The sequence below is a fragment of the Lygodium microphyllum genome, chromosome 18 (assembly GCF_053477565.2).
Source record: "Lygodium microphyllum isolate KBCC chromosome 18, Lygodium_microphyllum_v1.1.10, whole genome shotgun sequence".
In the NCBI taxonomy this organism is placed as follows: domain Eukaryota; kingdom Viridiplantae; phylum Streptophyta; class Polypodiopsida; order Schizaeales; family Lygodiaceae; genus Lygodium; species Lygodium microphyllum.
The window spans coordinates 135517313-135589401 of NC_141152.1; the positions used below are offsets into that span (position 1 = coordinate 135517313).

The 72089-nt window shown below is 41.6% G+C and overlaps 1 protein-coding gene and 1 pseudogene across 1 annotated transcript; one reads left to right on the forward strand and one right to left on the reverse strand.

Annotated features, from left to right (window-relative positions):
• Window positions 1-12050: 12050 nt before the first annotated feature.
• On the reverse strand, window positions 12051-27504 carry LOC148021413 (DNA polymerase II subunit B4-like). Its single transcript, XM_087699269.1, has 3 exons — window positions 27207-27504; window positions 26832-26950; window positions 12051-12610 (listed from the first exon to the last, which is right to left on the reverse strand). Exons 1-3 carry the CDS (start codon window positions 27380-27382, stop codon window positions 12396-12398), a joined length of 510 nt encoding a protein of 169 aa, XP_087555395.1. The 5' UTR covers window positions 27383-27504; the 3' UTR covers window positions 12051-12395.
• Window positions 15791-17219, forward strand: LOC148021414 (uncharacterized; annotated as a pseudogene).
• Window positions 27505-72089: the final 44585 nt, after the last annotated feature.

Genomic DNA, 72089 nt, shown 5'->3' on the forward strand with positions numbered 1-72089 from the left:
TCCTCTAAAACTTGCCTATTTTTTTAAGGGTTTACACTATCATTTCAATACTTAGGTTACTCTTTCTCACAAGACATCTTATTAGATAGAGTCTATACTCATGGTGCATACAAAAGAAAATTGAGTTTAAATACCAATTAATCATTTATCAAAAAAAATTAAAGTTATTCATGCAAAAATAGCTTTACACACATAGTTAAATTACTTTAGAACTTTTGTTTATCATTCTAGGTCATCTTTATTATTCTAGTTAATAATCATTCTCATAATCCATTTGGTGGATGGATTTGCCATATTTGATAGTGGATGATTGGTGTTGCATAGTTAACTAGGTATGTTATCTCTAAGGAAATCAATCCCACTTTATCTCTATCATAATGCTTCCATACAAAATATACAATTATTCTTGTATATCTAATAGTGAAAGAAACAATGATAGAGACACCATAATATCATATAATCTAAGGTATGGTAAAGTCAATTACATACGAGGGAAATAAGCCATATCCAACACCTAACATAAATACGATTCACAAAGCTACATAACTCTAAATATATTGCAAAGCATAAAAAACACGATCCTCGTCATTTTGTATGCTCAAGTAATGTTGGCCAAGGTCTTGCACTATCGTCCAAGCTCCGCACATCCAGCAAATATATCCACCATTATGCCTCTCTCCTTGGTAAAAGTAGATAATAGCCACCTACATGAAGTATCCTATTAGTTACCATAAAAATTTCATTCGTAATCATTAGGTACATTTATTATTCACATCTTTGAATATAAACATCACCCATAAAAGTGCGATGACAACTCTCACCCTCCTCACAGATATTCATTGTCTACTTTGGTATGCTCATATGGCAATCTCTTGCTTTGCTCCCCTAATATGTTCTGCTTTGCATTGAAAATGGTTCATGAAACTTGCTCACATGTATCCTACCTTATAATAATGGACCAAGGATGTCCCTGCTTTAAGAAAATTGTAACCATGAGAATCCTCACCTTAACAATAAAAAATGGTTTTTAGTTCCTATGGCACATTACTCAATACAAGACATGTGAAACCCAATATAGAAGGACATGATACAAACCTCTTCCTCATTCTCATATTTATATATCCATGCTCAACTAGCAAGGTCAAGGTTCTATAACGCACAAGCCATGTCTTCTTTGCATGCTTGGCAACAATAGGCAATTGGTCTACAATGCTACATACCACAAACCATCCCTCATCTACAACATATGTAATGCCAAGTGATGCAATGGCCATACACAGAAAGAGATAAAGAAATGATTCCATAGTGGAAAGTCTGCAGACTCTAGAGAAACTCTATCATCTCCGCACCAAGATCGGTGGGAAAGTCCCATACCATCTCGGCCACAATCGTACATGGCACAAAGCACTATCAATATTCTTCAAAAATTCATTCACTCTACACAATATGACCCACATAAAAAATTCAATAGTAGACAATTAAGAAAAGTTATGAAAGTATCAAAATTTTTTAAAAATGCTCACATGGTAGGCCCCTTCACAATGCTTGCAATATCCTCTACAAGAACCTTTTCCATAGTATCAAACACCTCTCTCCTTTTCCCTTTGTTGTTTGCTCTCTCATCCAAGCACCTCTTTGTGTGAGACTCCCATCCTGCGACATACAACGTAGACCCCTTTTTCTTGCCACTAGTGGAACCTAACTCAGTCTCCATCTATATGAGCTTATATGGAATGCTTATATCTTCACCATCTCCCCATTCTTCATTATCTTCATTGTCCTTGTTCCCCTCCCCTCCCTTGCGCTGAGCTACTTGAAAATCTACTCCACACATTACCGCATCATGCTATCTATTGAGGAAAAATTATACACTAGCTAATAATCAAATATCCATTTCCATTATTGTTGGGCTAAGTGCACCAACAATCAAGTCTTTGGATGAACTTCTATTGTTTCAGAAGCTACAACTCATGTCAATACAATCTCTCATCTTGTCTCTCAAAACTTTGCTCTAACTAATCAAGCATCCTCCTCTCTAACCCAAGAAAGTAAGAACACAAGACTAGCTCAAGTTGTAATGAACTCACCTAACTTACCTTCTTGCATATGATGACTCGAAGGCTCAAATATGGCTCCACGACTACGATCGACATTATCCAATGCCATTGCTCCTTTGCATCCACCACACACCAATGAGTCAAAGAGCTAGTAGAGAAGACGAGCACAGAAAGACAATGACGAAGCACTTCACCTTCCCTCAATTCCTCGCTTATCTCACCTCTCACTCTCTCTCTGTCACTCTCAACACAATGGAAGAAAGATGATAGAATGGAAAGATTGAATAGAAAGCTTGAGTAGTCACACTGACAAAGCTTACGTAGCATGGATGTGCCAAACACAAGATTAGGGTTAGGGTTAGGGTTTGTGCCCCTTTTGCATTTAGGGTTTCCACAACTGTAAATTGGGGTTTGCACCCTCTTTTGGGCATCCTACCCACTTAGTGGGCTCTAGGCCGGTCAATCCTCATTGCATGCTTGAGCCTTAGCCTAAATAGACTAAGACTATGCTAATCTAATCACAAATACATGTGTGCAACCCATGCAACACTTGCAGGTCATGACAAATACAACTATGAGTGATAGATACAATCTGCATGGGAGTGAATCTGACTCTCACAAAGTAATACATCCATGATAGTATGATGATGTCCATGAGTACAATAACAATACAAGTGCACTAAAGTTCCAAAAGTAATACGCTGAAGTTCCAAAAATACTAATCCATCAAAAAAGAGTATCTGCACTTGCACTTCCAATTTTCCTTCTCAAAATACTGTTAATATTATTTACCCTTGGATGAGTGCCAGTCCCATGGCACTCACGTCATAGATAGCATGCAATAGCTTGCACCAAAGATACAAAATATTAGAAATAGTCGATGAAGGAGTAGTGGTCCTGACAGAGAAATATGAATGTTGCTGAGAAGAAGAACTTTTGTTGTGTTGAAGATGAATGTGCCCGATGAAGAATGATGTGATGAAGAACTAGTACTGAAGACTAAGATGCTCCGTGGAGATGATGTCCAAAACTTGAGGCTCACCAATGGAAAAAAAATGATGGTATCCTGAAGGAGCAAGGATAACTCCACTAAAGAAGAATTCATAAAATGGAGAGAATGTAGAGGCCATAGATGTGGATGGTTCGTCAGGTTATCAAATGGCCCATTGCAAGAACCTGCAAGCCAGCTTGTGTGCCCTAAGGGTTGTGTCTAACATACTTGTGTATTGATTTGTGCATGTGCAAGTGCAACTAGGAGATGGGTCGAACTCCAAGAAAGATTGAAGTGTTGTCCCACACTTAAGGACCCAATTGGTAAACTATTATGGTGCAGTGCAAAACTCAAGGTGACATGTCATCTAACCAAGCCCAAGATGTTTTTCACTTGATAAGCTTCTAGCCTTTTCCTTTTCTGCAACAGTTAAGTAGAACTTCCCGCTAGCAAAGGACGGGGATGGGACACTTGGCGTGGGGTAGGATGGACTAGCAAAGGATGGCGATGGAGCACTTAGGGTGAGGTAGGAAGGACTTGCAAAGGATGGTGCACTTGTCGGTTTGCCATGGGTGCGCTGACAATCGTTGGTGCAGCAAAGGATGGTGCACTGGGTGTGGGATAATCTGATGGAGCAGCAAAGGATGGTGCACTGGGTGTGCAGACAGATGGTGCAATGGATTTGGGGACGCATGGTGAACCATGAAAAGAGCTTGACAAAATCCCAGTAGGAGCTACATCCTATACCCTGATCACCCCCGCTTAGTGCCATACTGGGGAAGCAGAAGATGACTGTATGAATGACCTGGGGGGGGTAAAACAACAACCCCATCTTAAGATGCAGCCATCATTGACATGAGACTGAACTTCACCAATTGTAATGGACACTCTGAGCGGAGATTTGTTGTTTCCTCAAGCAAGTGATTATCCATGTCAGGTAGAAAATCACAGGGAATATCATGTCTAAAGGCTGAGGATGCTTACCAGCGGATCGACTTATGTAGGACCCTTATATATAGTGAGACCTGAATCGATTGTCAATGGTAATTAACAAATTTCTGTAGAAATTTCTTCTTCCCTCCTGCAAGCTGCAGCACCCCTCTTCTGACTCTTTCAAGTGGGTCTTTAATTCATTCTTCCTGCATGGACTCCATGATATGAGGTTCTTCCTTTGGAGTTCCGCAGAAGGTAAGAGATGGCATTTTAAGTACGTCAAAGTGATGGGTTTCCACCCGTACTCATTCGCTAGCTTCTAACAAGAAAAACTTCGTAGTTTCAATAGTTCGAAGGCCACAATTTTCTGGCACATCCTAGAATTTTATGTACCAATAATATCAAGGAGCTCGAGTCGAGGTGAACTATTGCAGTATAAACTTGAGTGGTGAGTTAACAAACTAATTTCTCTACCACAACTAATCACCCCCCCAACTACCTCGGAATGAACACCAACATGATGTTATAATCCCTCATCATCAAAGATAGACTCCACCTTAAGGTCATCACCCCCAATTGAGATACCTCAAAATTCCCAACTTGACTACTCAACACCAACTCTCAAGCCTCGTATGCATCACTAAAAGAGAGAGAGAGAGAGAGAGAGAGAGAGAGAGAGAGAGAGAGAGAGATAGAGAGATAGAGAGCTAGCTAGCCAACCACCCATTGATCCTAGGTGGCCACACATGTAATCATCTTATAATTATCACCTTGTCCTCCCTTATCATCTTGCAATCATCACCTTCTCATGCACATATTTCACCTAAGCTCATAAACCTTACTCTCATTATTTTCACCCTTATCATTTGGCCTAAGCAATCTTATTATCATCATTTATGGGTGGGCCTCTATATCAACTATTCTAAACAATCCAAGAGCTATTAAAGTAAATATGCCTTACACTCTAGGAAATCCAAGGGTCATTAAAGTAGAACAGCTTTTGTAGGACACACGTAATCTTGTGACAAACCTTACCCTTTAGTACCATTCCATGCCTAGAATGATAATATATATAAAATTTTTATGTTATCATATGCTAGTTATATGGGTACACATGATTGTTTGCAAATTGTGTAATGCTTATATAGTGCAATCCTCTCCATAACCAATCCCAAATTCTATAAGAGCTCCCGAAATCAAGCAACCTCATAAGCAATCAAGGTTACTTCTCTATATTCTACCTCTATTTTGGAAAATGATGTTGTGGGTTGCTTTTTAGTACTCCAAGCCACCACAATGCAAGGCTAAAAGCCTAATCATTAGTGGATCTCTTATCACAAGAATATCCTACCCATGTGCATTTGTATATCCAACAAATTAGAAGTTATGTCCATACTTATAGGTATGCCCATAGTCATTTTCAACCTTGAGATATTTGAAGGTCCTTCTCATTGCATTCTAGTGAGGTTTCCAGTTTAGAAATTTTGAATCCTAGTCACAAACAAAAGAAATTTGAACTCTAGTCACACACTTTTAAAGCCCTAGTCATGCACATTTAAAGTGCTAATAACACACACATTTAAAGCCCTAGTCACACACATTTCAAGCTCAAGTCACACACCTTCATAGCCTTGATCACACACCCATTAAAAGCCATACTCACACACACTTCAAGCCCTAGTTAAGCACATGCACATTTTAAACCCTAGTCACACTCATGGAACGATTGAGTGAGGTTATTATGTGTGTGTTGCTATAAGGTAGGTTCATTGAAGCAATGCATAGAGCCATGCCTTATGTTAAGGTCAACATACATAGGTGTAAGCCTAGACACTAACCAACATCTATGTTATACTTCAGTTATGAGAGAAAGAGAGCCATGTGAGAGGGTTATAAAGACACAAGAGTGGGTATGTGATGAAGGTGTGCAGGTTGAGAGAGAGAGAGAGAGAGAGAGAGAGAGGGGGGGTGAGAGAGGGTAGAGATATGGAGAGAGAAAGAGGGGGAAACATGATAGAGAGAGAAGAAAATATTTAAGGCAATAACGGGGGGGGCACATGGTTATAGTTGCATCAAGAGGGTGATGGCTCTACTGATGATTGTTGCCTCCATCGCCTCCCATGTTCTTATATCTTCTAGAGGACCCTATTTTTCATGTCCTCTTCTTCCATGCCCCTAGCCTCTTTAGAATCTCTCTTGTTTATTTCTCCTGGATCCTAGTACTATCCTTGTTTCTCTTGAGTTTGTCTTGCCATTGAAAGCTTAGCACTATGTAGCATTTTCTTTAATTGTTATATGATTTCACCATTGTGTTCTTCTGGTTCCCTCGCATCTAGCTAATGGCTGCTACTACCCTATGCACATTTGTCACAATGGTGAGAAGTGTGAGTAGCAAGTAACTTTGCGAGAAGGGAAGCTTAATCTAATGAGATCATTCTCGCACAGGCTTTTATCACCAACAAGGAGGTTCACTAACCTCGTTACTATATTCAACAATGGTTTGCAAACCATCTTAAGAAGGGAGTGGGATATTGAGGGAAGCAAGTGCTACACGCTTGACTCCTCCCTTTTTAGTGAGTATAAGATTGTGCACAAGTCACTGCCTTCCAAAGATGGCAACTCTAGTCAAGGACACAAGTAGTGATGATGAACCCTTGTTTTAGGGTGCTAGCTCATCAGGTGTATAAGCTCGTGTTATTGTCTTGGAGAGGATGCCATAAAGAGTAGAGGTTCAAGAACTTGAACCGTTAGAGGAGGACGTGTTGTTGCTATAAGTGCTATCAATATGGTGCTTGGAAGTAAGACTAGTAATGTACTTAAAGTAAAGGTACATGTAATGAAGGATAGGGTCATAGTGACAAAGATTCTTGAAATGTATGACGGTAATAGAATATTCGGGTTGCCATCCACACATGGCAAGGTCTCAAGAATGGATGGTATGGAGCAAAAGTCAATGTCCATATTTGGACTAAACTTGTAACGTCTAACATGTCAATTCCATTCAGTGTGCGAGTTAGCTATTGTGTGGGTGCACTAAAGTGCCATAGGATAAATTGCCCCTACTATACTACCAATCACAAATTTAATAATCTCTTCTTGAAGAGTACATTGATAAGGAAGATGGAACTCGAGCATTACATTGACGATGGTAACAATGCTATGTTGTGCCATTGCTACTAGAAAGTTGGCTATTTGTGTGGACACTTGTAAATTTGTGGTGTATTATGTCATGCCACATGATACCAAAATGACAAGACTAATGCTTTATATTGGTCAACATTTTCATGTAGTGCAGTATGGCACGTCCAAGTCAATGATCACAAAAACAAAGAAGATGGTATCAGAGGTTTTAAGAATACATAGGAGTGCAGGGCCATGAAAGGTATAGATGACAATGGCAAGGGGCCTTGTCATAAAGTCACTAATGGAACAAGGCCAAGATTTGAGCGGCAATGCTATAGGGGATTGTGAGTTTGTAAATTTATTGGATGAATCGGTACCTCTTGTTGAGAATCACAAGTATATACCATACTATTTTTGCTACCCGTATTGATTACATATTACTAATAGTTTGGATGCTTCATAGATTTCGATGTATTGCGCAACAAGAGAAAAAAGGTGCAATGTCAACAAGGGAGTGCTATGATGCACTATGGCTTTTGAAGAAAAGATCAATATATACTTTCTTCCACTGAAGTCACTTCCCTAGCTAAGGATTGCCTAGAGAGATGTTTTGTTTTCAAGACATCTACAAAAGGCCTTGCCTCAAGCATAGACTCAGTGAATCACATGAGAATTTCACGAAATGGAGACCTTTGCAATGCATGGGTACAGTTTGATCATACTCACAAAGTAAAAGGCTGGGTTACAATGGCCTGCCACATGTATGTGCCAAGGTAAGAGGATTTCTTATGCAATGCCATATGGTGCCAAGCATTGAGACTCATTCTCAATTGAAATCTACTGCAATGTGCAAGAACTAATGACAATAGCCATCTATGAGATTAAAGAGGACATCGCCAAAGTTGAGTCTTGTTTTGGGAGTGATTGAACTCCATGATGCAGCAATGCAGATATCCATGTGGCAATTTTTATGGATTCATGCCAGATGAGGTAAGATCCAATTGGTTAGCAATTAAAACTATCTTCAATGAGGACCTAGAAAATGTGATGGATGGGAGAGACAGGTCATGCTTGTTTCATTGGAAGCAAAGCTTGCAGCAACATACTAGAAAGTTTGTGAAGAAAGAAAAACAACAAGAGCACCTCTCCATATTCGAGTAATGGAGGTTGGCACAAATAAAAGTTGATGCAACAACACAAGCAGCATTGATAACGAAGTGGTGACAAAAAGGCCAAGTGCAAGAGTGTGATATTCTATCCATAAATATTTGGCTTAGTCAGTGGGATAACTAAATTACACATTATTGGGGAGACATCATGTTTGTTGTAAGAACTCTTAATACATGTGAATTAATTTTTTGTAATTTAGGAGGTCCACAATTCTTCATTTACTACAATCCTTGACAATTGCAAGTTATAAGGAGTGATGTGGAGGTTGCCGAGACACCAAGTACAAATCTCTCAGAGAGCATGCATAGTTTGTGGCTTACAAGGGAGGATTCAAGAAGATCTCATTGTACGATGCATGTTTGTCAGACATGGCTAATGCCATGCTTCAAAGTGCAAGACAACATACCTATACCCTCAGTAAGCATCTTGGTGATGGCCCAAGCATGGAGGCACTTTTGCAATGAATTGCAACTAGGAATATCCTAAGCCCGCACAAGTTGCACGTATGGTACATGAAGTAGTGGCAGGGCAAGGGCTCCAATGTTTCAGAAGCCAACAAATTTGGAAGGAAACAAGGAAACTGTGCAAAGTAAGAGGAGAAAATCAACAAAAAGAGCAATAACTTCTTCTCACAAGCTTGAGTTTATAATTGAAACCAGGAAGCAATGAAAAAAAGGCCACCCTCAGAAGATTTTGTTTTATGGGGTGGAAGGAGACAAGTGTGCTTGAGTTTATAATTGAAACCAAGGAGCAATGACAAAAAGGCCACCCTCAGAAGATTTTGTTTTATGGGGTGGAAGGAGACAACACTTGTCTAATGGGTAACACTACAACTATGCATCATGCAACAGTACCATAACAAGGCATGTCTACTCTCGTGAGATAGTAATTCACACTTGTGGAGCATAACACCAATCCATCCTTGTAGATAATACGCAGGACTCCACTAGGTTTCAAAGTAAAGTGTATGGGATTGATCAAACTAAATGCAGCAGGATACTACAAAATTGTTCATAAGGTATTGTGGCTCCATTCCTCTTTTGTAAAAGACATCATCCAAGGGAAGGGTAGCCCAAAGGCTCAAATGATGTGGTTTTGTCCAAATGATATTACACATACTCAATATATTGATAGAAGTATAGTGTACATCCCATGTATTCCTCTTATTTGAAAGGTAGATACACATACAAATATCATGTATGAAGAGATATCCAACTTGATGATTACATAGTTTAGGCTAGAAATAATGACAAGGAGAACATGCCATGCGATAAGTGAAACAGACGATTGCACAGTTTAGGCTAGAAATAGTGACAAGGAGAACATACCATGCGATAAGTGAAGCAGACGCCACCATGCCTATAGCATCGACAAGTCTGATTCCTCAAACCCTAGTGTCAACAAGGTCCACAAAGAGGAGGCATGGGGAGTTTCACGAGAGGCAACCAAAAGAGTTGCAAGTGCACAAAGTATAGTAGCAAGCCTTGTGAATGAAGTCAGCAAGGATCTCAAACATGCTTTTCATGTAGCAACAGACAGTGTTGGGCTATATCAGGTCCATATAAAACTTGAGCCTTCATGCACATCTTGACCTTTAAAAAAGAGAGTGCAGTGAAGCATTAATCTAGCTTGCAAACATATAGTGGTGGGCTATATGAAGTTCATATAAAACTCAAGCCTTCATGCACATCTTGACTTTTAAAAAAGAGAGTGCGGCGAAGCCTTATCTAGCTTGCAAACATCTATTCTTTGTATTCATCAAGATTTTGCACCTGTATGAAAAGGAAGACACTTATGCACCGACCTAGGATTTCTAGCAAAGCCGTGTCAACAATCCTTTGTCGACTTAGCCTGCACCCACCCTAGGATAATATTTCTAAATCAGCCTTCTATCTTCTATGCATAGCTTGTATTGGGCCTCTATATTAGAACTTTTTGTACCACAAAATTGCAATTTTATGAATTAGTTTGTGTTGTAACCTTTTTTTGTGTAATTGTGAACATATGCATCTAATCTATGCTACAAGTCCCCCCGCCCCTGCCTCTCTCTCTCTCTCTCTCTCTCTCTCTCTCTCTCTCTCTCTCATATTATGACCTTTTGTAAATATATAAAAATTGATTTTTTTAATTGAGCCTCGCAATCTACTTAACTTTTTTCATATCTTTAGGTAAAACAATCACATGCACAAAGCGGCATATAGATAGGAGTTGCATAATAGAACATTTCTCTGCCATGATTGATTATTATAGAAGGTTTTTCGATTTTGTTTTCTTTGGTAGATTTTATCTTGTTCAATGTGTACCTTAAATTTGCAATTGCAAGGTAATGATATCTAGATATCCCTCATATAATTCTAAAATCAAGATGAAACATTTACATTGTTATGAAAATGATATAGAACTATTCTTGTGTGTATCGAGGATAAGAAAAAGCCGTGTGAGAACCCGAACATTGGTCGAGTCTTGATTGATATGTCAAATAAGATCTATATGATCGAATGGCAAAAAAGTGACCTTTGTGGATCTAGCCTTTGGATTAGATATAGTAGTTATGTTGATAGCAACTCTATGCACAATGCATGGAGTTGCAAAAAATAGAGTTAGCCAAGACCCCTATTTTTGGGTCTAAGAACCACGGAAACAACCCTTGGGTGAGGAATCTCAAGGAGGCTAACAACACCCCTGATAGAAGTATGAGAGCACCACCCCCAATCTCATGGTAAAGAAAATATTCACTAAAATATTCATTGGCCAACAAAATATGGTTCATAATATGATCGAACAAGCCAACCAAACTACCTTCTCAAGCTATAAAAGGAGAGCCCCTCTAAAGCCATTGTCAATCTTTCACCCAATCACAATTCTTCTTACTAACCTTAAACTCTTTGCTTATCATCTGACTAGATCTTCATCTAAGCTTCACAATGAAAGTGCAAGAGAGGACAGAGTCATCTTTGTATTATTTCATTTAAAATTAACGCAATTTCTATTCTTCTATTTTTACTGTGTATTCTCTACTCCTTGCTCAGATTCTATCCATAGTGCTGTATAATTTTTACGTATGGAACTACTTGCATTAGACCAATATGTAAGTTCAAGTACAAAAACAAGTTGATTATGACTAGAATATAAAAAAACACCATAAATCAAGCCCTTCCTAACTTTACCTCTATAGCATATTTATATCTTTATAGAGCTCGTTGATAAATTTCTTGGATGTATATTTTCATTACATAAATATATGACAGCACTATACATGAATTTCAGATGGTTCAAACTTTATCTCTATATCAACCTACGATTCTTTGCATATTTATCCTAAATTTCAAATGGTTCATGTATTGAGGCACCAAGTCAATCTACCATTCTTTGTATCCTGTCATAATCACATCTTAATTCTCTCTTCTATTCAAGGAAGTAAAACATGCCAATCATTTTTACAATCTACGGGGACTTGGTTTACTTTCTTTTACAATCTACAGGGACTTGGTTTACTTTCTATTCATGTTGTCAAATGTATCATGCAAGCATTAAAATCATTGGCCCTATAAGTACTTGTACATCCATCCCCCGTAGGCCCCATATGACTACTAGGCCTAGAGAACTAAGAATTAAGACCTTTAAAACAATTGACCAACCTTTGTGCATGCTCTACTAAGAAGGCATTGCAAAATGTGGCTTCACAAAGAAAATCACCTCATGGGTGAGCCAAATTTTCTTGTTTTTCTTTTTTCCTTTTGTTTAAGAACAGATGTATTGAACAGAGAGAACACATGTACCTCCAAAGACAAACGGCAGTTGTATGATTATAGATTCCTGTAAGTACTGGCTGTTTCTAACTGGCAACCAACAATTTTACAATCAGTGCAGATAAGCATACCCTGAATTCTTTCAGTGTAAATCATAGCCCTAAGCTGATATGGTAAAAAACCCTGCCAAATGGGGGAAATAACACCTGAGACCATTAGGAATCCCAAACAGGATTAGTAGTCAGTGACAGCTTCACAGTTGGTGTTAGCCAACTTTCTGAATACATAACAAAGAGGATTAATACTGAGTGACAGCACCACAGTTGGGTGTTGCTGGGCCAACTTTCTGAATGGGCTAACAAAGTCTCAGCATTAAGAACTCAAAACATCCTGCATATTGACATCTTTGCTTGCTTCTTCACCTTCAATGTGTACATCATTGGTCTCCTCAGGTACGTGATTGGTTTCCTCAATTAGTGCCTTTCCTGATTCCCCATTCTCTTCTGCTTCACCATCTGCCTTTCGTTTCTTGACTTGAACCTTCTCCTTGGCCTCAAGCTTTTTGATTGCATTATCTTTGCGAAACTCTGTGTAAAACAGAAATGTACATGCCATACTATGCATCACTTCTTGAATTGCCAATACATAACTGTTAAATATACACCTGAGTTCACCCAATGATACAGGTAGACTGCCATAACTTTTTTGGATTTATGTGCAAATCTGCAAGGTTTGAACCCAGGACCTTTTTTTAAGCCTAGTGTGTACAGAGCACACAACAAGTCACCAAAAGGGACTTTGATTTTTTGATATCTACTTGTGAGTTTATATGTGTCTGCCTATTACAATGTCATACCTTTGGTTTCAGAAGGAGGTTTTAGTCCAATAAGCAAGGCCCATTGGATCAATCTAAAACCTTGACAAGCAAGCAAGCCTTGTCATGTCTTCACTTTATTGGAGGGGTTTTGTATTCCAATAAGCAAGGCTGGATGAATCAATTTAAACATTCACAACCAAGCCAGAGTGGATCAATAAATTTAAAACCTTGCCAAGCATAACACAGGTCAACTGCTTGAACAGTAATTGTGTGTCACGTGTAAATCTCCAAGCCCTTTGCGAATCATACGCCAATATATAGCACTGAACTATACAACTAAATCTATCTGCATATTGCTTGATCACAATGTGTATTCCTACTTTCGGCATAAACCACCCATGTGTCTTCATAATACATTTCTTTGCTGCTGATGACATTGTCAGAAATTTGGATACTGCCTTTAATAGACAAGTGAATACTCGTCCAATAATCCCACGAAAACAAATCCCCAAAAAAAAAAAAGTACACAAATTGTGCAATATAAATAAGGTTGGGTCTAACACATTTGAAAAGTTCCAATTGAGAGAACAGGAAGGAAAAACAAGGGAGCTTTTTACCCAATGGTGGTCTAGAAGTTGATCATTGGCCATTAGAAGGATCACAATGTTACCCATGAGAGTTTCTTTAAACAATATTTAGGAAATCCATCAATGGAGGAGCTTTTCAAGGTCCAGACTCTGTTTGTGCATGACATGCACAGTCTCTGTTTATAATAGCCAGTCTGCTCAGCCTCAAACAATCTCCTTCTTAGGATTCAATTTCAGTCAGCATGACTTCACAATGTAGACAGGCTACAAAAGCTAGGAATCAATAATTCAGTCAGTCGAGCAAAAAATCTAGTGTGACATTTTGTAGCTTTGAGCCACAACCAGTTTCAAAAGTCAATCCTGACAAGTATCAGAAGAGCTACTAAAGGATTCAACTTTCAAAATCCTTGGTGATAGTATGCTGGTAAGGCTTGAATTTACAAAGGCCTCTTGAGGTCATGGCTTCAAAATCCTTAGGAAATCACAAGGACATACATAATCTTGTTAAGACACTACATTGTGGCTAAAGCCCATTCTCAAGAGTACTCACGTGCAGTGTGCTTTGTCATTTCTTCCACCAGTAGCACTTACTCCATGAGTCGATTCACGAGGCTCTTGTTAGCCTTCTTATGTTAGTTATGTCAGTCTATGTCATCTCTTGGTTGTGAGCTCCTGTCGGGGACTCTGATGGAGACACGAGCTCTGGTAGTTTAGGTGCATTTTCTTTATTTGTCAGCTTCTTGTGTGCATTCCTAGCCTAGTTTCTCCACGGTCTCTGCCTACACCTGCCCAACATTGTCAATGTCATCTGGGATTTCTCCAAGGTCTCCCCTATTTTTTTGGCCTTTTCTTCAATGACCAGCATTTAATACTGGTCAGCCAGCATTTATGGCCTCTTCAAGATCAGGTCGGCCAGTTTTTTTGTGATTTTGCTATTTATAGCTGCACCCCCTTAAATGCTGGTCAGCCAGCATTTATGGCCTCTCCAAGATCAGGTCGGCCAGTTTTTTTGTGATTTTGCTATTTATAGCTGCACCCCCCACTTGGCAAAGGCACACACACTCTTTAGTCTTCAGTCTTCCCTTTGCAAGTGCACACTTTGACACTCTGACTCTTCGTGCTTGGTGCTACCATCGTCATCAACCTGATCTGGTGCCTTCATTGGCTGCGTGTAGGGACTGATCAGTCCATCATCCTTGTATAAGCATTCTTCTTCAGTCAGTGCACTATTCTTCCTTCATCTTCTGCTTGCTCTCTCTCTCTCTCTCTCTCTCTCTCTCTCTCTCTCTCTCTCTCTCTCTCTCTATGTTCGTGTTTCTCTTCTGTTCCGCACTCTCATATGGTATCATGGCCTAAGCAAGGACACAATCTGGAGATTTCTTGCAGAAGAGCAAGTTTTCATCGCTAAAAGGAGCAGCCCGGATCTTCAAAACACAGACTTTCAGCCTGCGTTTACAGCCCACACAAGTGATCCTAAGCCTAGTCGACCCTTCTGAAGATAAGGCGACATCATCTAGGACCATAGTTTCCAGAAACGGCGTTTCTAGTGCCCAGAAACGAGACGGCCGTTTCTGGCCGTTTCCAGGAAACTGTGTTTCTACTAGACAGGGGACAGGCAAGGTAAAACCCCCAAAACAGGCTGCATTTCTTAGTCGCCCACATATTTCGTCTCTCCCCTTGCTCGTTTTGGACTATCCTACTACTGCACCTGCTCGAACTGAAGCAATCGTGCTTGAACTGCTACACATCAGCCCATGGTCACTCAGTAACGCTGAAAGCTCTCTTCTCGAAAGGTAACCTTCAGCTGTGAACATTCAGCTTGTTTTTTTATATATTTCAGACCTGAATGTCTGCAATTTTCAGCCCAGATATATGAAATTTTTTGTCCTGCCAGTTGTGTGTGCACTATTTCAGCCTTGTGTGTCATTTGTTTGTGAACATTCAGCCTGTTTCATGCAGATTTTAGACTTGAATGTCTGCAATAATCAATTTTCAACCAAGATATATGAAATTTTTTGTCCTACCAGTTATGTGCACACTATTTCAACCTTGTGTCATTTGTTTGTGAGCATTCAGCCTGTTTCATGTAGATTTCAGACCTGAATGTCTGCAATAATCAATTTTGAGCCAAGATACATGAAATTTTTTGTCCTACCAGTTGTGTGCACACATTTCAGCCTTATGTGTCATTTGTTTGTGAACATTCAGCCTATTTTCATGGCACATGTAGATTTCAGAACTGAATTTTTGCAATTTTCAGCCAAGATATAAGAAAATTTTTGTCTTGCCAGTCATGTGCACATTATTTCAGCCTTATGTGTTATTTGTTTGATGTTTGGACAGCTTGCAGCCAAGCAAATACCATGGCTCCTAATCCTAATTGGCGCCATATTACTCTCATAACCTCATATGAGGGGTCAGGTGGATCTAAAAAGTGGAAATGTATTTATTGTGGCATGGTGAAAACATGGAGTGTCACTAGGGTCAAAGACCATCTTGCTCATGTGCCAAGAAGAGACACAGCTCCATGTGCGAATGTGCCAAGAGATGTGAAGCTTTCTCTTGATTTATGGAGGAGGCAACGGCTTTGTCTTCTGACAGTTGGTGCAGAACAAGACCGAGACTTAGCCATAGCTCAGCAACAAGAGGGTAGCACAAGTGTGGTTGGACCGTCAAGGCTGCATCAAATCCTGTTGCAAGTGCATCCGCTTCAACCTCAGTCTTTGATTCACGTGTGACGAGAACTCCTTTGCCTCGGCTTGATGTTTCATGTGCTCCTAGAGGTTCAATACAGAGGGCTAGCACACATGCTACTATGCAAAAGCAAGCCATAGCTGAGGCAAATCGAGAGTTGATGAGATTGTTCATTAGATGTGCTATTCCCTTCCATGTGGCTAAAATAAAGCAATGGAGGCGAACCATAAAAGCCATCAGCCGCATTGGATGTGAATGGGACGGCCCATCCTCAGAGGCACTACGCACACGGGAGCTCAAGAAGGAAAAGGTATGCATTGAGGTTCAATTAGAGCCACTGAAAAATGCATGGAAGAAGTATAGGTGCACCATTTTGTGTAATGGATGGTCTAACGCCCGTAGGAGAAATGTGTATAATGTCATGGTCTCATGCTATAAGGGCACTATGTTTGTGAAGGCCATTGATGTCTCTTTGCCAGGCCTTGTAGTGACAAGTGCATTTATATGGCAGCATTTGCAGGATGTCATCTTGAAAATCGGGCTTGAATATGTTGTGCAAGTTGTGACCGATAATGGAAGCAATTGTGTCTCCATGGATAGCATGTTAGAGCAGAAGTTTCCAAGCATTGTATGGACACCATGTGCTTCTCATTCCATTGATCTTTTAATTGAGGATATAGGCAAAATTCAATGGGTTGAGGCCATATTCAGCACGGCCACAAGTATGGTCAATTTTGTGAGGAGGAGGCTCAAGGTTTTACCATATTTCACTCATTTAGCCACCTTGAGCTCTTAAAACCCTCCACCACCAGATTTGCCTACATCTTCATTGTGCTTGAGAGATTGGTGCGCATTCACAAAGAGTTGGTACGCACTGTATGGTGTGATGAGTTCATGCAGTGGGATGAGTATGATTATCCAAAGACCATGGCATTTCGGTGCAATGCCATGAATGATACTTGGTGAAAAGATGTGGAGGCTATGGTGAGAACTCTCAATTCTATCTACACAGTGCTACCCATTACCGATATGGAGGGTAGCACTATGGGTCTTCTTTATGAGTATATGGATAAGATAGGAGAGACTCTAAAAAAATAACTTTTTGTCCTCGGACAAGTAACTCGAGTTTTTATTTTACAAATTGATATTATATGTGTGAATTTTGAAATTTGAATAACTATTCTTGAGACTTGAATTGACATTTGTTCAATGTTGACATCTTAAGGACTGCTCAAATCGTAGCTACGTGGGAGAGAAGATGGAATTGGTTTCATAGAGAAGCTAGAGAAGCTAGAGTCTCTCTACCTGAGTCTCTCTACTTACTCCTCACACTCACTCAGCTCATCATCTCGCCAAAGAGGATGCAAAACATGGGTCACTACATGAATTGGTCTATGAAACCAATTCCATCTCCTCTCCCACACAACTACGATTTGAGCAGTCCTTAAGATGTCAACATTGAAGAAATGTCAATTCAAGTCTCAAGAATAGTTATTCAAATTTCAAAATTCACATATATAATATCAATTTGTAAAATAAAGACTCGAGAGTTACTTACTTGTCCGAGGGCAAAAAGTTATTTTTTTTAGAGCCTCTCCTATCTTATTCATATACTCATAAAGAAGACCCATAGTGCTACCTCCATATCGGTAATGCGTAGCACTGTGTAGATAAAATTGAGAGTTCTCACCATAGCCTCCACATCTTTCCACCAAGTATCATTCATGACATTGCACCGAAATGCCATGGTCTTTGAATAATCATACTCATCCCACTGCATGAACTCATCAGACCATATAATGCGCACCAACTCCTGATGAACGCGCATCAATCTCTCAAGCACAATGAAGATATAGACAAATCTGGTGGTGGAGGGTTTTAAGAGCTCAAGGTGGCTAAATGAGTGAAATATTATAAGAACCTTGGGCCTCCTCCTCACAAAATTGACCATACTTGTGGCCGTGCTGAATATGGCCTCAACCCATTGAATTTTGTCTATATTCTCAATCAAAAGTTCAATGGAATGAGAAGCACATGGTGTCCATACAATGTTTGGAAACTCCTCCTCTAACATGCTATCCATGGAGACACAATTGCTTCCATTATCGGTCACAACCTGCACAACATATTCAGGCCCGATTTTCAAGATGACATCCCGCAAATGCTGCCATATAAATGCACCTGTCACTACAAGACTTGGAAAAGAGACATCAATGGCCTTCACAAACATAGTGCCTTTACAGCATGAGACCATGACATTATACACATTTCTCCTACGGGCGTCAAACCATTCATCACACAAAGCGGTACACCCATACTTCTTCGATGCATTTTTCAATGGAACCTCAATGCATATCTTTTCCTTCTTGAGCTCCCATGTGCGTAGTTCAAGCTAAGGCAAAGGAGTCCTTGTCCCACGTGAATCAGAGACCGAGGCTAAAGCGGATGCACTTGCAACAAGATTTGATGCAGCCCTACTTCTCTTTGACGGTTCAACCACACTTGTGCTACCCTCTTATTGCTAAGCTGTGGCTAAGTCTTGGTCCTATTCTACACCAACTGTCATAAGACAAAGCCATTGCCTCCTTCATAAATCAAGAGAAAGCTTCACAACTCTTGGTACATTTTGCACATGGAGCTGTGTCTCTTCTTGGCACATGAGCAAGATGGTCTTTGACCCTAGTGACACTCCCTGTTTTCACCATGCCACAATAAATACATTTCCACTTTTTAGATCCACCTGACCCCTCATATGAGGTTATGAGAGTAACATGGCGCCAATTAGGATTAGGAGCCATGGTATTTGCTTGGCTGCAAGCTGTCCAAACATCAAACAAATAACACATAAGGCTGAAATAATGTGCATATGGCTGGCAAGAAAAAAAAATTCTTATATCTTGGTTGAAAATTGCAAAAATTCAGTTCTGAAATCTACATGTGCCATGAAAACAGGCTGAATGTTCACAAACAAATGACACATAAGGCTGAAATGTGTGCACACAACTGGCAAGACAAAAAATTTCATATATCTTGGCTGAAAATTGATTATTGCAGACATTCAGGTCTGAAATCTACATGAAACAGGCTGAATGTTCACAAACAAATGACACAAGGCTGAAATAGTGTGCACACAACTGGCAAGACAAAAAATTTCATATATCTTGGCTGAAAATTGATTATTGCAGACATTCAGGTCTGAAATCTACATGAAACAAGCTGAATGTTCATAAACAAATGGCACACAATGCTGAAATAGTGCACACACAACTGGCAGGACGAAAAATTTCATATATCTTGGCTGAAAATTGCAGACATTCAGGTCTGAAATATACAGGAAAACAAGCTGAATGTTCACATCTGAAGGTTACCTTTCGAGAAGAGAGCTTTCAGCGTTACTGAGTGACCACGGGCTGGTGTGCAGCGGTTCAGGCACGATTGCTTCAGTTCGAGCAGGTGCAGCAGTAGGAGAGTCCAAAACGTGTAAGGGAAGAGATGAAATATGCAGGCGACTAAGAAACGCAGCCAGTTTTGGGGGTTTTACCCTGCCGTCGCTTGTTTGACAAAAACGCCATCACCCAGAAACGGAAACGGCCAGAAACGGCCGTCCCATTTCTAGGCACCAGAAACGTTGTTTCTGGAAACTATACAAAAGATGATAGCCCCGAGCCATACCACGCGCAGCAAGACTACTTCACAACGTCAGAGAGCCATAGATGGAGCTAGCACTTCAACTACTCTAGCAGATTCTCTAGCAAATTCAGGGGCTTCTGATAGTTCTAGCCCATCAGCTGATGTGGATAGCGATGAGCCAGAGGAGGATCAAGATGACAGCACCTCTATTAGCTTAGATGATGTTGCTACAGATGCTTGAGCCTTGAGCCTTTATCGTTGATGTTGAGCACTGTTGACAGTTGTCAGTTGCTTATGTTTTTTCCCATGGCTGGCTAGTGGCCGTTGTTTGAACTTTGAAGTTATCAGTTCTTTGAGATCTCATAGATCTATTATCTTACTTTGATATTTGACTCTTGAGACATGTCACGACTCACATGATACATCATATGATCATTGCTATAGCTTGTAGTCTTGACTATTGAGTCTTTAAATTGGCTTTTGTTGATGTTAGATGTATCTAGATTCTAGAATCTAGGTTGCCTTCTTTTGAAATTTGAATGATAAATGATAAATCTTGATGTATCATGGATCTACTTAGTACTATGATCTATCACCGGTGACTACTCGTATTATCATGAGTGACGAGTGATGAGTCTCATGAATGATGAACTTGACTTTTAACTTTTAAGTTTTGATCATGATTCTTGGATGACAGATGTTATGATGTTAGTATGTTACACTTTTGTTTCAAAATATTGTAAGTTATTTTGGGTGATTTAAGATTTCTTCAATCTTGTGATTTGCAGCTTGCGAAATTGATAACTATGTGAAATTGCTGCGCAATGTGATTTGTGAAATTTAAATCATGGGTCTAGGAAGTTAGATTCTTGTGCTAAAAGTTAAGATTGATCAGTCACCAGTGACTCTAGTCTCTAGTATACTTAATATGTGTGTATATATATATATATATATATATATATATATATATATATATATATATATATATAAAATCATAATTTATTGGTTTCTCCGAAACGCCATTTCCACCAAAATTTCAAATGGCCAAAACTCCGAAACTCCATTTCTTCCAGATTCCGAAACTCCCGTTTCCGAAACACATGGAAACTATGTCTAGGACTAGGTGACCTTGTCCACACGCCAGGCGGCTCCAGCTTTCCACATTTTGCAGCAAACGCAAATTTCTGTTTTGACAGCGGCAGCTTTCTGGTGCAGGTGGTAGCTCTTTGGCATAGGCAACATCCTCTTGGTGCAAGCGACAACTCCGAGTGGCAAGTGACAGCCTTTCTTTGATAAACGTAGCTTTCTGGGTGATTACAAGATCGAAGATGTCTTACTAGTTCGTGAGCTTTGATGACTCAAAGAAGTAGCTTCTTTCCAAACACTCTTTTTGCAGAGATGCAATTATCACGATTATAGTCACGAGAGGAGTCCCTCGTTCACACCCATCCCCCTTCTATTAATCTATCTCAAAAGGCTCCATCCAAAGTAAAGATGCCGTCCTTAATACCCTTGGTGCAGGTGCCTATCATACCTTCATTACCCAAAGAAGAAAAACTCGATGGTTCAAACGATTCATTGTGGTCATGTAAGGGAGTGCATACTCCATACCTTTGATCTTTGGGCTCTTGTTTCAAATTCCATCCCCTGTCCTAAGGAGGATCCAACAGATGGGACTTCTATGGACCAAGCAGATTCTTTCTCTTTATGAGTTTGCAAGAATCTGTCCTTGTGCATGTTCGCAGGTTGCAGTGTGGAAAAAACTTGTATCTTTGTATCAACACAAGACATTTGCCCACAAGATTTCCCTTGAGAAGAAGTTACGAATGCTCAGTCTTGATGATTCCTCCTCTATGAAGGAGCACATCATGAAGATGGAGGATACGAGAGGTGAGCTTGCCTCTCTTGGTCAGCTGATATTCTTTGAAGACATGGCTTGATCCTTTTGACTCAACTACGATCATCTCGGTTTGATGCCTTCTACACCAACCTTATCACATCAAGGATCCACGAGACACTCTTATGGGAGGAGCTTTCACCACTTGTCTTGAAGCATGATGAGCGACTCAAAGAGGTTGGGGCCAATGGTTCTAGCTCCACCAAGGCATTTACTACATGTACAGGATGAGGGAAGAAGAAGGCACAAGTCAAGGACAAGAAACAAGAGGACAAGAAGGATGAGAAAAAGGAGAAGCAGCCTAAGTGTCCACACTGGGGGAAGGGCACTTATTTCGAGGAGAAGTGTTGGTAAAAGTACCCTTTTTTTATGACAAAGGAGAAGGATTCGAAGGATACCAAGGGTGCCTTGGCGACGACAAAGTTTGTCCTTGTTGGATGTAAAGTCTCTTCGTGTGTAAAGTCCCTTAATCTTAGTGTGTATAAACTTATGGGTGTGAACACACCCTTATTTGTACCCTAACATATGAATACATTTTATTCTTTGTGTACCATCACTCAACTGGTACACTCAACTTGGGATTCTCTCACTCTCACTCTTAGCATTGATCCTACTCCATTTCTGTCTCACACTTCATTGCGCACTCATCCCAACAAACTTTTATCAGAGAGGCAACAAGAGTATGCGTGGTTCTCAAGGACAGTGCATGCCAATTCGACACACACAAAGGAGTCAGGTTGTTCACCTTTCAACCAATCAATGAGTAGCAAGCGTTTGCCTTGACCAGGCGACTAATCAGTTTTGTCAATTGCACTTATTTAAGCCAGAATGGGCAGCAAGCCAGCCCGCAACGGTCATTTCAACCAAACAGGTCAGGCGTGGGCAGCAGTCGACAACATGAACAAAAGGCGGCTGTGTGCACAATAGGTGAAGCATGAGGCGACACGCAGACAACAGTCAACAATCAACAGGCGTGAGGTAACAGGTCGAGCAGGTGCACAACAGGTCAGGTAACAATTCGGGTGCAACGGCACAGGCCATGCATGAGGCAACAAGTCAATGGTCATGTTTCGGCCATTTTCTTTTGTCATTTTTTTAAATTAAATTCTGCAGACTATTCTCCTTCCCGCTGACAAGGGTTCACATGCATAAACACAACTCTCAAATCTACACATAATTATGCCCAAAAATTTGGGGGTTTTCCTAGATTTGATGCCAGTCATGCATAACAGTTGCATTGGACCCGAAAATTGCAGAAATTGTGCACTTTGAAAATTTGGGGTTTTTCATGTATCAATAAAATTTTGCTTAGCTGAGCCGAATTTACTGACATTGGTGCACATTGTTGAAGCAATCTTGGTGCTGTAAAGCAGTGAAATTTGATTTTATTATCTCCCACTTGTGAGATTTTGAAGAAATTGCAGAGAATTCTGATGTTTCTGTGTATCAAAAGTGCTTTTGGGAATATATGTATGCAATACACACGTTTGGCAGCTCCCATTAAGTTTATGTATTGCTGAATATTCATGGTGTAGGAGTCTTAGTGATCACTTGCAGATTTGGGATTATTGCAAATGTATTTTTGGTGATATTGCTGAAGTGGGAGTCACTTTGCAGTGGTATATGCATGGATTATATGCTGAAATCTCAGTTACATTGTTGAAAGCCATTCCTTCCACTGCTGTGATTTACCTTCCCTTGGTGAGGGGGAGTCCCTTTCACAGATACGTGCATTGCAAGTATTGGAGGCTACTCGGTCTCCCTCGCAGCAGGATGAGCCTATTCGGATTCCTCGTTAGTACCACCAACTCATGCAAGATTCAGGTGTTTCTTATTTTCCTACTTCTCCTACCAATCCACACAAATCAACTCACTTACATGCCCAGCAAATACTTCACTCTGTGTGAACTATGCTCTTGTGTCACAGATTCTTCATGACTGTGAGCCTACTCAACTTGAGAAGGCTCGTGCACAGGATATTTGGCGTTGAGCCATGTAGAAGGAGCTCAATTCCATTGAGCGTAATCAAACTTGAAAGTTGGTTCCGCATCTCCTGAGAACGAAGGTGATAGGTGTGACGTGGGTCTATAAGACCAAGTACCTTGCAAATGATTCCTTGGACAAGCATAAAGCTAGACTTGTTGCAAAGGATTTTACTCAAAGGGCAAGTTTGGACTATTTTGAGACTTTTGCACCTACGGCTCATATGTCTACTATTCGGGCTATCTTGGCTCTTGCAGCCCACTATCGTTGGTCTATTTATCAGATGGACATAAATTCTACCTTCTTGATGTAATGAAAGAAGCTAAGAGGAGAGAGAAGAAGAGCTGAAAAGAAAGAAAGAGAGCAAGAAGAAGAAGGGAGAAGACTAGAAGAGGAGAAGAAAAGAGAGAAAAAAGGAGAGAAGAAAGGAGGAAGCCATGGAAGTTGGAGATGACTAGAAGAGGAGAAGAAAATAGAGAAAAGAGGAGAAAAGAAAGGAGGAAGCCATGGAAGTTGGAGATGAAGGTGAAGAGTATGATCTTGATAATAACCGGTTGCCCTAATCTGGGGATCTTACACCTTATATACCCTGGTCAGTGTAACTGGGTGTCTAAACCCTAGTCAGTGTGTATCCCACTTGTTACAATCCATCCTCACTGAAGGTTTTTGCCCTCAAAAACAATGAGAAATAGAGGGGAGTGAGGGGTGGACTAAGGAAGGGTTACACAGTACTACTCTGAACCCTTTGACAATGAAAATTGGGTGGGTAGAGACTAGGGACAGCATGCAATCCAGGGCCAGCCTGCCGAAGTAAACAAGTCATAACTTTTGATAGGCTTCTCCAAATAGGGTGTACCACATGTCGAAACGGAGCTTATTTATGGCAAGGACAGTGCTCTTATATGGGCAATGGCGTGGCTAAGAACAGCTGGTTGCACAAGTAGCAAAGGTCAAGCAAGAAGCATATATTAGAGGCAACTTGGTGACACGAGAGCCTCACTACACTACTAAGCCGAAGGCATCACTTCTGTTGAATAGGTGGCAAGCTAGAAAGACTACAACTAGTGTCTGTGTTGGTGACAGCAAGAAGTGGGCGGAAGTAGGGGTACTACGTGTGCAATCACTGATGAGAAAAATGGAGTTGGTGTGGCCGCAATGGCTCATGGAGCAATTGGCTGAGTAGGAGGAGCTCAATGGCAAGTTGGTGGCGGATGGTCACACGTGATGGCGATGATAATGGAGATAACCTTGCTTTGATACCATTGTTGGCCCAGATGAGTAATAGAACAATCAACTAATAGAGAATAAAAGATAATGTGAGAATTAATCAATGCACAATAACTCAATCACAAAATGACAAGTGATGTATTAATGGAAAAGAGAGAGTACAACTCTCAAGGCGATCACAATGAATAGTGCCACACTTACATGCTAATGATGAACAATGTCCCTTCTTATAATAAATCATAACCCTAGACAACTTAACCATCCTAGAAAAACTTAACCCTAGTATCAATGTCTAGGATGCTAGGAGCAACAACTGCATTTAATGATAGTTTAAATGCTTAGGAACCCGGATGATGGATCAAAAGGTATCAATGCATAGTCCGTGAGATGGCCTACACAAAACACGAGAAAAGAGAGACTTCAAAGATGGAGAAAACAAAAAGAAAGAACTCAAAAGAATGCTTTGGAAATGGAACCCATATATCAAGACATGAGACAATCAAACACAACCATGAGTCACCGACTAAGTAGACACTAGCACTAGCTCCCTCTCTCCAACACGACCTGCAAGTAACAAAGTATGCTATCAATGATATCTTAGGAGGAGGGAGCCTAGTACAAATAGCCAACAAACAAGATGAGGTCAGTCAGCATCTGAAGAGCCAAGAAATGCAGTCAGCCAGTAAAAAATGCCATTCACCCATAAAACAGGGCAAAATAACTGGCATCCATTGATCCACACTGAAAAAGAAATGCGTAGCCCAATAAAACACAACCAGACTCACATATGGACTGACTAATCTGCTAACAGGAGCAGGCAAAGGGAGAGTACCAAAGAGTGTTGTCAGCCATCACAAATCCCAAGTTCAACAAACCACCAATGTTGATAAAAAGGGCTATTTTGGGGCTGAGGGAGAGCAACAGACAGCAGCTCACAGCAGTACACAGATGAGAAGACCCAAATAGAAGGATCAGCAGCAAGGCGACAGCCAGTGACAGCTGGGCAGCATGGGATCACCAAGGCAGTACGGGGCAGCACCAGAAGCAGGCAAATGGCTAGCAACAGTCAAAACACAGCCTGTAGGATGGCTGAGTAGTAGCCAGCACCACTAGCAGATTTCTCGGCAGCAGTCAAGAGGATGGCAGCGACTGGCTGATGTGGGTGACAGCTGATGTGGCAAGTGCGGCAGCACCAGTAGGCAGGGACAGTAGCCTGGGCATGGTGGAGCCACCAAATGGCTGAGAGGCAGTCCTCCAAGGCAGGTGCACCAGCCGATGAAGAGGAAGATGATGAAGTATGAGGAGGAGGAGGAAGGTGATGGAGAGCTGGCAATGCAAGTGATGGAATAGGATGAACAGAGTGGACATGAGAGAATGCCCACAACCTAATCCTTTTATAGGAGTTAAATTAGGCCGAAATCCATAATACCTTTGACATCAAAGCCACTAATTTTACTACCTCAGTATAGTAGACTGTAGCAGAACCAGCTACGAATATACAGGCCATTCATAGATTTCAACAATCTTGATTGATCAAATCAAGACTCGGTTTACCCTGTCAATGGTATTAATGCAGGTGATTTGGCAGGTCTTATGCTGGTCACTGAGAGCTTTTGCCCGAAGTTTAATCTTTATTCACATCTCCCCAATCAGCTTCCTTTATCTCAATCTCTAGCTGGTAAAAATGATCCAAATCTCCTAATGTAATTCCCAAGATGACTGTTGTTCAGAATTGGCATATTATCAGACTCAGAAGTGGGCCCCCAATCTTTTTCAGCATAGGTAGTTGATGGTGGCTTATTAGAACAGTGGATCTTTGAGGCACCCCAGTTCAGGTCTACCGGGATTTCAAGGCAAAACCCACCAGTCATAATTCCTGAGTTCCATGCTTTTTGTGTGAAGAACAGGCCGACCTCAATTTCACAAACATTGTTACTAGCAAATATGAGAAATAAAAGAGAAACGATGGATACCTTCAAGGGAAAGTTTAAGAGGCTCCACAAATTCTGGGAAATCTATCTCCTCGACAGCTTTGAGCACATCATCTGCATTAACAGTTTGTCTTTTGGATTCTCTGCAGAGGTCATTCGCCCTGTTCATGATGCGAGACTCGTGAGAGTGATAACATTTATCTCAATTTGCTCCTTAAGAGTTAAGCTATGGTGAGAGTGATAATACAAAGACAAAGCCAAGAAAGAAGCCAAAAATCTAGTTAAGAGTTTGTCTTTTGGATTCTCTGCAAATATCATTAGCCCTGTCCATGCAACAATAAACCCGAAGAAAGAACATCAGAAATTCCAAACTACGAGCAAGACCCTAAACCGTGGTTAAGGGGGGAGATGCCGTACGTTGCCGAAAGATAGTGAATGAATATTTTGGCGCTCTCAGCAAAGGCAAGGACGGCTTCTTTGTGGAGGGAAATCTCCTTCTTCTCGGTCATGTCCTTGGTGAGCTCCACGAGCTTGTTTTTCACCACTCTGCGTACATTTGCGCGAGGAAGATCGTCTGACTCGGCAATCGTCATGGCGAGAACGCAACAAGCTTTGCACGAGCAATGCCTCTACGCAACAGCCATTAGTGATGATCATCAATTATATTCGTCATGGGTACATAGGCTCCGTGAACGGTCATCAATTGTATTTGTCATCAAGGGGGGTGTGGGAGTGTGGGTGGGTGCGTGGATACATGTGTGATCTTCATGGATACCAAGATGTGTGCCAATGTGTATAATCAATTCAATCAAGACATTAGTTTCACAACATGAAAATGGTGTAGAATTGTCTTGGCTTGAAGAATTTCCTCTCTGCATATTATATGATCAATCACCTCTTAACTGGTAAATAAGCAAGGTGATGTCAGTACAAGGAATATCGTGACGTACCATGCACATCATTTTCACTCGAACTTTCTTAAGCCAACACGAAATGAGCCTTCATCCTTATCATCTAGCGGCTAGCAAGTACCTTATATCAATGGAATGTCCCTTAAAAATGTATTTATATCATCTAATGGCAAACAAACTTAAAAATGTCTTTATACCAATGGCAATGGCAATGGCAATGGCAATGGAATGTCCATGGATGGTTGCTTGCATTAGATAAATTGTTCACTTCTCTCACAATGCTACTTCCCTTGCAATGCGCACAAAGGAGATGCAAGCAGAGTGTAACGAAGTGAACAGAGACTACAAACTTGCTCTACAATAGAATAACTAGGACATGGTTGAGGTTGAGAAGGCATTGAGGCAAGACCAAGAGAAGTACAATATTGCATGCAAGGCTAACGCTTCCAATGATGCATGAGTTTACTGAGCTATGGTTGCTTTGTCCCATGACAGAGTCAAACAAGGATATGCCATACTCCTTGCAACATGAGTGTACCTCTACTTCATGGGCAAGCCCCTAGTCGAGGAAGAGTTCAGCAGGTGGTTCAACCACACATACCAAGGAAGAGCAATTTTGGTTTAGTTTAAGTTTGTGGGTAGGGATTTTTACTTTGCTCTATTGGGTTCTAGGGCTAAAAGAGATTGGCTAATGGCATCGATAGTTGGATACCAAGGAAACTTGGTGTACACAATCCCATGGTATGCATCATTCTCCCTAGATGGGGTACTCAACCATGAATGCCCAATTTGGATTGAGTTTACAGACCTACCACCATGGATGCTTAGTGAAGTCTTTGCAATTGTTGCGATGCTAGGAAAGGTGCTATATGCTCCTCCTACAGCAACCTCATGGGGACTTATCAAAGCTACTAGTAAAGCCTACATCCTCTTGGACAAGTGACGAGCCACCAAAATACTTGCAACTTCAAGTCCCATCTAGGATGAAAATACTCCTCACTATCAAATTCTCTATGTTACTGGATTCATGTTACCATTGCAAAGCCAATGGTCATTTTGCCAGGAATTGCCCGAAGAAAACATCCTCGATGGCTCCAAGCTAAGTATAGGAATATCAAAAAGAAAAGGAAAAGAATCGAGACAAGCCACATACATTGCAAAGGGAGCTACAACCATTGGGGAATATTTCAAGTAGAGAAGGCCCTCATGCACCACCAACTAAGACAATTGAGAAGAATAAGGAAGGCAAGGATAATAGAGTACGTGCTGTGGAGAGAACATCGACAATAGGTACAAAAGACAAGGAGGTGTAGAACAACGAGTGGAATAAAGAAAATACTCCCCCCAAAATGTAAGAGAACAAAGGAAGCCAAGAAAATTAGTGGTAGACCATCTCTCAAACATTTGGCAAGAAGCACCTATGTGGACCAAAATTATCATGCACCAATCAATGATCAACCAATTCCGCTATACTAAGAGATCTGTTATCTCAAGGAAGCTTAAATTTTGCACCCAGAATGTTAGAGGCATGATTTCTCACCTTCGAAAATATATCACATTCGAGTTCATTAAAAAATGAAAACCATGCTTTGTCGCATTACACAAATTTAAGTGGATGAGGATGCATGTAAAGCCATGCAAGTACCAAGCTATACTACTTTCTACAATGTGTAGAGCAAAGGCAAAGGTGGTACCATGCTATTGGTCAAAGACTCTCGTAGGCTAGAGTGAAGCTTTTCTATAGGAGATGGTAGTTGTGTACATGTAAAGGTTGAGTCATACAATGAAGAGTTATTTGCCTGCTCAGTATATACAAATAACTGCTTGGTGGTCAAAGTGAATCAATGGCACTTTTTCATGCAGCAACTACAAGGGAAAAGTGTAGTGATAGGAGGGGATTGGAATATGATGGATTGGCTTGGTGATAAGACACACTGGGGAGGAACAATGATTGCTGAAGAAAGAGATTCCTAGCAAGCCCTGGTGTCAACATGTGAACTAGAGGATCTTGCAATTGTAGTTGGGGGAGACGAAGTCAAGAAGATAACATGGCCCAATAAACATAGAGACCTAGACTTGGAGGAGCAGTAGGTTGGACAGAGTCTATGCATCCAATGGTGCATGGCATATTAATGGTGGCATTAGATATGCTGTCTTGGAAGACTGCATTGCATCTAATCATTTGCCCATATTGATGATATTCAAATTGATTATATTGGCAGATAATGACCAAGGCCCACCTTCGTTTCATTTGAACACATCCTTTCTCAAGGCAAAGATATTTGTGGAAAAAATGATGAAGGCTTGGGAGCAAGCCAAGGACAACTATGCCACTCTAGACTATAGATGGATTAAATGCCAACAAGCCATCATTGAGGTGCCTAAAATATATGAAAGGAGGAAAGCAATGGCAAGAAGGAAAAGGGTAGAACTAGTTATTCATGGCAGGGTGCCCCACTCACTACTGTGAGAGAGTTCCCAAAAGATGTAGGTATCCACACTCTAATATGCAAGGCAAAGGAATACCTGAGGAAGCAAGAAGACAAGGCTATCAAAGGAGCAAAGATCCAGATGAAGGGGTAGTGGGAGCTATTGGGTGATGGCCCCCAAACACATACTACTTTGGGAAGCTAAAAGCAAAACAAAAAAAGGAGATAATCACTAGGGTTGTAAATCAATAGGGTATTTTGGTGCATGATCAGTCCTCTCTCTTAGAAGCATTTAAGAAGCATCTAGCTTGAACTAAACCAATGTATACCTCAGATAATCATAGTAAAGTTTGTACCTTCCTAGAAGGAGCCACTGCCCTCATCTTGGTGGATCAAGCTCTCATGCTTGACAGACCATCCTCAAAAGAGGAAGTAAAAGAAGTGGTCATCTTGATGAAGATTGGCAAATCACCTGGTATTGATGGCCTATCCATCAAAGCATTTCAGAAGACCTGGGATGTGTGTGGACCTAATCTAGTAGACCTATTGAATTACATTAGGGAGGTAGTATGGCTTTGCCAATGGGTGCAAAATCCATGATGCAGTATTCACCTTGATCTTGTTGATGGATTGTGCACTAAGCCTATAGAAAGACTTTGTCCTAATCAACATGGATTGGGACAAAGTGTATGATAGAGTTAACTGGAAATTCATCCTAGTTGTATTGGCTACTATGAGATTCGGAACCACCTTCATCAATCTAGTGGCCACACTCTTTAAAGAGGCCTCTACTACCATAAGCATCAATTGAGTTGTCACTGCCCCTTTCAAATTACATAGATCTATAAGGCAGGGGTGCCCCTTGGCCCCCCTGCTCTTTGCCTTGATAACTAACCCTTTGCTAAGAAGAATGGACAAAGCACTACATAACAATGCCATAAAAGGCCTACCCTTGTCGGATGGTGCCCAAACAGTTGTATAGTTCTTTGCAGACGATAATACCTCTATAGTGGAGGCCGATCAAAGTTCTCGGTGGCTAATTTACTTGAAATCTACAATGAGTTTTCACAACTTACTGAAAGGTAAGAAGGACCAAAGCTTGCTTGGAAGAGCTATGGCAAGAGCGCAAGAGCAAGAAAGAGAGAGACACACAAAATGGAAACTCCAACAGTCACAATGTGTGACCAGGCCTTCCATAATTTAAATTGTCACTAAAAGAATAAAGAATAAAGTGATGGTGATGGGTGCCTACCACCTGTAGTGTGCAATGGTGCATATTGTCAGTGTTGTAATACACTGGCGGCTAGGCGGAGGCGCCTTTACCCCCAACAACCTCCCACTTAAAGGAGAATCTGCCCCCAGTGAGAAGTGAAAAGAAAAAAGAAAAAGGCAGTACAATGTACACATATACAACAGGATGAGGAAAAACATCATCTCATCCAACGCCCATCAACCTCCTGTGGAAGGCAAAGTGCTTAGTAGTGAGGCTTTTTGTGAGCAGATCTACAGGATTTTCGTTAGTGGAGATCTTGACAAGGTCAGTAGACCTATCCTCCACGACCCCATGTATGAAGTGATACCTCGCCTCAATGTGTTTCGTCTTCGCATGAAAGACCGGATTCTTGGCTAGCTGAATACCACTCATAGAATCCAAATGCAGCATTTGTATAGAATCAATCCCAAGGTCATGAACCAAACGGCCCAACCATATGGCCTCCTTGCAAACCTCAGTGGTTGCAACATACTTGGCCTCAGTGGTAGAGAGAGCCATACAGTTCTGAACCCTGGACATCCAAGAGACAGCACCTCCATCAGCATAGGTGAATACATAGCCAGAAGTGGACTTCCTACTATCTGCATGTCCTGCATAATCGAAGTCTGTGTACCCCACAACTCTTGTATCCTGGTTGCCATAGCAAATACACATATCTGATATGCCCTTCAGGTATCTCATGATACCCTTCACGGCATCTTAATGCTTCTTGCCAAGTGTAGCCATATAGCGTGCCACAACACCAACTGCAAAGGCAATATCTTGATGAGTGGCTATCATGGCATACATCAAACAACCCATGTAGATGCATAAGGGATCTTGGCCATCTCGCCCCTCTGCTCATTTGCCTGTGGATAATCAACCTGTGAGACCTTCACATAAGAGCCAATAAGCTTCACATCCTACATGCGGAAATGCTCAAGGACTTTATGAATGTACTCCCTTTGTGAGAGGTAGGTAGTCCCTGATGCCTATCCGCTTAATGCGCATACCAAGAATGTGAGAGGCTTGTCCCAAATCCTTCATCTCGAAGCTCTTCTTCAATTGAGATTTAAGAGCATCCAGCTCATTATGAGCTTTCCTTGCTGCAGCATATCATCCACATAAAGTACCAAAATAAGCAATGAGCCATCACTGGCTTTCTTTGTGTAAAGATACGGATCCATAGCACTCATATTGTAGCCTTATGACTGCATAAAGGCATCAAACTTGTGATACCACTCCCTAGGTGCCTGCTTTAAGCCATAAATACTTTTTTTCAATTTGCACACTAGGTGCTCCCTACCAGGTTCTGCAAAGCCCTTAGGCTGCTCCATGTATATCTCATCATGCAAATCCCCATGTAAGAATGGAGTCTTGACATCCATCTGATACATGTCCAAGTCAAGCTACGCAACTAAGGCCAAAACCAAGCGTATGGCAGTCATTTTGACCACAGGAGAAAATACTTCATCAAAGTCAACTCCATGCTCCTATTTAAAACCCTTAGCATCAAGTCTTGCCTTATAAGTCGGCTTGGGTTTTCCAGGAGTACTTTTCAGCTTGTACATTCATTTGCATGGCAAAGCCTTCTTGCCCTTAGGCAATGCAACTAAATCCCAAGTCATATTCTTATGCAGGGAGTCCATCTCAGACTGCATAGCCCTCTCTCAGGAGTGATTGTCACCCCTATGCATAGCCTCATCATAGGTGAGAGGCTCTCCTGCATCTATAACCAAGACATAATGCATCAAGGGCTCAAATCTATTAGGGGGACGTCTATCTCTAGTAGACCGTCTCACTACAAGCTTTGTTGCATTTCTAACATCCTGTCCAACACCTTGGCCATGTGTACCAATTACTACTGCAGACTGTCCAACTGGTTGTGCAGGAGCATGTGGCTCCTCCTGGAATATAACCTTGCATATCTCTACCACCTTCTCAAGCTACCTATGCATCTTGTCTTCATGGAAGACTACATCATGGCTACGGATGACTTTCCACGTCTGCGGATCCTAGAGGCGGTAACCCATCTCTCGTGCATCTCCATAGCCAAGGAAAATGCATTTGACACTCTTAGGATCTAGCTTACCACTCTTTTCCTTGGGCATATGGCAGTATGCCTCACATCCAAAGACACGTAGATGCGCATAAGATGGAGGTTTCCCAGTCCATACCTCCTCTGCAACTTGGAAATCCAAACCATTAGAAGGTGATCTATTTATGATATGCACAGTTGTACTGACCGCCTCAGTCCAAAAGCTTTGTGGTAGGCCTCCATGGCTAAGTATACTACGTATAAGCTCTTGGATGGTTCTATTCATCCGCTCGGCCAAGCCATTATGGGGTGGGGTATAGGGGGTGGTCAACTTATGCTTAATACCCCTTTCGTCACATAGCTACTCAAAGGCATGTGACACATATTCTCCCCCATTGTCAGTCCTAAGGCATTTCAGCCTATGCCTAGTCTGGTTTTCAACCAATGCAAGCCATCTCTGAAACATAGCCAAGACATCTGACTTAAGCTTAATGGGATAAGCCCAAACTTTATGCAAAAAATCATCAATAAACGTCACAAAATACTTTGCACCACCCATAGATTGACAGGGGATGGGCCCATAGATATCTGAATGTACCAATGCCAGGGGCTTACTCGTGCGTGTCCTACCAGACTTCTTATGCGTATTCCTAGTCAGTCTACCATAAAGACAATGCTCGCATGAATCAAAACATACATAGTCAAGGGGTGGCAAGTACTACAAACCATAAAGCATTTTCATTCTCTTCAAAGACATATGGCCCAAATGGGCATGCCAAAGAGATACATGTGGGATGGAACCCACTGACAAAACATGGTCAACAGAGGACCCATCAACTACAAGAGGATAGAGGCTGCCAGCCTTGGCACCTCTCGTAAGCACAAGTCTCCCATGTGTGATCTTCCAGGCAGAATCCCCAAAAGAGACATGAAACCCATCATCATCAAGTTGCCCTGCAGACATAAGACTGCGTGTAAGTGCACACACATGGCGTATATCTTGTAACAGAAAAGTACTGCCATTAGAGAACTACAGCCATACATCCCCAGTGCCAACAATAGCAAGTGACCTGTCATCATCACCCAAGCGAACTAAACTAGAGACAGTGCGGTAGGAGTGGAACCACTGAGGGCATGTTGTAACATAAAATGAAGCACTAGAATCCAAAAACGAGCATTGCGTATAATAGAGTGAACCTCGGTCAACGGCATAGCATCACAAGAACTAGCTGCAAGTATGTACTCCCCATCGGAGTCCTCAATTTGCATGACATTTATCTCCTCGATTTTCACACTGGATTTCACAGGTACCATGCTGCGATCAGAGGACTTTTCCTGTACTTTGTCTTTCCCCTTCTCTTTGCACTTCTCATTGCGCAACTCATGACACTGTGGGCGTATATGACCCTTCTTGCCGCAATGATGATATGTCACATTAGCATTTCTCCCATGAGACTTGCTACACGACTTACCACACGACTTAGACCTAGACTTCTACAAGTCTCTGCCACGGCCATTTCCATAGTCATTCTTTCCACTACCATCTCTACCTCTAACAGTCAAAGCATGCGACACATGAGAGGCATCCATGTTCTTACGATTGATATCTTCATTTTGCAGAAGAGCACTCTCTACATCAGGCAAGTTCAAAATAGTAGCAGGAGCACATAAGGCAGTGCGGAATACATCCCATGACTCACTTAGAGTTCCAAGCAAAAACAATGGAGTAACCTCATCATTGAAAGTAATGCCCTACGAAGTCAAGTTATTGAGAATAGCATGGAACTGGCTCAAATGAGCAGACATCATCATATTCTCCTTCATGCGCAGGTCCATAAGTTGATTCAGTCAATACATCTGACTTGTTGGACTTTTCTTGCATAGAGATTCTTGATTTTATCCCAGAGCTGCCAAGCACTTTGTGCTTCCTCAACCACATTGTAATGCACCTGTTTAGTGAGAGACAAGATAAGGGTGGACTTGCATAACTCATCAAGCTCCATCCATTCGTCATCAATCATAGTTTTAGGCTGCTCTCCATGCAACCTTAGTTGTTTTATCTATGAATTCTACACCAATACCTGCCAAACTTGGCTCTTCCAATATGCATGATTCGTACCATCAAGCTTAGTGATGTTGAAGATAGCACTGTCAGTGTGGAAGAAGATGCCATACTGCAAGGTGAAACAGTGCAGATAGTTCAAAAACTACTTGTTGTTTTCTGCCAAAATACCACCAAAACCAAGGCAAAATAACCATGAACTGTTGGGGGTAAAGGTGCCTCCGCCTAGGTACCCGTGTATCACTACATTAACAGTCACCGCCACTGCACACTGCAGGTGGCGGGCGCCTGTCACCGTCACTTTATTCTTTATTCTTTTAGTGACAGTTTGAATAAAGGAAGGCCCGGTCACACATTGTGACTGTTGGAGTTCCCATTTCTTGTCTCTCTCTTTTTTGCTCTTGCTCTCCCGCCATAGCTCTTGAGTCCAAGCTTTGATCCGTCTCTCCCTTTCAATTGGTATCAAAGCTCGACTTCCCGACTCTTGAGCTTGGTTCGTGTCATTCTCAGCTTCCCATCGACTCCCTACTCGCATTGGGTCTCCTTCCCGGCAGCCATATTCGACTCCTTCGAGCTCCCGTCACTCCCCGGCTTCCCGAGCACCTTCTCGGCATTATTGGGCATCTTCATGGCATTCCATAAGAGGTATTTGATTATTTTCTTTAGGATTTACTTCAATTCTCAGGTCACATAGGCTGTGAACAGTTTGGGGCAACCACCATTGAACCTCCATTGCTTCATATCTTCATTGCCCCTGCTCAAGAACCCTTGAGGCTTGGTGTGTGCCCCCTTGGGCACCTACTTGAGCCCCTACTCCACCCCAGCTATGCCACGTGGGCTGCAGGTCTTCCCAAGACAGCAGCACATTGTTTGCGCCTATTTCTAGGCTGATCTACATCTGCTTTACACCAGTCCTCCTCAAGCTCCAGGCCATTGGGCACTTCCACAGGCTTCATTTGAGGCATTTGCACATGCTTTGATGCTTCGTATTGAAGGCTAAGCATTGACATTAATTCTGGGCTGATTTAGCACTATTTTGGGACTGTCATAACAGTCCACAGACAGTTTATAACAGTGCTACAGTAACATTTGATGCTTATACTTGCCCAACATTGTCATTTGATGCCCGGTTGGTCCCATATGATGCCTACATGTTAAAGGAATGTATGCCTATTGTTTGGCAACCATTTGGCACTGATTTGGGATTGAAATTTCTCAGTTTTTTGACAGTCATTTCATGTTGTAATAAAAGCGGGCTGAAGCTATTCTACATGCTTTGGGTTATGCCTATTGGTTCCGGCCTATGTCTTGGATATATGCCATGAAGTATTGATCTTCGGGGTACGACTTCGAGCTTGGATTTCATTCTGGATGCTTTTGGAAGAGCTTTGACATTACGCACTCATTGACATGGTTCATGCTTGACAGTGGTATATGCTTTGACAATGATGCTCCTTGGGTTTATGCATACATGTTGCCTACGGCTTGATGCTCATGTCCCGGTTGATTATCCTATGCATATGTTGAGCTTGAGTAGTCATTGAAGCTCTACCTTGGATGCATTTTGGATTATCTGGAGTAGTCTTGGATGTTACTTGGATTGTCAGAGTTTGGATTGGGATGTATTTGATGTCCTACATACTTATGGATGCTACATACGGAAGCTCTACCGCCTACATGTTCAGGATGTACTATTGATGTATTGTCTTGGACTTATGTCATTGGCACTGTGTCTTGCCTTGGCTTGAGCTCTTGAGCTCATACATATGGCTTTTGTGCCAGTGGGAGCATTCTTGAATGCTTATCAGACATTGAGCAAGCGGTACTTTTATGCATTGAGCAGTTACGTGCTATTGAGCAGTTACAGACACTTGAGACTTTGGGATTTCTTGCCCTTTGGGATGATACATTATTTGTCTTGGTTCACTGTATGCTTATGAGCTGAGTCTCAGTTTTGGATCCGTATCTTTGTGAACTGACACCTACTTGTGTCAAGTTTTGGTAGTGGCAGGAACACTTTGCCCCGTTGACTGGGGGGTGTGCCTACTCACTGGCAGATGTTTTTATAACATACTTGGGTGTTGGATTCATGCTTATCGACCGTTATATGCTTATGCTATACCCGCATGATGTCGGCTTTGGTCTTGGTAGTATCTGATTGCCTTGGGATCCGATTTTGGCACTGTTGGCTCTCTTTTACTGAAATCTATAATTTATTACAGCAATCATATATGTATAGACTGACATGGATTTTTCATGCTAAAACATTTTGAAATGATGTACTTTCATTTGTACTTGGTGGGCAGCAGCTTTGGTTCCACTTTTCCCGCCATTTTCCCTCGATTTTGGTGATTTTTTGGTCATTTTCTGCGTAAACAGCAAGCAATTTTAAACTGTCTACAGTCTTCCAATCTGCATTATGACGAGTTCGTCCACTGATCATGCTATTTTCAACATTACTAAGCTTGATGGTACGAATTACTCTTATTGGAAGAGCTAGATTTGGCAGGTGTTGGTGCAGAAATCACATATCAAACCTTTGAGGTTGAGCGGGCATCCACCTGCAACTATGCCAGATGAGAAATGGCTTGAGCTTGATGAGTTATGCAAGTCCACTATTGTATTGTCTCTCACAGAACAGGTTCATTACAATGTCTTTGAGGAAGAACAGAGTGCATGGCAGTTGTGGGATAAGATCAAGAATCTCTATGACAAGAAAAGTCCAGCGAGTCAGATGTATTGGCTGAAGCAGTTTATGGATCTGCGCATGAAGGAGAATGTGACTATGTCTACTCACTTGAGCCAATTCCATGCTATACTCAAGAACTTGACTTCGCAGGACATCACTTTTGCAGAGGATGTCACTCCTCTTTTCTTGCTTGGTACTCTTAATGAGTCATGGGATGTATTCTGCACTACATTATGTGCCTCTACTACTACCTTGAAATTATCTGATGTTGAGAGTGCTCTTTTGTAGGAAAAGGTTAACCGTAAGAATTTGGATGCCTCTCGTGTGTCGCATGCTAGACAGTTAGAGGCAGGCATGATGGATATGGAAAGCATGGTAGTGGTAGTGGCCGTGGACGGGATTCTCAGAAATCTCGGTCCAAGTCTCGTGGGAAGTCACGTAGCAAATCCCGTGGCAGGAATGCAAATGTTACTTGTCACCATTGTGGGAAAAAGGGCTATATTAGGCCACAATGCCATGAACTGCACAATGAAAGGTGCAAAGATAAGGGGAAAGACAAAGTGCAAGATAAGTCTTCTGATCGCAGCATAGTGCCTGCAAAGTCCAGTGTTAAAATTGAAGAGATCAATGTTATACAGCCTAAGGATATTGATAATGATGATTATATCCTAGCACCTTCTTCTAGTGCTTCGCAGATGACAGAGATACACTCTATGTATGCACAGTGTTGACTCTTGGACTCAGGTGCATCCTTTCATGTAATATACCGAACACTACACGCATAAACCCCCCTTTTTAAGTAGTAGGGATAATTCCTTTCAATTAAATAAAAGCAAATTTTTTTATTATCCCCTCCTTCTCCCCTAGCTGACGTCGCGCTAGAGGGAAGGGAGGGAAGCCACGAGGAATGCAGCACGCTAGAGCTCATGTAGGAGCCGTGGCCATGCGTGCTACCATGTAGGAGAGGGAGGATCCCCCTCCCCTCCCCTATTTAAACCATGGGCCTGCTACCATCTGAAAAGGGGAAGACGAAGGGAGAAAGGGCCACCATGACGCCATTCTGAGTGAGAGAGGGAAGGCCTTGAGAGAGGGGAAACAGTTGCGTAGCTGGAGGAGCATACACTGCCACAACCAATCTCCATCTGTCGCCACACTGCGCCGTTCAGCCATCATTGTCACGTCACTACCGCCGTTCTTGGCTAAGGCCCCCCTGCCCACGTGTCCTCAGAAGCTTCTAAAGCTTCTAAGGGAGGGGGCTTTACAAGCCCCCTTTCCCCCCCCAAAAGAACTCAGACCTTAAAGGTAGTGGTAGTGGCCGTGGACAGGATTCTCAGAAATCTCGGTCCAAGTCTCGTGGGAAGTCACGTAGCAAATTCCGTGGTAGGAATGCAAATGTTACTTGTCACCATTGTGGGAAAAAGGGCCATATTAGGCCACAATGCCATGAACTGCACAATGAAAGGTGCAAAGATAAGGGGAAAGACAAAGTGCAATATAAGTCTTCTGATCGCAGCATAGTGCCTACAAAGTCCAGTGTTAAAATTGAAGAGATCAATGTTATATAGCCTGAGGATATTGATGATGATGATTATATCCTAGCAGCTTCTTCTAGTGCTTCGCAGATGACAGAGATACACTCTATGTATGCACAGTGTTGACTCTTGGACTCAGGTGCATCCTTTCATGTAATATACCGAACACTACACGCATGAACCCCCCTTTTTAAGTAGTAGGGATAATTCCTTTCAATTAAATAAAAGCAATTTTTTTATTATCCCCTCCTTCTCCCCTAGCTGACGTCGCGCTAGAGGGAAGGGAGGGAAGCCACGAGGAATGCAGCACGCTAGAGCTCATGTAGGAGCCGTGGCCATGCGTGCTACCATGTAGGAGAGGGAGGATCCCCCTCCCCTCCCCTATTTAAACCATGGGCCTGCTACCATCTGAAAAGGGGAAGACGAAGGGAGAAAGGGCCACCATGACGCCATTCTGAGTGAGAGAGGGAAGGCCTTGAGAGAGGGGAAACAGTTGCGTAGCTGGAGGAGCATACACTGCCACAACCAATCTCCATCTGTCGCCACACTGCGCCGTTCAGCCGTCATTGTCACGTCACTACCGCCGTTCTTGGCTAAGGCCCCCCTGCCCACGTGTCCTCAGAAGCTTCTAAAGCTTCTAAGGGAGGGGGCTTTACAAGCCCCCTTTCCCCCCCCAAAAGAACTCAGACCTTAAAGGTAGTGGTAGTGGCCGTGGACAGGATTCTCAGAAATCTCGGTCCAAGTCTCGTGGGAAGTCACGTAGCAAATTCCGTGGTAGGAATGCAAATGTTACTTGTCACCATTGTGGGAAAAAGGGCCATATTAGGCCACAATGCCATGAACTGCACAATGAAAGGTGCAAAGATAAGGGGAAAGACAAAGTGCAATATAAGTCTTCTGATCGCAGCATAGTGCCTACAAAGTCCAGTGTTAAAATTGAAGAGATCAATGTTATATAGCCTGAGGATATTGATGATGATGATTATATCCTAGCAGCTTCTTCTAGTGCTTCGCAGATGACAGAGATACACTCTATGTATGCACAGTGTTGACTCTTGGACTCAGGTGCATCCTTTCATGTAATATACCGAACACTACACGCATGAACCCCCCTTTTTAAGTAGTAGGGATAATTCCTTTCAATTAAATAAAAGCAAATTTTTTTATTATCCCCTCCTTCTCCCCCAGCTGACGTCACGCTAGAGGGAAGGGAGGGAAGCCACGAGGAATGCAGCACGCTGGAGCTCATGTAGGAGCCGTGGCCATGCGTGCTACCGTGTAGGAGAGGAAGGATCCCCCTCCCCTCCCCTATTTAAACTATGGGCCTGCTGCCGGCTGAAAAGGGGAAGACGAAGGGAGAAAGGGCCACCATGATGCCATTCTGAGTGAGAGAGGGAAGGCCTTGAGAGAGGGGAGAACGGTCGTGCAGCTGGAGGAGGATACGCCGCCACAACCAATCTCCATCTGTCGCCACACTGCGCCGTTCAGCCGCCATTGTCACGTCACTGCCGCCGTTCTTGGCTAAGGCCCCCCTGCCCACGTGTCCTCAGAAGCTTCTAAAGCTTCTAAGGGAGGGGGCTTTACAAGCCCCCTTTCCCTCCCCAAAAGAACTCAGATCTTAAAGGTCTTACCCCCCCCCCTCCCCCCCGTGTCTTAAAACCTTCCAAGCCCCCCCTTACTGTGCCTCTTGAAACCCCCCCCCCCCCCCCCCCCCCCCCCCTCTGTGTTTAAATCCTCCTTAAGCCTCCTTCCTATAAACTTTTGAACTACCCTTTTTTTATAACCTTAAGTCCACCCCCTGGAATTCCTCCTAAGGCCCCCCTTAACCCTTTTTCTTTTCCCTCCTCGAATTTCCCCCCTTGAACCCCCTTAGGCCCTTTTCCCACCCCCTCAAAAAGCTTTTATCTTATAAGTTTTTTTTTCTCTATAAATTCCTCCTAAGGGCCTCCCCTTAGCCCTTCTTCTCGTGTAAAAGGAGCCCTACTCACGGAGGATTTTCACAATACCCCCTTCTCGGATTTTTGACCCCTTTCCGTGGTTCTTCCCTCTTCCACACACCCATCCCTTCAAAGAGTCTCCACGAAGGGAAGCAAAAGAAACTTGTAAAGGACGGTGAAACTTAAGAAGGAAATTCGCAAAGCAGCATCGACGACGGAAAATCTACAATTGCAATGCCTCCTAAGAAAGTCCAAGGCGCAGTCGCGGGAGGGTCTTCTCCTAGCATCCACGTGGACATCTCACCCCAAGCCCAGGTTTTCCTTCCTAATTTTTATTTGGTAATGTTGAAATTCAATCATGCAAGGTAAATTGTTGGATATAGGATATATTTTTGTCCTAGATGTTCACGACGGAGGAACTTAGTCATTAATACTTTCAATAAAACATGCAAAATAAAGAAAGCATAAATGCATTTCTGGCAAATAGCCTTATGCATTGAAATGAATTAAAAATTAGATTAATGTCCATTAAAATAGTATACTTTGTTTAAGCCTAGATGTATAAACTACATATCGCACTATTAACCCATATCCTCTTCATAATGAATCATCATGGAAAGTGCAAAGCATGAAATGATTCTTACGATGCATAAACTCTAGGAAATTATCGTTTGTCAACTACATAAATTATCAAGTAAAAGGTTGCTTGTTTAGCATGAATTTTGTTCGCAAAGTAAAGGAATATTAGTTGGAATTAACCTAACCTATGCCTGACCTCAAATCGATAAGTTAGGGTTGAAAAATCAATTTACGCATAGACAACGAGTCATGTGGAAATGATCTCGAAATTATCTTCTAGAGTTAAACAAATTGGCATAAATCTAAAACACCTAAATCGCGGAGTACTCGTTTAGAACGAGTTAAATTCCAAGAAATTCACTAGGGAATTAATACGTGACCTAATCGTACATATTGCTAAAACTGAAACTCCTATACCTTAAATACTTGCCCACTTTCGCCGAAATGTAGGAATAGTGCAACATATTTGGAAGGTGAACTAGGGTTTGTCCCTAAGAATCTTACAAGATGGAACTTGGAACCCTAGGTCTAACGACATTAGCCTAATGTAATCAGGAACAGATTGTTTCGTGACTCCATTCAATGCGACACTTGTGCAACAAGTGTGGAGTCATATGATCTTGTGATTGGATCACAAGGGAATGGCCAAATTCTCACAACGAGGATGGCAAGTCCTTACGCAAGTTATCTTGCAAGAGGATGAATAATCATCCTAATTTAGTATCTTTCGTGAGTAAAGAAGATTGATTGGAAACTAAAGACCAACCGATGAACTGAAATAACCGATGAACTTAAGGTTTGACCAAGTCGGGTTATTAGGATACGCCCTAACCTAGGATATAGGGGATCTTGCTAAATTGCAAGTCATCCCGGATCAAGTGCTGGACGCATTCAAAAGGAAGGATTCGTTCCTTAGTAGTTTGCCAACAAAAACAATCAATGGAAATGTTTGTGCTTGCTACAGATTCTAGAGCACTGCTTGGCTTTTTTTTATCAATGAATTAAAAGATAAATGGATATCTATACTTCATGTTGAAGGCCTGAAGGGAGAGGCAGCTTCAGTTACCCCCGACTGCCTGCCTGACCCTAACCAAGGGGGTTATTAACCGCATCGGGCAAGTGGACCGAACCCGCAGCGAGAGGTCTCTCCATTGAGCGCTACTTGGAGCAGAAGGATGCTTGGGTGCTAGAGGGGGCTCTGGCCGTAAATCCCTCGCCTTCCGGGCCTTGCACTAGAGGCTAATGTGACTCGGGATTGGATCTCGAGGCTCGCATAGTAGTTTACAGGTGAAAACTTGGATTGGTAATCCCTGTGGATTGCTGGATAGCCTTTGGGCGGATTGTGGATAAGCCTACGGGCTAGACTCTTTGTATTTCAAAGATAAATATGATAACTTGTTAATAAGGAACTTGTCTGATATTGTTTTTCTATGTCAAGTGATAAGATTACGTGAAGGAACCAGTGCCTAATGGGTTAATTAAAGAAGCTAGTTGTTACATGTCCAACTAATGTGTTGGGTAATTAAATAACTAAAACAACCCGAGGAAAGTGCGGAGGATGGGCCATAGGTCTGTCTTACAGATGGGTGGTCCCGGTTGGCTAGGAACTTTTCTCAAATCACGAGGAACAGCAGGAAGATCGTCAAAGAACACGAACAATAAAAGCGTTGACCTAGAGTTATGATTGAACCCGATTTACGCTATTTTAGGGGAACGGAATGGGACTATGCCTTATGGTAGAGAGGTTGAGTTTTGCATCCCTCTCGTTTTCCATTCTCCTTGAACCAAGTGTAGCGCAAATCCGCTTCGGACTTGGCGTTTCTGCGTAAAGTAGTTCGCTTGGGTCCGACGCTAGTTGCCATTAGGAAATGACCAATAAGGAAAACCCAAATTCAGGTCGATCCTAAGTGGGAACGGCCGGAATACTTCCGCTATGTGGCAGACGCGGAAAGCCCTAGACCGCAAACCCCGTAACATTCCATGGGAGTGCCAGGCGGAGCTTTCTAGACATCCTTTCTGATGGACTGCTAAGACGTGTCCTGAAGATACAAGTGGACATGTTACATTTCATGTGACACCTTGCCGAGAGTGGTTTCATTCATACCATACTATTTCGGGTTCTGTGCGCTTGGGTGATGACAGCTCTCTTGATATTGTGGGCATTGGTGATGTTAGGCTGCAGTTTCCTTCTGGCAGCAGTTTTGTTATGCCGGATATACATCATTTACCTGCTTTGACGTGCAGTCTCATGTCAGCTGGACAGCTTGATGACGCAAGATATCATGTATGTTTTGGAGACTCTGCATGGAAGATCACTCGTGGCTGACTTGTGATTGCGAGCGGTGCCAAGGCTGGCAGCCTCTATCCCCTAATTGTATCAGCTTCTTCCCTTGATCATGTTTTGTCTGCGGGTTCTATCCCACATGTATCTCTTTGCCATGTGTCAAGATTGTGGGAGAGAAGGAAGGAGTCTCACTTGAAGCTTTCTTGCTTGCACAATGGGGGAAGACACACAAGGGTGGAGGCTGAAAACAGTTTTCCTCTTCTTAGTTGTGTAAGCCAAAAGAACTCAAGTACAAAGAAATAGAAGAACCCTCTATATGGGTCTCAAACCAAACTCAACTAACTAAGGTGGCATACTAACTGAGCCACGAACTAGAGTAGATAAGGATAGCTATCATGTAGCTATTATTCATGGGCGGTGTACCAACCGCGTCTGCAACTGACAAGTCGGTGACATAAATACACAACGGTCACCCTGGCGTATCACGAGTGGAGCTCGATATCTCAACACTCCCCCTCGAGCTCAATCCCAATTCCTGCACACCAAGCAGGTCTCTGAACTTGCGCAGCTTCTCTGCGCCCAATGCCTTCGTGAATATGTCAGCTACCTGATCCTCTGTGCTGACATAAACTAGATCAATAAGACCTAGTAAAACCCTCTCTCGCACATAGTGATAATGCACCTCAATGTGCTTTGTTCTAGCATGATAGACTGGGTTATTTGCCAAGTGTATACTACTCATGTTGTCACAATAAATGACAACTGGCCCATCTGTAGACTGATGCATATCATAAAGTAGCTTATGCAACCAAGCTACCTCACATGCAGCCATTGCTGCACCCCTGTACTCAGCCTCTGTGCTCGACAAGGAAACTGTAGGCTGTTTCTTGCTGCTCCAAGTGACTGCAGCACTCCCAAAAGAGAATACATATCCACTGGTAGATCGTCTATCAGAAATACTACCAGCCCAATCAGCATCAGTGTATCCATGCAACTGTATATGAACCCCAGTCTCATAAAATAGTCCATACTGCAATGTGGACTTCACATACCTGAGTATGCGTCTAGCCGCATCCAAATGTGGTTTCCTTGGAGCTTGCATAAACTGACTTACCAATCCAACAGCATAGCTCAAATCTGGCCTGGTAATAGTCATATAAATCAAACTTCCTACTATGCGTCTGTACATAGTAGGGTCTTCTAGAAGCTCACCTGCATCTGTGCTCAGCTTCACATTTTGCTCCAAAGGAACTGAAATAGGCTTACAGCCTGTCATCCCATATTTGGACAGCATGTCCAATCCATACTGCCTCTGCAAGAGCTGTATCCCACTTGGTGATCTAATCACCTCAATGCCCAAGAAATAACGCAACTCTCCCAAATCCTTCATCTCAAACTTCTGCTTCAATAGCATTTTCACATGAAGGATATCTTCATCACTGTCACCTGTCATAATCAAATCATCAACATAAATGACAAGTAGCATAATACCTTTCTCTGTTTTTCTCACATAAAGTGAGAAATCTGCCTTGGAAATCTGAAAGCCAATAGTGACAAGATACTATCCTATCTTGTCAGACCATGCTCTAGGTGCTTGCTTCAAGCCATACAAGGCTTTCTTCAACCTGCAAACAAACTCAGGATGAACAGCATGCACATAACCTGGTGGCTGCTCCATATAGACCTCTTCTTGCAAATCACCATGCAAGAAGGCATTCTTTACATCCATCTGATGTAAAGACCATCCCTTTGATGCAGCCATAGCAATGATTGCTCTTACAGTTGCCATCCTTGCAACTGGACTGAATGTTTCTTCATAGTCAATGCCATATGTTTGTGCATACCCCTTGACTACTAATCTTGCCTTGTATCTGTTCACAGAACCATCTGCATTGTGCTTCACCTTATAAACCCACTTACAGCCAATTGCATTCTTACCTTTAGGCAAAGGTACTAACTCCCATGTAGCATTTGCTTCCAAGGCATCCATTTCTTCATCCATGGCTTTCTCCCATTTTTCTTTTCCCATGGCTTGCTCAAAAGATGTGGGTTCTGGTTCCTGTATCACTTTGACCATATATGCATAGTGAATGGCTGTAAATCCATCATATTTCAGCCTATCCACAGGATACCTAGCTCTCGTAGACCTGCGCAAAGTAGGTTCACTCCCAGGTGCTCTCAAAACATCCCTGGTCTTCCTTACTCCAGGTGTAACAATAGAAGGAATACCCAACTCATCATCAATGCTCTGTTCTGAGCCACTGGATTCACCATCCACATAAGAGTGACCTGCATTCACATCAAACATGGGCTGATCAACCTTCTCTTTTCCTTTTCGTGATACCTGCATACCACTATCTGCATTGCTTTGAGAAGATTCTCCTGATCTCAATCTGCCTGTCCATGGCGAAGAATGTGAACCACTGCTAGAGGACGCTCCAGGTCCACTAATATTTTGTGACTGTTGCTGTGAATTCTGTGCAGCATTACCATTTTGTGCATCTTCATCATCAATCACATTTACTGGTTTATACCAGCTACTCATCTCATCAAAAACAACATCTTTGCTCACTGTAAACTTACGAGTAGAAGGGTTATAGCATCTATACCCTTTTTGCTGCAGAGAGTAACCAATAAAGATGCACTTCTCAGCTTTTGGATCCAACTTGGATCTTAGCTCATCTGGCACATGTACATAGGCAATGCAACCAAAAATTTTCAAATGAGAAATATCTGGTTTCCTACCAGTATACCTCTCCTCTGGAGTCATTCCATGTATTGCTGCAGTGGGAGTCCTGTTCATTATGTAGACTGCTGTAGCAACTGCTTCAGCCCAATAAAAATCTGGCAAGTCTTTTTCATTGAGCATGGCACGAGATACCTCTCCAATATGCCTATTTTTCCTTTCTGCAATTCCATTTTGTTGTGGGGTATAACTGCATGAATATTGCTGCTTTATGCCATGCTCCTGCAAGAACTTTGCAAACTCATTTGAGAGGTACTCTCCCCCTCCATCTGACCTTAGGCATTTTATTTGCAGACCTGTTTCTTTTTCAGCCATAGCTTTAAGAGTTTTGAAATGCCCAAAAACTTCACTTTTCTTTTTCATAAAATACACCCAAACTTTTCTGCTATAGTCATCAATAAAAGTGACAAAATAATGACATCCTCCAAGAGATGCAGCTTTAGTAGTCCACACATCAGAGTGGATTAATTCCAATGGCTTCTCACTCTCTTGAACATGTCTAGGAAATGGTTTCCTTGCCTGTTTTCCAAACTGACAGGCTTCACATACCTTATGCATTTCTGCAACCTTGAATTTCGGCAAGCCTGCAACAATATTTTGGGCCTGCATTGATTTAAGTCGCTGTACATTAACATGACCAATGCGTTTATGCCAGATATCAATATCTGCAACTACACCGGTCCCATGTGCAAACATTGCTGCACTCAATTCAGACATGTCTGCATCCAACGTACACATTCTGGCCTTCTTCTTTCCTTTTGCTATCAAGCGACCTTTATTTTTCATATCCTCAACAAAGCATCCATGAGGATTAAATCTGACCTGCAAGCCCTGTTCAACCATTTGACCAACAGAAACCAGATTCTTGGTGATATTCGGGACATGAAATACATCGGACAGGTATTTCTTTTTCCCATCCTGCATAGACAAGGGAAATTTTCCAATCTGCACAATAGGATGTGCAGTATCATCACCAGTCTCCACAAATCCTGGTTTTTCCATTTTCCTTGCATCCTCCATCCATTCTGCATGACCTGTCATGTGGTTTGATGCACCTGAGTCAACATACCATACATCATTGCTTTCTTCTGCACTTGTCACAGAATTGTTCATGTGCTGCACCATGAACAAATGCTCATTTCTGTCATCACCCTGTCTACTAGAAGATGCATAATTCCCTTGTTGCAGTTTTCCATTCATGATGTCATTCTGCTTTTTATAGCAGTCTTTAGCCATATGACCCATTTTACCACAGTAGTAGCATTCAACATTACTGTTTGCATTTTGACCTCTTTGCCATCCACCACGACCTCTTTGGCTCCCCCTGCCTCTAGAGTTACCACGTCCTCCTCCATAGGACTGGTTTTCTTGAGTTTGCTACATATTCTGATTTCTACCACGGCCCCCAAATCGGCCTCCTCTACCTCTGCCTCTACCTCTTCCAGCATTTGAGTAGAAGACAGCTTCTTTTGAAGTTCCTCCTGAAGAAGATGCACCACCATTTCTCTGCTCCTCAGAAATTAGAAGAGCAATCAACTCCTCAAAATCAGGAAATCTTTCACGAACTGAAATGGATGTTCGAAACTGTGCATAATCCTTTCCTAGACCATTCAAGGTCACGGAAACTAAATCATCATCTTCCACTGGCGACCCAATGGAAGCAAGTGCATCTGCAATCTTTTTCACCTTCATGTGGTAGTCGTTGATGCTCATATTTTCTCTTTGCACATTGTGCAACTCTTGCTTGAGCTGCATTTTCCTGGCTTGCGTATTTGTGCTATACATTTTTGACAAAGTATCCCATGCCTCCTTTGGCGTACTTGCATCCTGAATATGCACAATCATAGAGTCCGAAATGCTGATAGACAGCCAGTACATAACTTTCCTGGCTCTCTCATGCCATGTTTTAAATGCCTGCATTTGCTGTTGATTGGGAACATCAGGAAGAACTGGTTCTTCTTCATTTCCTGCAACAAATTCCCAATATCCTTTTCCCATAAGGAAATTCGTCATTCTAAACTTCCATGCCTGGAAGTTGTTCTTGTCAAGCTTTTCAGTGACAATCTGTGAAAGAGAATCAGACGCCATTACAGAATACTGCAAGAAATTCTGTCACTGCAAAAAACACAGCTTCACCCTCACAAGGGCAAATCTGCAAAACTGACGAAAGTGGTATTTGACCACATAGTCACTTCCTAGTGACGATTTTGCATAAACAGGAACCAAGGATGATTCTGAAACTCCCAATGTCTCTGCGCACAAGCATACGATGCAATTTCTACAGTAACTTTTCACCCACCTGTAGAACAGTGGCTGCACAGCATAAAATTGAGCCTTTTCCCGAGTGCGTGCAGAAAACTTCCGTCTGCAAAACAGGCCCCGAAATGGCCTCAAATCAAAAAAACAAGGTCGTCGAGGGCTAAAGCCCTCACCCGCAGCATATACTGCCCTCTTGCTTCACCGCGAAGGGCGTCTCAACCTGAGACAATGCACTCCTGCAATTTCCGGCTGTGCTACCTGCAGAGATCTGCTCCCAAAACAGAAAATGAAAGCAACACTGCTCCTCTTACCAGACCACCGCGAGCTTGGCTTGCTTTCTTGAGCTCCTTACCACGAACAAGGCTTTGATACCATGTCAAGATTGTGGGAGAGAAGGAAGGAGTCTCACTTGAAGCTTTCTTGCTTGCACAATGGGGGAAGATACACAAGGGTGGAGGCTGAAAACAGTTTTCCTCTTCTTAGTTGTGTAAGCCAAAAGAACTCAAGTACAAAGAAATAGAAGAACCCTCTATATGGGTCTCAAACCAAACTCAACTAACTAAGGTGGCATACTAACTGAGCCACGAACTAGAGTAGATAAGGATAGCTATCATGTAGCTATTATTCATGGGCGGTGTACCAACCGTGTCTGCAACTGACAAGTCGGTGACATAAATACACAACGGTCACCCTGACGTATCACGAGTGGAGCTCGATATCTCAACACCATGCCCGTTTGGGCCATATGTCTTTGAAGGGAATGAAAATGCTTTCTGGTTTGCAGTACTTACCGCCCCTTGATTATGCATGTTTTGATTCATGTGAGCATTGTCTTTATGGTAGGCAGACTAGGTCTACGCACAAAAAGTCTGCTAGACCATGCATGAGTGAGCCCTTGGCATTGGTACATTCGGATGTCTGTGGGCTCATGCCTTGTCAATCTATGGGTGGTGCCAAGTATTTTGTTACTTTCATAGATGATTTTTCACGAAAAGTTTGGGCTTATCCCATTAAGCTGAAATCCGATGTCTTGGTTGTGTTTCAGAGATGGCTTGCATTGGTTGAGAACTAGTCTGGGTATAGGCTAAAATACCTAAGGACAGATAATGGGGGTGAGTATGTCTCATGTGCTTTTGAGCAGTTATGTGATGAGAGGGGTATTAAGCGTCAATTGACCACCCCCTACACCCTCCCCCAAAATGGTTTGGCTGAGTGGATGAATAGAACCATCCAAGAGTGTGTACGTTGAGATCCTGCGGATCTCAACAAGATGCATAGGTAGCCTGAGAGAGTTGTTGAGATCCACAAGGTCATATTTCAGGAGGAGCCGAGAGCTCCCGCACAGCCAGTTGGACAGCCTACAACTGCAGCAGATGCTCATTGTCAGGGCATTGGAAAGGTAGCTGGGGAAGCAGCAGAGCCTGCTGTGAGACGGTCTACTAGAGACAGACGTCCACCTGATAGATTTTAGCCCTCGATGCATTATGTCTTGGTTACAGATGCAGGAGAGCCTTTCACCTATGATGAGGCTATGCGCAGGGGTGATAGTCACTCCTGGGAGAGAGCTATGCAATCTGAGATAGACTCCCTGCATAAAAATGGCACTTGGGATTTGGTTTCCTTGCCTACAGGCAAGAAGGCTTTGCCATGCAAGTGGGTGTACAAGCTGAAAAGTACCTCTGGACACCCCAAGCCGGCATACAAGGCTAGATTGGTAGCAAAGGGTTTTAAGCAAGAGCATGTTGTGGACTTTGATGAGGTCATTTCTCTTGTGGTTAAGATGACCACCATGCGCTTAGTCTTGGTTTTGGTTGCTCAGCTTGACTTGGATTTATACCAGATGGATGTCAAGATGGCTTTCTTACATGGGGACTTGCATGATGAGATTTATATGGAGTAGCCTAAGGGCTTTGTAGAACCTAGCAGGGAGTACCTAGTGTGCAAATTGAAGAAAAGTTTTTATGGCTTGAAATAGGCACCTAGGGAGTGGTATCATAAGTTTGATGCCTTTATGCAGTCACAGGGCTACAGCAGGAGTGCTATGGATTTGTGTCTTTACATGAAGAAAGCCCGTGATGGTTCTTTATTGATTTTGGTACTCTATGTGGATGATATGCTGATAGCAGGGAAAACTCATGATGAGCTAGATGCTCTTAAGGGTCAGCTCAAGAAGAGCTTTGAGATGAAAGATCTGAGACAAGCTGCTCACATACTTGGTATGCACATTAGACAAGATAGGCATCAGGGACTCCTCTACTTGTCACAGAGGGAGTACATTCATAAAGTCCTTGAGCGCTTCCGCATGCAGGACGTAAAGCCTATTGGCTATCCATTGCCTTCTTATGTGAAGGTATCACAGGCTGATTGTCCACAGACAGATGAGCAGAGGGCCGAGATGGCCAAGATTCCCTATGCATCCGCAGTGGGCAGTCTTATGTATGCCATGATAGCCACTCATCCAGATATTGCCTTTGCAGTTGGTATTGTGGCATGCTATATGGCTATACCTGGCAAGAAGCATTGGGATGTCGTGAAGTGCATCATGAGGTACCTGAAGGGCACTGCAGATATGTGCATATGCTATGGCAGCCAGGATACAAGAGTCTTGGGGTACACTGACTCTAATTATGCAGGACATGTAGATAGTAGGAAGTCCACTTCCGACTATGTATTCACCTATGCTGGAGGTGTTGTTTCTTGGATGTCCAGGGTGCAGAAATGCACGGCCCTTTCTACTACAGAGGCCGAGTATGTTGCAACCACTAAGGCTTGCAAGGAGGCCATTTGGTTGGGTCGTTTGGTTGCTAACCTTGGTATTGATGCTATCTCTACACTGCATTCGGATTCTATGAGTGCTATTCAATTAGCCAAGAATCCGGTCTTCCATGCGAAGACACACATTGAGGTGAGGTATCACTTCATATGTGGGGTTGTTGAGGACAAGTTTGTTGATCTTGTCAAGATCTCAACTGACCAGAATCCTGTAGATCTGCTCACGAAAAGCCTCTCTACAGAGCGCTTTGCCTTCCTCAGGAGGTTGATGGGCATGGGATGACATGACATCTTTCCTCATCCTGTTGTACATGTGTACATGTTGTACTGTCTTTTTTTTTTCTTTTCACTCCTCACTAGGGCAGATTCGCCTTTAAGTGGGAGGTTGTTGGGGTAAAGGTGACTCCGCCTAGCCACCCGTGTATTACTACACTGACAGTCACTGCCACTGCACACTGCAGGTGGTGGGCACCCGTCACCGTCACTTTATTCTTTATTCTTTTAGTGACAGTTTGAATAAAGGAAGGCCCGGTCACACATTGTGACTATTGGAGTTTCCATTTATTGTCTCTCTCTTTCTTGCTCTTGCTCTCCCGCCATAGCTCTCGAGTCCAAGCTTCAATCCGTCTCTCCCTTTCATGAACTGATAGCTAATGATGCTTCCCACCAAGTACCATAAAAAATACATAAAATCAAGATGATTTAGCATGAAAATTCCACATTAGTCCATACATAAATGCTTGTTGTAATAAATTACAACCAGGTACAATGAGAGCAAATTGTAGGCAAAATGATTTCACCAAGTCAACCATTGACTATCAAAGCATAACCGACATCAAGTGGGTATAAATCAGCAAGTGATAGTTGTACGAACATCGAGCAAACACCCAAGCATGTCAAATGAATCCATCAGTAAGCCGGCACATCCTCTGTGTAATAGGGAAAAGTGTACATAACACTGGCAAGACCTGACACAAATAGGTGTATGCTTAGGGAGTGCAAAGTCCAAATCAACCCAAGTACATCTATGAGGACCACGGCATATCAACCATGCAACATTCAAGTGAAGATCCCACTCTCAAGTGTCCGAATGCTCAAGTACTATAAACCGCCTGCTCAATGTCTGTCAAGCATCCAAAGACACTCCCACTGGCACAAAAGCCGTAAGTGTCAAGCAAGAAAGCTCGAACAAAGCATGTAAGAGTGCACTAGTGACAAGTGTCCAAGATCAAGCATCAATGAGACATCTTGACCATATCGGCTCCGTAGTATCCATAAACATCAAATACATCCAAACTGTAACTCTGGCAAGCCAAGAAATAGCCAAAGTAAGCTTCGTGCAATCAAATGTTAAGCCCAAGTAAGTTGCAATAGCAATCAACTCCAAGACATTGTAACTAGCAAGTATAGAGATGGCATAAGCCAAGAATGTCAAGACCGGTCAGACATAAGCAAAGTACATGCCATAAGTACATCAAAGATGGAGATCCAAATGCTATGCAAAGTGAGCTCAAGCTCAACCAATGATCCATGAGAAAATCCAAGCTCTTTGTCGATCCCCTAGAGTCACTACATCAATTTATACATCCAAGACATAGCCTGATCCAATAGGCATATCCAAACATAAGCAAATGAGCTTCAGCCCTGAATATTCCAGCAGCAAATAAATGTCCAAAATTGAGCAAACAGTGGCTCAATCCAAGCTCAAAACCATTGGCAAACCATAGGCATACTTTCCCATATGTATAGGCACCAACCTGGCATAATCGGGCATCAAATGACCATGTAGATGTAATGACAAGGGGCTTCCCTATTTCGGGCTACCTGTGGACTATGTAAAACAGTCAATGAGACTGAGCAAATTCAGCCCCAAAAGCATCTCACATCATAGGCATACATTTCCCTAGCATTCAGGACCAACCGGGCAACTAATGTCAATGCCAAAGTGGTCCAGACATAAAATGCTAATGTAGCACTGCTATGGGCTGCCTATAAACTATGTATAATAGTCCCAAAAATGAAGTAAATCACATCAATGCTCAATGCCAAGGCTCAGGATCAAATGCCAAGCATAAACCAAGTGCATAGTGCCCAAATGAGGCTGCCAATGGACTGGGATGAGCTGTCCAAGAGCTGCCATGAATTGGCACAAATTCATGCTAATTGTATGGGGTTGTTGCTCATGTTTTTGTGCTAGTCAAGGTGGTAGGAAGCTCAAGGGGGTGCCAAAGAAGGCACACAACAAGCCTAAGGTGCCCCACAAAGGCCTATGTCAAGATATGGGGCCAACAAGATACAATGGTGCTATCCCCTTCTTCTTCTCAGACATGTAGACTTATAACTAGCATGAAACCTTGAAGAAGATGAATATATACCTTTGTTGGAATGCTGTGAGGATGCCCAAAGGGGCCGGGTAGGTGCTCGGGAAGCTAGGGAGTGACGGGATCTCGAGAGAGTTGGCTATGGCTACCGGGAAGGAGACCTAATGAGTGTAGGTAATCAATAGGAAGTTGAAGATGCCATGAACCAAGTTGGAATGCTCAAGCAACCAAGCTCTGATACCAATTGAAAGGTGAAAAAGGACCGAAGCTTGCTTGGAAGAGCTATGGCAGGAGTGCAAGAGCAAGAAAGAGAGAGAGACACAAAATGGGAACTCCAACAGTCATAATGTGTGACCGGGCCTTCCTTTATTCAAATTGTCACTAAAAGAATAAAGAATATAGTGACGGTGATGAGTGCCCACCACTTGCAATGTGCAGTGGCGAGTACTGTCAGTGTAGTAATACACGGGCGGCTAGGCGGAGGTGCCTTTATCCCCAACACTTACAGCCTCTAAAGTCAATCAAAAGAAAAGTGATCTCTTCTACCTTCCATGGAAGGAACTAGAATAGTGGATTACTCAATTGGGCTTTGAAGTTGTCAAACTTGGGTAGCTTATGAGATATCTTGAGGTTCCTATAGGAGTGGGAGTCACTCTTAGTCAAAGATTTGAGTGGTTTAGTTTTAGGTTCCAAAAGAAAATCAAAGGTAAAATGGCAGTCCCATTTTCCTTTGCAGGGAAGTTAATAGTAATAAAAAGTATCCTTGCATCAGTTGTGGTATATGTTGCATCAATCTTGCCCTTCTCCCATGCTATATGAATCAAGGTTGAAAGAAGCCCGAGACAATGTCTATGGTACAAGCAAGGTAAAGATGGGATGGCACACATAAGGTGGAATACTCTGATAGAGGATAAAAAGATGGGAGATGTTGGTCTCAAATCCTTGGTGAGCAAAGTCCAATGTCTCACTGTGGCTCTTTATAAGAGGATGGATGAAGCGTACCCTTGGGTGGTGGTAATGAAACCTTGATAACTAATTCTGATTAGGGTCCAATAGGTGCATTGAGATGTGATACCTCTTTGAGCAAGAACATATGGCTATTTCCTCTAGCCTACAACTGACTGTATGCTCTAGTGCACAAGGACCTGAAGTTGGCAGCAACTACCATGTATAACAAAGGCATAGCAATCTAGGCTAACATTTAGGACACCTGGCATAACACTTGGCTACAATTAGAGGAGATAAAAAGGAAGTTCAATTTGTCTTAGCAAGAAAGTAACATCATAACAGGGATGATATAACTAATCTCAGGGATGATTGGCCCACATCAATAGTCCAAAAGGATGGCATGATATTGCAAGATCTCGAGAGCCCAACTGGAAAGAACCTAACATGTTGTAAGTCAACGAGATGGTATAAGGTGCCCTCATCAACTATTATCGTGAGCTTAGACCATAAGTGGAAGAAATCTTGCCCAAGGGCAAAAGCCTCTACTTGGAAAATAAGAATCTCCCATGTTTAGAAAGCAACACAATCTTATAGAACTAATGTCTTGAGATGGAGGATCATGCTCAAGGTGCTTTTGCTTTGCACCACTCGGATGACCAAAAGAATAAGTGCCCCCTTTGTGTCCATTATGTGGGTGCGTTGAAGAGACAGAGATGCATTTATTTTGAGAGTGTATCCATGTAGTTCCATTGTGGAAGGTAGTGAGTAGATGGCTACAAGATGCCAACTGAAAGAGCAACATTGGTATGATCAATGCATTGTTTGCTGACATACAAGTTTGGATGATAGCACCTAGAGAATCCTTAGTTTGGTCTCAAGCATACTTTTGAAGTTTTTATGGTTCCAAAGGAATAGTGCAGCCTTCAGGAGAGAGGTTGGCGAGTTTCGTGATAGGTATATTGGACAACTAAAAATTGCTATTCTCGCTATGCGTGGTTTATGTAAGAAAAGGCATTGGATCTTTAGACTATTTTTGGAAAATTTGAGTCCAATGGCATAATGCCATGTTGCATCACTATGATGCTATAACTATCTAAATCTTTAGTGAATCGATATAAAGCACATTGTTTAAAAAACTGCTACTTCTCATAGTCGTTTCATCACAAAAAGCAACCTAGCACCTTAGATGTAAGGAACACTAGTGTACTAAAATGGACAAAAATGTTGGTTGTCGTTGTTATGCGAGCGGTGATCAAGAGCAAGCCTCACTCCCAACCTGATAACGAGACGATAAGGAGTGCCGGTTGGGGTAATTGACTTTGCTGGATGCACAACACAACTTGAAAAATTCAAATATTCGACAATACACCACAAGCCACACACAAAAACAAGACAACACACAATGCCTCTTGTAGCTCAAAACAACTAAAAATCAAATTCGGGTAGAGCATCACACAAATACAACACACCAAAAAAACCCAACAATTTGAAAATAAACAAAGTGAAATATATTCTTGTACCTTGAGCCGACACTCGGCGCCTTGACATCCAACAACTCCGACTTTCAAATTTGCATGACAAGAGCTCACTCTAGCATGCGACCCTCCTCTCTCCTCTCTCACAAAATACAATTGTACAAGAGGGGGAAGGCCCCTAACTCTTCAATATCCTCTCCTTATATAGTTTTCTATCCACACTCACATACATTAGGCCTTTTGCTTTCAGCTTTTGGCTTTTGCTTTTCTACTGCTTTTCACTATTTTCGTTTTTTCTGCTCTATGCCTGTTTGCAACTTGTTTAGATCATAACTTCGTCATTTGAACTCTGAATATAGTCATTTGGGTACTCAAAACGATTGGAATGCATTTGGTTGATAAGCCAACGTGGGCATAATTATGAAAATCCATCAAAAATGGAAAAAAATATTGATTTTCGTAAATGCATCATTTTTTTCCATCTTTTATCTTGGACGACTTATTCCCTTCCATGGCCTATTGTTCTTGTAATTGCATACATTTTCATCACACATGTCCTCTTTTTCTTCAAGAAATACACCCTGATGATGTAAAACTTACGATATTTTCCTTTGATCCTTGAGTCTTCAAAATAAATATTCTCTGGATATGAACCTGTTTTTTTAATGCAGTGTGCCCTAGTAGGAATATGCTATGAAAAAGAACTCCGTGCACAACCATACATGATTTGAGAAAACATGCAATTGATCGAATCCATGACATTCTACCATTCAAACAATGCTCACAAAAAAAAAATATGGATGCACTAAAGATATTGTGCCTAGTCTATCTACATGTGATCGTGCGTCATGCAAAATGCAAACAAAATTCCTTGTTAATTTAAATCCTTATCCTCACCTCTCAACTATCATCAATAAAATATCAATCTCTACTCCACCCATCCAAAATCTCACAATCACTCAAGAAATGATGGTCCTCAAGATGTTGACCAGATAAGAACAACCCATCTCACATTGGTATTTTCTTGAGGATGTACTTTTGGCCACAATAAATTATTGGAAATCCCTTAGTTGGTCTCATTGTGGAATTCTTTATAACATTGGTATTTTCTTGGGAATGCACTTTTGATCGTGATAAATATATGAGGCATAGTAAAATGTAATAATGAATCAAACAAAGTATAAAGAGAAAGAAAATTTTCGTTATACCAAATGAGTGCTGGATGATGATGACACCAAAAGGAGCACAAAAAAAAGGCATAAAAATATCCATGCATACATCACATTCCCATTTTTTGTAATGAAAGAGGTTGGATCTCAACAACTACAAGCAAAAAGTGAAAACATTGAGTTGTCCAAGTGCTTAATGGAGCCCTAAGAGGAACACCAAGGAAAAGGGAATTCTCATGCAAGAAAATCTATCTTGTAACATCAACAAGGTTTTATTTCATTCTTTTGATTATCAAAACAAAGAAAACAACAATTCTTTATGCAGCATCATAGTAGATATTTCCCACGGATTTGATAGAATCAACCATAATCTTCAACATCTTCATAAAATTCTTCAATATAGAAAAGAACAAAAAAAAAAACACCATATTTGAATGGAAATAAATCACATAATATTCATCTTCAATGTCTTCATAGTTCTCTCTCTCAATCTCTCATATACAGTTACACTGTTTTGATAGAATTGTATGTCTCTGGCTCTCTCTCTCTCTCTCTCTATCAATAGTACATCATATCCTCACTAAAATACTCTCATAATAACTCTCAATAATCCTTCTTAGGTTGTGGATGCACCTCCCAAGAGGTATGTCTGATATGAAGAGTCACCAGAGCCACTACAGTGTCTTTTCACAGCTCACTACTGTCACTGTCACTTAGTCTTCTTTTCAGTCTGCGTAGTAGCTGCTTCTTCCATTTGTTTTAGCTCTTTTGAACTTAGATTCATCATTTCCAAAGGTTAGAAAACTTTCCCAAGTCACACATACATTCTACAGAACACTTACAGAAGGTCTACAGAACAGCTACAGTACAGTAATACAGTTACAGAGCAGAGATAGTGGCTCTACAGAGGGTTACAGAACAGTTACAAAAGGTCATCAAAACCTCATAACTCATACTCAAACCATTCCATACTATCAAAAACTATTCAATAGGATTCCAAAGGATCTCAATCTTCATCAATCATCAATCTCTGCTTCATACAGAAGAAAATCAGAACAAAACAGAAGCTATACAGAAGGTATACAGAACCAATCAAACCCTATCAGAACATCATAGAGCTTCATATCTCCACTGAGAATCATCACGAACTTCCAAAACATAATCAATATCATCCAAAACACTCTCAAATACTTCCATTAACAACCATACATCACTCTAAATCCATCAAAAACCAATCATTCAGTCCTCAAAAACAACAAAAATCAGTCAAAAATTCAGTCTTTTTCCACTCTCAACACTTAAGTAGCCAAGAAGAGAGTTCATCAACCCTGCAAGCTAGTGCACACAGAGGTGCTCAAAGCTATGCAGGGGGATACAAGAGAAAAGAGAGGAAAGTAGGCATGCACTAAGAAACAATGAAAATAATTATTTGGATGGAGTATTTGCAATTGGATCAGACACCTCCACCAATAGTGATGAACATACAAAGGAAGAGATATTTCTCTCAACTCAATTGAATGCCCATGGCCTCAATTACATAAAGAAAATGAAAAAGGGAAGAGTAATTTTTAGGATTTTTGGCCATCAAGGTCACACTTCATAATGAGAAGGAAAGGAAAAGGCAAACCCATAAAGCTCATGGAGAAGAAGCTCATCATCATTAGCAGCAGCGAATGGGAAAACTTGAGGCTATGCATCTAGATTCCAAAGGGATGTAAGATCAGCAAGAGAGCGAGACACCCATTCTCTTCATCAATATTATCCCTCCACAACCCAAAAGGTTGCTTGAAAGGTTTCAAATAGTAGAGGAAGAAAAAAAAAACATCTAATGGAGGAATCAAGAAGAAGAAGGCCCCAATCGACATGGACACAATCGCATCATGAGGAGGATGAGTAGAGGACTATGAATGCATGCCTGTGCAATTGCACCCTTGATGCATCATTTGAGTGTATTCAAAATTTCCATTAGCCAAGTGCAAGTGCTAGTGCTACCATTTACTCTCCCAAAAGAAGTCCCTTTGCAAAGGAAGCTACAAATCACGATGGACAGAGAAGAAGTAGATTGAAGAAGAAGAAGAAGACATGATAGCAAAAGAAAAGAGTCTCACACAATGGCAAGGGGAGATGGTTCGAGTATACACAATGCAGGACTTCTATCACAATCCATTGTATATTGGGGCATCTCTACCCATGCGGTTCCAAACATGCCAACTAAGATGATGGTGACCAATCCCATAATCCTTTCTTCAGTTATGTGGAAGCAACATGACATTAGCAAGAGCAAGAGAATGTCCAAAGCAAAGTTGAACCTTAAGAGAGTGCAAAATAGAGAGAGGCAAGGGCAGCAAGATGTTGAAAAAGAGGAGGAAGAGCAAGCAATCAGGTAAACATAGAGAAGAAGATGAAGTTAGAGCACCCTTTGGACCACACGCTCAGGGCATAGCAAAGTAGGGCGCTTCCTTCTTTTTCCTCCTCCAAAATCTCCTACATAGATCCTACTTCTTCCTTCCCTTTCTTTCCTTCTTCAATTCCACCTTGCACCCTCATCTCCTTTTCCATGGCATCTTCCTTCCCTCTCCATATCTCGCTCTCAGTCCACCCCTTCCATCTTCCCCTCTATGAGTATGGATAAGCCCTAAAAACAACTTAAGTTTAACCATTTAAATGAAACATTATAGAAAATTTAATCTTTATATGATGGCTTCTCATGTGGTCATCTTGTACTTGAGTTGCAAACAATCTATGTCTCTCCACTTGATCCCATGAATGTAAGGAATCATAAAAGGTATGAAGTTTGTACTATACTCACCAAGCTCACTTCTTTTGTTGTAGTCAACAATCAAAACAAGGCTTAATGGCCTCACAATTCTAATGTGGCTCCCCTTGAGCTCTCCAAACACCAATCCATATAACTAATTTGCTTCACTACAAGGCATGAGCACTACTCCTATATCGAAGTTAGGGACTCTCATCACCCGCATGTTAGGCTTTCGGGAGAAACATGCTGCATAGATCATTCTTTCACTATAGCTACCCTTTCCTACCATGGGGGAGGAGAATCATTGTATATCTGGAAAGGTCCCATGGGTCGTAATTTGGCCTTCCATGGATGATAATAAACTACTCTACTCTACTCTCTCTCTGTCGATCTCTCTCTCTCTCTCTCATCAGGCAAGCTATGGAGGTAAAAATAACCATGTGGTATGCAAATGAGGGAAAGAAGAAGAAGAAGGAGAAGAGAAGAGAAGCAAGAAGGGCTTCACCCTCTTAGTACCACACACACACACACACACACACACAAAAGCAATCTATGGATGAAAGAATATATATATCTCTCTCTCGCTCTCTCTGAAGTCAAGCAAGCTATGGAGGCAAAAATCACCATGTGGTATGTAAATGTGGGAAAGAAGAAGAAGAAGTAGAAGAGAAGAGAAGCAAGAAGAGCTTCACCCTCTTGGTCCCTCACATACACACAAATGCACATGTGTGTGCATGCATGAGCATGTGTGCATGTGTGTGTGAAGTAATCTACGAAGGCAAAACTCACCATGTGATATGTAAATGTGGGAAATAAGAAGAAGATAGCTTGGTGGAAGCAAGAAGGTAGAGAAGGAAGCAAGAGATCAAATATTACACAAACAAGAATAAGAGTTTCTATTACTTTTCTATGTTGTATACATAGGTTTTCTAGGAAAGTTAGCCTCAACCCTTAGCCCCTCTCAAGTGTGGTCATCTCTCTTTTACATGCGCGTGGCATTTTAGATTGGACATGAGAGAATGTACTTGCCTATACATCTACATATTTTGTGGGTCTTTTGTATATACATCAATAGAAAGTTAAAAACAAAAACTATGACCTTAGGAGATGTTATAATTTGCACATGAGGGAGTCTAGCTCTCATTTTCAAATAAAACTCCATACCATCAAGAAAAAATAAAATTTGGTTGCTTAAAATATATGTCCCACATGTGGACTGATGGTGCCTCACATCATCTAATATTTTTCAAAATTTTACGATCAATATTTTTTATACCCGTTTATACTCCAACTAGCTTTAGGTGTTTCTCAAGGCCAGCCTTAGTTGACCCCCTTGATGATGCATTGACTACTTTAATGGGTCCTTTGAATTTGAATTGCTGTCATTTTTCTAAAAGCTTCTCAATTTGGGGTTAACATTGACCCCTCTCTAGACAAGTGTTAATCCATGGCATGTCGCATTGATGTACTATGCTGAAACAAACACTGAAAACTATAGTAGCAAGGACACAAATGATAAAGAGGTGATGGTGAATGTTATGAATGTATTGAAGGAAGTGAGTTGGATGTCAATGGTGAATGGTTGTGTTTTCAAGGTGTACTTAAAAGAAGGCATCATGCTCTCTCCATGAAGGTAGTGTCTAACCTAATTGTGCTTGTGGTGGGTGGTTGTGCAGTGTGCTTAAGGGGACACTCTTTCCATGAGAGTAGTGCCTAACCTAATTGTCCTAGTGGTGGGTTGTTGTTTAGTGTGCTTAGGAGATGAGGCTAATGCTAGGTAGGTTGAAACCTCCTATGCATATCCTAGTTGAGGATGTAATCGAGAGAAGAGTGGATATGCATTGAAATTTAGGGTGATAGGTCTATCAAGTGAGCCCAAGGTATCCTACCCTTGGTGTGCCTTGAATTGTGATGTGGGGAAAGGGGGCTAGGGGGTTAGAGATGGAGTACTCAACTAAGGCTATGAAACACCTCTATCTTGAGAACCCCTATGAGTAGTGGTTGTGCATGCACCTAGCCTATTTAGAGCACTTCTCTCTTTTATTACTTTTTTTTTCATTTTGTTCTTTGTTTTTTCTCTACCATTGAAAAAAAAAAATCGTGCCTTGAGGAGTGGATGTAAAATCTAAGCAAGGCAAGCCTCACTCATCGAGTATTCCTTGATTGTTGCTTGTATCTAGACAGAGAAATGTGAAAGGAAGGGATGATAGCAATGGATGCAACCATATCCTCTAGCAATTCTAAATAGTATGCTAGTAAAAATTTGTGTGGAGAATGAGTCTTCCATGGAGCTTCATTCAACTTTGGCATTCACATCAAAGAACCATGCATGTAGTTGTTCCTCAAACACAACGGGCTTTTGTTTTAATAAAAGAATGAGTAGGTGCAAGTATTACATGTGACCAAGAAAGTAGAATCTTGGTACTTTTTGGTGAATATCCTAATGAAGGATGTGAATGATGGTACCAAGTCTCTTGGTTGGAAGAGGTAAGCAAACTTAGGGTCCTTTTGGCATTAATATTAGTGATCTTTGAGAAGTTATACCTCCCATGCCTCAAAGGAAGCTCCATGTTGCCTTGGGTATGGGTAGCATGTGGGATTTTCTCTTTCCTTTGCCATTATCTTGCATAAAAAGGAAAACCAAGCATGGCCATTTGTATTCAAGATGTTGTGCCTCCATATTGCTAGTGTTGTAAGCATCCTTGGACCTCAAAGTGTATTTAGCTCGCGAAGCTTTACCATATGCACTAGCTTGGAGAAAACCCTCTTTACATAAAATGTTTCACATATGAATGCACCTTTGGTGAGGAGCCAATCAATAGCAAAGATAGGGAGTATGCTTCTAAAGTTTTGGGAAATAACAAAACCAAAGGTGATAGGAAAGCCCTAACTTGTGTTGATTTAAACTTCTCAACAACATGCACTTTTGACTCTTACCATTCATCTATTTCTTGCATCCCTAATGGGAAATCAAGCACACATTGGGTCAAGGATCTAAAAGTATTGATCATTCTACTAACGACCTCTAGGACACACTATGGTGGCTCTACAATGGGCTCTTTGTTGGTGTGCTCCTACCTTAGCTCTTAGGATTAGTCTTTTGGTTCTATGTCGTGAGATGTCGTCCCACTATTCATCATAAAATAGTAATGGAGAGACCATTTGCAATGGTTCAAGTGTCATTGTTGGTCCTTCCCATGGCTCTTATGCTCTAATACTAGAAATGGATGGCTCTTGCTATATGTAGTTGTTAAGTTGAAGCTCATGTCTTTGATTTCCCAATTGTTGTAGACAACATCCCTATAAGTTCTTATTAGAACCTCCTTGGCACATTCTATGTTTCACTTTGGTGGAGAAATTTTCTATTGTTGCCAATTTTTTAAAGCCTCTTCATATCCTCATCTTTATTGGCTTAATGGCAACTTGCGAAGTCTCTTAAGTACATATCCTCTTAAATGAACATTAGATGGCTTGTGGAAACCTCTTGCTCTTTCCACAAGTCCCTTTCTAAAGTCTCTTGATTAAGCTCTGATTTTAGCTTTTGAACTAATGCCTTTCTGTCGTTTGTTGGGGGTTAAAGGTCACTTGTGCCTAGTTGTCTATATTTACTGGTACTTATTGCCCACACACCTATACATTGTAGGTGGTGGTTGCTCATCACTCTCACTTTATTCTTTATTCTTTACAAGAAAATAGAATAAGGGAAGGCATGTCACACATTGTGACCACTAGAGTCCCCACATATTGTCTTGCTCTCTCTTACTTAAGCATCCATAGTTATTGCTTCTCTCTCACTTCCACTCGTTCTTCTGCTTTTGCTCCACCTTTCAACTATCATCAGAGTGGGCATTCAACGAGCTTTATCAACATTACATTCAGCCTAGAAGAAAGCTCGACTTACAACTTTCATGGAAATCCCATTTTAGTCCATTTGAGGTATGCAATGGCTTCCCTACCTTCAACACTTATTGCAAGCTAGTTGAGGAGCCTCCCATGGCTTAATTGAGCCTTGTTGAATGCTTACCAAGTTGAGAAGTAGACATTCTATCCATTTTGAGTGAATACAAAGCATGCTATAGAAGTCATGGATAGTTATGACAGCTTGACATCGGTTTCGTATTTTGGCCATAACTTTTGCTTACAATATCAAATTGAGGCATTCTATAGCTTAAAATGAAGATATGATGATGATAACTATAAAATTGAGTTATCACAAAGTTGATTATGTGCAAATTTTTAGCTCTTTGTTTTACACAGAATAGAATAGTTCTAGTTTGGATAGCAAGCATTCATAGTTAATTGAATGCCTACAGGCTATTCACGTATGCTACATGGGTATGTTGATGCTTGGAATTGTTGTTTGTACCAGGATGTGCTTATGTTAAGCTCTACATCTTGGATTTGAGCTCTATTGAATTGAATTTGGGAAGTAGCTATTTGCTCCAATGATTTCCACTTGCGGGCGAGAAGACTTATTTTTTGCATTGTTCATCCTACTTGCTCCCCAGATTTTCTTGGCAGTGGGAGCTTATTCTTTTGCATGTTTGCCTACAACTACATGCTAATTTACTATAGTTTTATAGATAGCCATGTTGAAAATCAATTTTGAGCAGTTCTTTTGAGAGCAGACACTTGTATTTGACACTCTAGTGCTTCCTGCTCATGGACATTAGTGTATATGCTCAATCTTTCTCCCACTACACTCTTTTTGGCTTGGTTTTGGGGCTGATTTGTTGTTATTATAGCAGCCCATACTCTCTTTGTTTGACAGACATAATGGTAGATGCTTCAAATGCTTCCAATTATAGTGCTATCTTAAACATAGAGAAGTTGGATGTCAATAACTTCCAATATTGGAAGACTCAGATTTAGCAAGTATTGGTGCAAAATAAGCAAGTCAAGCCATTGAAATTAGAGAGTATAAAGCCAAAACTTTATATTGCAAAAGAATGGGAAGGTCTTGATGAGCTATGCAATTTTACCATCATTTTGTCATTCTCAAAGTAAGTACACTTAATGTCATTGAGACTAAGGGTGGTGCTTATGCATTATGGAAAAAGATTTGTGATATCTATGATAAGTAGAGTCCTACAACTTAGTTGCATTGACTTAAAAAACTCATGGACCTTTGCACAAATGGAGGGATGTCTATGTTATCTAATTTAAATGAGTTTCATTCAATTTTAAATCAGCTTACTTTGTAGGGGCTTAAGTTTGAGGAGAATCTCAAGTCTCTTTTCTTGCTTGTTACACTACTTGAGTCTTGGGATACATTTCACATTGCTATGAGTGCAAATTCTCCTGAATGTAGCTTTTAGCTCAAGGATGTAGAGAGTGCTTTGCTTACAAAGGAAATAAATAGGAAGAATGTTGATGTATCCCATACTTCTCATGCACTCACTGTGAGAGACAGACAAGGTAGTGATGGGAATAATAATCATGGTAGAGACTTATAGCTCAACTGGGGTGAGTCCAAGTCTTGTGGGGAATCATGTAGTAAGTCCTATAGTCCCAAGTCCTCTCTTACTTGTCATTATTGTGGATGGTAGGGTCACATAATGTAGCATTGCCATAAGATGCACAATGATAGGGGTAAAAAAGGCAAAGGGAAAGTGCACGATAATGATAAATATTCTGATGATTGTAGCCTTGTTCCTAAGCATTGTTAAGATAGAAGAGATAAATGCCTTAGAGTATAGCTAAGATGATTACATACTTGCTACTTCATCACTTGATACTTTTCAGTTGACCAATGCTTTGACTTCTATCTCTCAGTATTGGCTTTTTGATTTGGGGGACTTCATTTCATATTGGCATGTATCGTTATTGGTTTTAAACCTATTGTATTGTCATAGGTTTGATTATTAGATTGGGAGATGACATTGCATTGGATATTATTGGCATAGGTGATGTGAGATTACAGTTTGGTACTAGTGCTCCATTTGTGCTTCATGATATAACTCATATATCAGATTTGACTAAAAGCCTTATGCTGCCTACTAGATAGTTGTCTTGATGATTTTTCATGGAGGACTGCTCATGGTAGTCTTGTTTTTGCTAGAGGTGCCAAGGTCAGCAACCTATAACCTTTGCTTGTATCTAGATCTAGTGATCATGTTTTGGTTGTGACTAATCCTCCTCATGGATCTCTTTGGTATTGTTGTCTTGGACCTATGTTCCTAGGAATGAAAGTAGTCACCTGTTTGTAGTATTTGCCACCTCTTGACTACTCATATTTTGACTCTTGTGATCCTTCTTTATATGGTAGACAAACACGTAACTCTCATAAAAAATTTGGTTCTACATGTGTCGGTGATCCTTTGGCTCTTGTTTATTCATAAGTTTATGATCCCATGCCTTGTCATTTCATATGTTTGTGATCCCATGCCTTGTCAGTCATTAGGTGGTGCTAAGTACCTTGTGACATTCATTGATGATTATTCACATAAATTTTGGGCCTATCCTATTAAGCAAAAATCAAAAGTGTTAACTATATTTCCACGCTTTTCTTGCTATGGTTGAGAACTAGTTTGCACATATACAAATGCCTACAATTTGAAAATGGGGATGAATATGTCTTTAAGGCATTTGAGCAGTTTTGTGATGAGAGGGATATTAAGTATTAGTTGACCGCCCCATATACCCCACCTTTGAATGGTATTGTAGAGTGCATGAATATGACTATTTAGGAAATAGTCCACAGTATGCTTAATCAGGCATGCTTACAATACTTTGGACTGAGGTAGTTACTTGTGCCATTTGTTTGACTAATAGATTCCCATGTATTGTTATAAATTGTCAAGTTGCTAAGAAGGTATAGTTTGGAAAACCTCCCTCATATGCTCCTTTGAGAGTCTTTAGATGTAAGGTTTTCTACCATATTCCCAAAGACAAACGCAATAAGCTAGATCCGAAGTTCATGAAATGTATATCTCTTAGATATAGTAATACAAGTAAGATGGACTATTGCCTTTGGGATTTGCAAGCTTGGAAGGTTATTCATAGCTATGATGCTATATTTCACAATGATAATATACATAAGCAACTTGAGTAGGTAGTTGAGGTATATAGGGTGAACTTTCAAAAGAAACCTCCCATTATAGTTTAACCAATCCCAATTAGATAGCACAACTATGTTGATGATGTAGTGGCCCATAATCCACCTATTGTGTAGGATTATGATGTTGGACAGAGAGGATATGCCATACAAGCCCTACAACCAATCTTGAGATGCTCCACTAGAGCCTTACGTCCTTCTCATCATCTTGATCCCTCTATGCATTATGTTATGGTGATAGATGTTGGTGAAATTCTCACTTATGAGGAGGCTATGCATAGAGAGTATAGTCACTCTTGGGAGAGGACCATGTTGTCTAAGTATGATTCACTACAAATAGACCATACATGGCATTTGGATTTTTTATCCCAATTGAAAATATACATTGCCATGCAAGTGGGTGTACAAGTTAAAGAGTACCCCTAGTTACCCTAAGCTAACAATAAGGCTAGATTGGATGTTCAAGGTTTAAAGTAAGAGAAGGGAGTTGACTTTGATGAGATATTCTCTCCTATAGTCCATGGATTTGGACTTGTATGAGATGGATGTGAAAGTGGCTTTTATTCATGGGACTTACATGAGGATATCTATATGTAGTAGCCTAAGGGCTTTGAGGAAAAGGGCAAGGAATACCCAATGTGCAAGGTACTTTATGGACTTGAGCAGGCACCTAGAGAAGGGTATAATAAGTTTGATACCTTTATACATTGACAAGGATCCTCTCGTATTGATATGGATTTGTGTCATTACATGAAGAAGGCCCATGATGGTAGCCTTATCATTTTGGGGCTATATGTTGATGACATGCTAATTGTTGGGAGTGCTCATTATGAGCTAGATGCTTTGAAGACTCATCTCAAGAAGAGCTTTGAGGTGAAGGACATAGGATATGTCTCTCACATACTTGGTATATGTATTACACGTAATTGCTCTAAAGGACTTCTCTAGTTGTTATAGAGAGAGTACATTCATAAAGTCCTTAAGTAGTTCCATATGTAGGGTGGTAAGTCTATTGGCTATCCATTATCTTCTCATGTGAAGGTTAGTAGGTAGATTGTTCCCAGTTTAATGATGAGAAGGCCGAGATGGTCAAGCTCCCATATGCATCCATGGTGGGTAGCTTGATGTATGCCATGATAGCCATTAAATTAGACATAGCATTTACACTAGGAGTTGTGACTTGTTATATGGCAACACCTGGCATGCAACATTGGGACATCGTGAAGGGTATCATGAGATACCTTAAGGGTACTACATATGTGTTCTTTGATTATGTAGTACATGTAGATAGTAGGAATTCACCTCTATTCATACCTTCACCTTTGCTGGAGATGCTATTTCTTGGATGTTCGAGGTGCAAAAATGCACGACCTTGTCTACTATCAAGGCCGAGTACTTACAATCCACAGAGGCTTGCAATGAGGCTCTATGGTTAGGCCATCTAGTGTAGTAGACCTTGGTATTATTGCGACTCTTACATTATAACCCATTGAGGCTTGCAAGGAGGCTCTATGGTTAGGCCATCTAGTGTAGTAGACCTTGGTATTATTGTGACCTTGTCTACTATCAAGGCTGACTTACAACCCATTGAGGCTTGCAAGGAGGCTCTATGGTTAGGCCATCTAGTGTAGTAGACCTTGGTATTATTGTGACTCTTACATTATATTCAGATCATATGAGTGCTATTCAATTGGCACATAATTCAATCTTTCATATGAAGACTAAGCACATTGAGGTTAATTATTACTTCATTAGAGAAGTGATTGAGGGAAAGCAGATAGAGCTTGTCAAGATCTCAACTAATGAGAATCCTATAGATCTGCTCATTAAAAGTATCCTAGTGAAACGTTATGCCTTCCTTGGGAAGATGATGTGTACATGATGAGATAACATCTATTTCTAATCTTATTGCACTTATATATACATATTGTACTTTGTTATTTTCTCTTGTTTTCTCCACACTCAAGCACATTTACCTTTATAGAGAGCGAGACGATATGTGGGAATTCCAATAGTTAGAATGTGTGACCTAATTTCCCTTATTCTATTGTCATGTAAAGGATAAAGATTACAATGATAGTGATGGGTAGCTGCCATCTGCTATCTATAGGTGTGCGGGTGGTTAGTACAAGTAAATATAAACAGCTAGAGAAGCAAGAGTTATAGAGATTCAAGAAAGAGAGAGTAAGACTATATGTGGAAACTCCAATAGTCACTATGTGTGACATGGCTTCCCTTATTATATTGTTATATAAAGAATAAAGAATAAAGTGATGGTGATGGGTGGCCGCTACTTGCAATATACAAGTGTATGGATGGTAAATAAACATACGTGGCTAGGCACATGTAGCCTTTAACCCTCAATAACCTCTCACCATAGCACTTGCTTCTCTCTCACTTCCACTTGTGCTTCCACTCTTGCTTCACCTTTCATTATTTTGTACTTGCCTAGTCTTTACCTCTAAGGTCTTCATGCTTTGCCATATTTCCTAGAAATTCCTTGTCAACCATTGAAGGGATACTCTAATTACTCATGGGATTGCTTAATATTATGTAGCTCGATGATGAGCATTGTAGTTGTTGCCTTCTTTTGTGCTAACTAAACTTAGAGATTTGTAACTTGCTCTCCTGTGGGAGCTTTCGCTCAACCGCCAAGATCTACGGACCGCTTATTGATCAAGCGTTCCAAGCCGAGCACTAATGGCTACCTCTCACATAGCCAACACGCCATCCATATCTACAGGTGTAGTGGGCTTACCTCCATGTCGATTGAGTTATCTCCTCTCTCGCGCACTCCAGTAGCTCCACGATCCAAGTGCAAGCTTCAAGCAAGCTCCATCCTCAAGCTCCACACTCCAAGCTCCATCATCGTGAGCAAGAGAAGAGAAGAGAAGAGAAGAGAAGAAGAGAGGAGAAGATAGAAAGCTTCTCCTCCCCGGTCCCTCACTCTCACACACTTACTCCCTCACACTCTCACACTCCCTCTCTCAAGCACAAGCTCAAGCAAGCAAGAAGAAGAAGAAGAAGAAGAAGAAGAGGAGAGCCACTTTTGGCCACACACAAGAATGAGCTTCTCATTCACTTTTTAACTTTATATACAAAACCCTGAATCCCTTTTGGGCAGTCATCCCCTTATCCCTTTTTTACATGGCCGGTCATGGCCTAGTCCCATTTTCCCATTATCCTTCTATCTTCCTAGCTTCCTTTCCACCGCCCGTCTACATTTACAAATTGCACGGGTGAGAGCCTGGCACTCCTTAAATTAAATCATGATGCACTTGCGCTCTTTTACAAAAGTATTGACTTGCGCTTTTTCTTGTGCGCCTTTTTCCTTTATTTAGGACTTTTCTACATTTCTTGTGCTTTCATATTTTTCTTGGCGCACCTTCGTCTTCCGTTTCACTTTTGCATTGGCCTTTATCCTCCGCCTTAGATTTTTCAGATTCTCCACCTTGTTTGTCTGACGGTTAATATTACCCCCCTCCTAGACAAGTGCCAGTCCCATGGCACTCACCGTCGTAGGTAGCAGGCTTTAGCATGCACCGAAGGCATAGGTGGTAAGGACGTCTGTTGTTGCCATGGAGGAGTGTTGGTAGTGGTGGGGAGGAAGGTCATTGGGGGCACGTTGGTGGCCTAGGTGGCTGGTGGTAGGGCTATTGGAGTTGGTGGTAGGGTTGTTCGTTGTGGGGATTGCATTGATGGAGTACAAGTGGCGGTTTGTTGAGGATTCTGCACATGACGATTCTTGGCGGGCTTACAGGATGATAAAGGATAGGAATTCGGAGTTGAGTGTCAATGAAGAGCGAACGACACTTTCATTGGAGTCTTCAATACCTACAATTGAAAACCTCTCATAGGTGGTCTCTCCCTAGGGGTAATGCTAGTCTTCTCTATCGTGCACAAGACATAGTTCAATTAGTTTGGGAGATAGGTCGAACTCTAAGCAAGTTGAGAGTATTGTCTTGCACTTGAGGACCCAAACTGTGTATATACTTCGGTACAGATATTATGTGATTGCTCGTGCATACTTAGATATTACGTAGCTAGAAGACTGTGGGATGGTTTCTCGTAACAATGTGTGG

What these genes read in the sequence shown, in the direction of transcription:
- LOC148021413 (XM_087699269.1), bottom strand. Translation starts at nt 27,382, where the DNA reads ATGACGATTGCCGAGTCAGACGATCTTCCTCGCGCAAATGTACGCAGA. An exon ending in ATTCACTATCTTTCGGCAAC is followed by an intron (nt 26,951 to 27,206) that starts GTACGGCATCTC and finishes CATCATGAACAG; the next exon opens with GGCGAATGACCTCTGCAGAG. An exon ending in TCTTAAACTTTCCCTTGAAG is followed by an intron (nt 12,611 to 26,831) that starts GTATCCATCGTT and finishes TGTTTTACACAG; the next exon opens with AGTTTCGCAAAGATAATGCA.